Raw genomic sequence first — 70,029 nt, 5'->3', positions numbered from 1 at the left:
AAGTACTAGTAGAAGAAAGTTTTGCATGTATCCTGTGGCATGCCAACTAAACAAAAAGCTCAGTTGGTAGCGCATCACTAGCGTAGGGTGAAGATCCGTGGGTCAAGTACCGGCGGTGAAAATAATTTTCGTTCCCTTCAATCTAAATGACGAATCTCACTTCTGTCGCACACCAGAATGTCAAAAATTGGGAAGGTGAAAATTCTTCAAACACACACTGTACCAACATGCACACTTCAACCGAGATACAGTACCGCTTACCCGAGATACAGTATCGCTTACCCGAGATACAGTACCGCTTCGCTCTTCGTGCATAAACATGGACAATTACTCGTACCAATTCACTAGATCGATGAACACAGCACCACTGTGCTCTTCAACCAGACCTGGAAAATGGCACCTGAAATCTCCCACTAACTACTTCAGTCAGAGACCAAAATAATATCGAGAACTAGAAGTAGTTTGTACATGAACAAGTATTTCTAGTGTATAGTGCAGCCTGATTCGTTCGAAACACGTACCGGATACAGCGAAGAAGATGCGCGGCAGCTTCAGAAGTACAACCTTCGTAATGTCAAACTCGATGATCAGGGTGAGGATCAAGCCTAGACCTGCGAAAACTGTGGCAATAATGGCGAAGGCCTGAGCCGCACGGAGGCCACCTGAAAAGACAAATCACACACACCAACTGTTATCTGTTCGCAAAGGACAGTAAGCAGCAGCGTTAGGCTCGTTTATCAAAGAAGAAATTATTAAAAATTCGACGAGGAGACAATAATTTTACTATGGCAAAAAGTAGGACGAGCTGAAGCGACATGTGGACTACTTTATTTAAAACAATGTAAGCGATGGAGACGATGCAAGAAACAACCTAAAGGGTAAGGAAAATACATGTGTAACAGTAAGAAGATAAGGGCAATGGAAATTGCCCTTTTTCTTCTTACACAATGTACATGTACCTCTGCTGCTCTGCATGTGCATGTACAATGTACGTGCATCATGCATGTACTGTCGTGGACATGGAAATCCGGTCGCACGTCTAGCGGCCCCAGGGCGCTGGCCATGCAGCCGCGGATAAGCGGCATACACGTGCATTTATAATACGGAGGATTAGCAAGACGAAATTCGCGTTCGCGTTCGCTCTCCAAGGAAAGTCGAACTCAGTGACGGAATTCGCGTTATGAGAAGGATTAGCAAAGAGAATTCGCACATGCATGACGTTGACACGACGTACATTGTGTACAGACAGTACAGCGTGGTAAATTATTTACGACTGCCCTGACACGAATCCGCGATTCGTGTTCCGACTACTTTTCCGAACGAAAAATGCGAAAGTTCGCAATCCAGTTCGCGAACTGAAAAATGTTTGCAAACGCGAACGCGAAATTTGTCTTGCTAATCCTCCGCAATATTATGCCCTGCAGCGCACTGGTCGCATCCGATCAACATGTGGCATGACCGCACGCAGCGTTCTGTACGCGCTGAGAGCGCTGTCCCCGGTCAATGGACTGGATTTCCATGTCCGCTACTGTAGTTTAATTTATGATGCACACTTGATATTTCAATCAGTATGAAAAATCGTTTATAATAAAGTTGTAACAGAATCCAACCTGCCTCGATTCTACATGTACATGTATTTCTGTGTTCATCGTACCGTTATCAACTAAACATTGCAGTATTGTGCGAAAAGAAAGAGCCACAAAACCTTTTAAAAAAAGGAATAAGAAGAAGACAAGCTCAAAAATAATTAGGTATGCGTTCCCTAATGTGTTACCAGCAAGAAACAAAGTGATAATTGTGTTTGTCTTCTATTCATCTCTGTGTTTCTTGCTGGTAACACATTTCGGAATTCAATGCGTACCTTTAAATTATATTTTTGCTGAGCTTGCTCTCAATTCAGTCACAATAAGAAGAAGAAGAAGAAGAACAAAATGTCTCAAACTAGCGAATCCACAGTGGTGTGCAGCTCTGCGTGCAATCTGGTCAACGCATTGTTTGTGAATCATGACGTGCTTTTTCGGGGCTGAGGAGTGAGGACTACCTGTTGGGAGCGACAGGCCTTGTTCAATCTGGCTGTTTTACATGCCCCCCCCCCCCTCCCCCCCCCCCCCCCCCCCCAGCCGCTATCCTCATACAGAGCTGTGCACTCACGGTATATCTCCGGTGTTGTGATGTCGAACGCATTGCAAGTACTGCTGCTGAATCCAACTCTCGGCACGTTCACCTCTCGACAAAATCGCCAAATTCCAGTGTCTAGCTTTTGGCGAACTCCTAATTCATCACTGTCGACTCGGGACTGTTCATACCACTTTGGAACAACTGGCCGTAGACACAGACAAGGTACAGACAGAACAAGAAACTAGTTCTACGGTGTGAGCAATTCGATAACATTAGAATAATGATAACCTCCCTGAATTTGTATGTACATGTCTACACGAGTAGTGGTGTATAACTACATGTATGGCTACACAACTTAGAGAACATCGAATTGTAATGAAGTCCCTACAACTCACCATGAACAGTAATCAGGAGCGCGAGCGTCACCACCGCCGACAGTACAAGGGGAACAATAAGATTTTTGGCCATCTTTTTTCCGGCAAAGAATAATAATACCAGCGCCTGATAAACATACGTTTTTGTCAACCACAATGTATCCACTGGTGATTGCAAGCGATGGCTAACTGCTTCGGAAAACCGCTTGCTATTCTCTTTTTATCGGCGAAGGACACAAGAGGACGTGTGCAAAGAGCTACATATATATGTAGATGTACATCGTGATCGTTCTTCTTTAGCCCTGAACTCTGGTAGGTGAGTCTGGATCAGAGGATACTTTCCGGGATGCGTTGGGAAAAGTAAGAGAATACAAACTAGAGCACACACTCTGCAGTGTTTCTTCTCGACATACATGTACATGTACATGTTGGGGCATTTATGGCCGAAACAGCTTGCTGTCTACACTACACTGCAGTACAGCATCGGGTACTAGGTGTACAGTCATGTACATACATGTACTTGTGCTAATGCTTGTACCTGTACATGCACAACCATACATGTAAACAGCCCGCTTCACGTAGCGCCAATGAATACCCAATACTGCAGCCTAGGACAGTGGCGTTGGTAGATGTCTGATCCACACGCATTCCGGTGCAGCGTGATTATTAGTACTTTGTAGAGCTAGATAGAGCGGGATGAATGTCAGTGGGTGTTGGTAGGATGATCATGTGTCATCTTGACGAGTCTACGCTTGTGTTGGCAGCAGAGCAAGCAGTAGTGCGATTTTCCCTGGAATTATGGCATCAACAACGCCGTCATGACACGATGTTTTACAATTAAATTTTACAATGGCTCTAAGCGCATGTTGTGTCTGTACGGAGATCGAGTACAGTAACTGGTCCAGCGTTGTCGTGTAAACGCACCCTCACTGGCCTCAGTTATTGAGAACGGTTTACTAGTTATCTATTACTTCCTGCATCTGTACGTACAAGAATGCACTCTGACGTGCATGTGTCGTGTCCGTGTGATCATTCTGTACTCCGTCTGCCCCTACATGTGTCTTTATGAAGTGTTTGCCGTGGCGGCGATGTGTCTCGTCGATCAATAGTGTTTTCTGACATGTCACAAGACTGTAGGCACGGAGATGACCAATCGCATTGCACCTAGCAGGGCCTAGATGAGGACATCAAAGCATGCTACAAGAAGTAGAACTCCATATTTAGTGGAGCGGGCTTTGATTTTCCCATCAAAGCCCGCCCAGGCGGGCTTTGATTTTACGATCAAAGCCCGCTCCACTAGGGCTTTGATTCACTGATCAAGCTCGCTTTTTTTTTACTTGACTCCGGCTCGAGAAGGTTGACAGTCGTGCTTTCAAGCGCGATAGGAAGATCGAAGTGCGTGTTCTGGTCAGAAATCCAATCAAAACAGTCGTGTTCACGTTCTATCAGCCAATCACAGCCCTTCGCGAAGTATTTACAAGTCCGATATGAGTTTCAAGCGCGGGTGCATGTCAGAAATGCAATCAAAACACTCGTACTCATGTTCGATCAGCCTACATCACAGCCCTTCGCGCTTCGCGCGGCGGGCTGTGATTAGGCGATCTCACACTCGTACTCTTGCTTGATTCCATACGATACGTAAAACCTATCACCATTCATGCTTTGCTGGCTCGCTGCTCGCTCGCTTCGATCCTTCAGCGTGCACGCTACTACATGTAGTTCATAATTACATTGAATAGCAGTACAGTATACATGACATTGTGTATACTGTGCATGTCGCTCGATGCTTTGCGCCGATAGCTTGTTGTTGTGTTTGTTGTTGTTCTTGTTGCTTCTCTGTTGTTTGAGCTTGGTTCTAGAGTGAAGCTTTGGTCTTCTTGTGTGGTGAGGGTGAGGAATGGGTATCTGGACTCCTGGTATATTTCCGTAAAGAACCTGGCATTGTAGAATCCTGAGAGTATGTCTGGCTCACTCCCCGGTCATGACACATGTACTAAAATGATCTCCTTTGACAAAAGTCAGCAGTGGAACATGTACGCGCTAGGTGAAAGACGATTGCCAATTTATCCATTTACCGTTATATTTATGGACGGATTGTCATTGATCAAAAACAAAACGATGACGATTGCGGATGAAGCGCTTTTCTCTTGTCAAGATGCGATTTAGGACGTGCGTAGAACCCGTGCATGGTGGCAGATGAATAGCCAGACTAACAGCAACATAGCTTGCGGTGTCTAACCCCCTCAGTTTGTTGACACATTGATCATGTGGACGGCACAACAGCGTCATGCTCCCCTAGCGATTTTGCCATTGTGTGTCATAATCAGACACTGTATGTAACGGCTTCTCTCCACCGAGATACTTGCAATAGTTATTCTAAAGGTCCCCTATTTCGACCACTCACCGGGGAGAGAAGGGGATACCATTTTGTTCCAATAAAGAGTTTGCTGTGGCTTCGATTTTTCTCGCCATTGAACAGCGTTATTGAAGAGCCTTTCACTCTTCATGCTTTGCTGGCTGGTTGCCTGCTGGCCTCGCTCCTTGCGCGCTGCCTGGGACTAGTATATCGCTCGATGCTTGGCATGGATGGTTGGTTGCTGTTGCTGCTGTTCTGTTTTATACTTGCACTTGCAACTTGGTCCTGAAGTAAAGCGTGGTCCTCTTGTGTGGTGAGGGTGAGGAGTGGGTATATAGACTCCTGGTATATTTCCATAAAGAACCTGGGAATCGAAGAATCCTGATATAAGTATGTCTGTCCCATTCCCATGACACTAGCACGATGCATGCAGGATCACGCATGACATGATGTTGGCGTCTACGGTTTGTTGGGCAGTCAAACTGATTGTCACGCAAGCAGTCAGAAGCTGGAAGGCGTTTGACTTGCGCATTGGATTGTGTTGGAGCAACATGATTGTCATGTACAATGTCAGGTCGTTGAACAGCCTGTCAGGTTTGTGCCCAGTTATCACGCTTTCTGATTGCGTTTTTAATACATAATTATCTTGTTGCAGTAGTACAATGTAGATAGTTGGCAGTTACTCATAACGCGTGCCCATGTGTCTTTTCATAATTCTTTATTTCCTCTCAATACCGATTGTGCGCGAAGCGTGTGGGTATAGCGAGTGAAGCGTACCAACGGCCTGTGTAGTACATGTACATGTACATGTACTGTATAACAGGAAGCGTGCGCTTGGTTAAGAAACGTTGGACGGCCTCTGCTACACCAAAGCTACAGGTAAGTCATAAGATCATAATGCAGGAATTTTGTCTTGAGACTTTCTTTTTGAATTGCACGCACTGCGTTCCTCTGACATTCAACTTCACGCACGTATTTAGAGTGCATTCAGCGGGGTTTAAACTATTCCAAGGCCTTCGACGCGTCAGCAAAGACCAGCAAAATTATAATTGAGCGAGCTTTTTAAACTAATCCAAGGTCCTGAGCACATCATCAAAGAGTAGCAAACTACGATTGAGCTGGCGTTCAACTTTGCTTAGGCACTCGGCGGGAATATCGCTAGGCTCCGGCGGATTATGCTCGCGAAATCATGGAATTATGCTTTCATGGATTCTCGCATTATGCTCGTAAAATCCTCATATTATGCTTTGGCACCCGGGGATATACATGTATATTCACTTTGTTGTACTTATGGAGCCTCAAAGTTCGGAAAATTGTGCCTTTTTCGTACTTGCAAGTTGCAAGTGGCCATAAGTACAACAAAATACCTGAGTATCCCCATACCAAGCTGCAAGGTGTCCATGCATGTAAGAGATCACCATGGAAAAGAGAAAACATAAAATTCTTCTATTCATCACTTGATTTCTTTTGTACTTCAGTAAAAATATTATTTCATTGCCAAATTAGTTTGAGTTACCTTTGAAAATTATCATGTTCAACAGGCTCACAGTCTTCATAATCATCATACTCGTCCAACCGATGTCACCCTCACCCTGCGAATAATCAGCTCATCTCTTCCGTAGCTCCACTTCTCCCTTCATTATGACCGAACATCAACTATACATCAATTTCGAGCAATATCCATAGCCTGCAGTCATAATATCATGGCTGCTAAAATCCAGACTAGCAGAGGCCATGACTTCGTAACATGCATAATGTACAAATGGAATTTACATGTACACGGAGTTTTGCGGACTACCCGCCACTATCTCGTCCGCTACGGGATACCTAATGAAGGCTGATTCACTCGCATCTTCTGTTACATGTACTGTATCAGTGTGAGAAAGAACTTTGAAGAAAACGAGTTCGAGCATACAATACCGTGACTGCATTGCCATTGCCATGATTTCTACCCTGCTTTTCATTGAAAACACTATCTGCATGACCTCCGAACCCTTTACCATGCAGACCCCCAGCACTGATCAGGTGCATTGTACACAATTGTATAGCCTACATACTACAACTGTGGTATAATCGTGTAGTTATGCTCCTACCTCCGAGAGGATGCCAAATTATGCTCCAAATTTTCAACCACCAAATTATGCCAATAATTATGCCGGCATAATCCACCGGTGATATCGCTAATTGATTGTTTCCTAGAAAATGAGACAAACCTACCTGTACATGTACATGTAATTCTAAAATTTAATTACATTTATAATACATGATGGAGGAGTACTATAGTTAACATAATAATTATAATGATTGCGATCAACATCTACATGTATTTTGAATTTTCTGCCATTAATATTTCACAGCGTAAACAAAACCATGGCGTGCGATCCGTGATTACAATCTGATCTACAGTACATTGGAAGATGGACTACATGAACATGTACATTTAGATCACTGCGTATCGTGACTCTATGTATTAAGGTGGCAGACTGGTTTCGCGACCTTTTTTCAGACTCAAACGAGCTTCATCGAGCATAACTTGGGTACAAATCAATGGATTCACTTCAAATTTTCAACACTGAATCCTTATACGAACAGATTTCAGATAGGACACTACCCAATGAGCTGTGTTTGTTGATCATCATTTCACCGTCAACCAAATTTCCCAGATGACGGGCGAAAAATAGCCGAACTTCGGGACAAAAATACAACAACGTAAATCACAACAACCTGTCAAAAAAAGATCCAAGAGTAACCTACTGGCTATTGAAAGTATCATGGACCAAAACAACTTGGTCCAAAAGCTAAAACAATCAGCCTAGCCACCGATCAAGTCATAAATGTCCGATCGCGCATAGATAAGGTACATTTCAATGGAACAAAAATCCATTGCAGTAGGAACTTTCGGCGTAAACTGTGGTCCATGATGACACAAATGCACCACAGTTTCCAAAAATGTATAGTTTTCTATACCTAAAACTGAGTCTCAACAGTCAAAGAGTGTCCCAAAGTGCCGGAATAGGGCAAAAAACAGGAATATTCTGCTATCTAAACTAAGTGTTCTCAACTACATTTTCCACTCGAAAGCTGCTCAAAAGCCACCAGAAGCATAGGTGACTCCCTCTTCCTCCATTGTATCCTCCTCCAGACCCTTCCTGACTCTTCTTCTTCTTTTCCTAGCCTCTTTCTCTGCTGTGGAGTGCTTTCTCTTGGAGAAATACAGGCGATCAGCATCCATGCATGATAGCCTAGTCGAGGTGCTGCGGGACGTAGCGCAGCCCATTTCTTCAAGAACACGCTCAAACATCTTGGAGCCGTGGTTGAACTTGATGACAGCAAGTCCAGCAGATGCCTTGACAGTTTCAACGCCACAGAAACCAGTCTTTGGGCAATACTGCCACACCAAACCATTCAGAGCTTCGTTTTGGTTTTGGGTGGCTCCACGTCGGCAGCGCTCCAAGAGTGGCTTGTCCGCTAGCCGTTGATATATCGGCTTGACGGCTTCAAACACTGCAGATGGTATGGGATTTCGATGAACATATGGTGGTGCTTTCCCAGCCTTCCACTGCTGCCACTTGCAAAAGCTATCATCATCTGTTGGGCAGAACTGGTGCATTGGCTTTGCATCCGTAGAAGCCCGGTGGCAAATTGACGCCCAAACGAGTCGTGCCATGTTAGTGATTGGGTCGCCAGGTAGTTGAGCGCCATTCCTGATGGCTAAGTTATAATATGTTTGCAGTGAGTCGCATAGATCATCTGTCAGGCGCCCTCGACCACTAAGCGGCTTTCCATCACTCAGCGGTGTTTTCTTCTTCTTGAGTTCACGCAATGCCTTGCCCAGGCGCTTCGACACATGCCCGACACACTCCTCCTTCGTGATCTCTACGTCTCCGTATGGCTTGGCATTGACAACTGCCTGGAAGCCTTTACTGTCACCATCACCAATGTATGTGGTGTACATCAGTTTCCTGGTAGCGACTGAGCGATTGAACAGTGTCACTACACCTTCAGTTTCCATTGCCGGAGATGAAGCAGCAGTATTGACGTCGCACACATGATCCGCACTCCACGCTTCAAATTCTGCCTGGGAGACTTTGCCAGAACGCCTGTCGGACCTCCAACGCTGGCAGCTACTGCAATGTTTGCTCAGAACACAGAAATCCAGAACTTGGCCCGTCTCCCACGAAATAGCAAACACCATGCCGTACCGACTTGAAAACCCACGTTTCATCCAGGTGCCGTCAATCGTCACAGCAACTTGGTCTGGGTGATCTGTATCTGGATTACTAAGAGTAGCCTGCTCAGCTGCCTTCAACATGCTTTGCTGAACCACTGCTTCAATACTGGAGCACATAACACTGCTGTGCTCATAGTATGTGCTCTTGGACATGGGACGCGGCAATCCAAGAATGCCAAATAGCGTCGTCATTGCGGAGTACCCTTTTCCGATGCATCTCATAGCCAGTGCAGCTCTCCTGTTAACGTCATAATGACGACCTTGTATTCCCTTTACACCAAGAGCCTGAGTTACGGTTTCACCACATGAGGCACACTGCAAACTGACATGCGGAACAAAACCTTTCAATTGGTCTTCAACAATACTCAGCGTGGGCTGCTGACAAGAGCTGCACAAGGCCGACGAAATCAAGGTGTTCAGGCAAGAGATGTCAACTAGCCGCCGCTGTCCAGCCTCTTCGCCATCCTCTTGATCACTCCCGGAACTGCTATAGTCAGACGCACTGCTGTCACTTTCAAAACAAAATTCTACGAGCTTTCTGTGCGATGCATCTGCATCTAATTCCTCAAACACGTCGTCAGCTTCAGGTGGCGCTGCTCTGGTCTCTGCCGCTTTCTTTGTCCACTGATTTCCTCTAAATTTAGATGATCCTTTCTTCCTTCCTTTACGATGCTTGCGTGAGATGCTGAGGGACATCCGGAAAAACAGTCAGTGCGATCGTGACAATTTGGTCACAACTGTTGAGTATTTTTGTAAGCACGCACGCACGCCCACGCCTACGCCTGAGCCAGCTACATTGTGCAGCTGAACTGATGTGGATCAGTCCTCGTGCTCATCCGCACGAGGAATGACCAGCATGGTTCCCCTGGCAGCGTAAAACCGCTGGAACTGCTATAAATCTATAGGTTACGCCGGATGTGTTTCCAATAAATTCTCAATTCAAATTTTGAATTTTTCAACGCAAAGGGCTAACTTTGACGGGCTGTAGTGCCACACAGAGAGGTCTGACGATGCTAAAATTTCAGTAACATATACTACAGAGCTATACCTTTCATTTGAGATATCAATGAACATATTCTGACAACTTTCGATTTTTTCGATTTTTGACCCGCCTGTGACCCGTCTGCCACCTTAATGGGGCAGTGATGCAGCCTAAACAGTCAATGAGCCACGTGTTTGAATAGGATAGAATGTGTGCTGAAGTCCTCAAGGACATAAACAATAACATTATTTTATCATGAATCATGCGTTGCCGTTGGATGCTTGAGTGGCGTTGGGTAAAGGCTTGGGTGCCTTCTTAGGTGGCGTTATCGGAAGTTTCTTTGGCGGTTCCATAGATGATTTTCGTGGCGGAGCTACTGGGGATTTTCTCGGTGACTTGACCGGAGACGTCAAGGGTTGTTTCTTAGGTTCGTCCATTGGTAGGGACACGGGAGGCTGTACCGGCATGGCGACTGGGATACTGACGGGTGATGCCACTGGAACGACGCTGGGTGATGCTACAGCACCACTATCATTCCCTGGCACATTCCCACCTGTGATCTGCGTCGGCTCTGAGGCGTCTGGACTCTTCTGAGTAGGCACAGTCATAATGTCGTTGTGATGAAAGTGTGCGATGACAGCAGCGACCACCGACACCACAACGCTCAGCCAGACTATAGCATAGCCCCCGCCAAATCGGACCGGGAAGTCAGATCGACCCTTGGGTATGTCTTCACCGTAGGCGAATGGGAGGAAAGCAAACCCTGCTAGCCCCATAGATATAGCTGCACATGGAAATTCAGAAAAACGAGATGAAAACATTTCGCAATTCTCTTGAGATTCAGTTAGACTAGGTTTTCAGCATCCGTAGGAACGCCACCACCCTACAAAGATCTATGGCGCGGATGCAGATCTTAAAGCTAAACGAGAAAGCCTAAGATGTACCACTACGCAACCAGACGCGTTCAGCGTGGCATGCCACGCCATGAAGGTTCATGAAGTGTTGAATACAGCGTAGATCAAACACCATCCTGCAGTACAAAAATTATCGGTGTGTCGTTACGGCTTCTTGAATACAATGCAGCACGTTTGGTCTGGAACAACATAATACCAGTCCTCTCGCTTTTGGCCAGCCGTTCCTCCAAAATATGCTATACTTTCATTCTCAGGCAAGGTAAGGCATCTCATATTTCCAATCGCAATTTATGAACTCATGGTTGCTGTATCTCTGCACAGGGTAGTTCTAAAGCAGCATATATATACCTCTGCACAGATTGTTTTTGCAACGTGGCAAAATGTGGTCAAAAGTTAAGCGATCAAGTCCACCAACTGAACCAGATCTTGAACAGTCAGACGTGCACAATCTAGCAAAAAACTGACAAGGAGTACTGAGACATTCCACAGCATGAAAGTCAGCTTGAGCACTGCTGGATAACGCTAACCAACGAAATGTCTCAATACTCTTTGTCAGTTTTGTGTTAGAATGTGCCCGTCCGACTGCTCAAAATCTGGTTCAGTTGGTGAACTCGATCGCATAACTTGTGCCCACAATTTCCGTGTTACAAATTATATTTTTGTTTTTCTTCAGTTGTTGTGTCAGGCCAGTGACATCATGATATGAGATTGCGCGCTTATATTTTTGTTTTTCTTCAGTTGTTGTGTCAGGCCAGTGACATCATGATATGAGATTGCCCGTGTAAGATGCACGGAGAAACTATGACACTATCTAGAATTACAGGGGTTGGGACTAAGAGGAGCATCATGCCTAGTAGTTGGTCGGAGCAAGTTGTATTGCGTAGATAAGGATAGACAAGAGCAGCATCATAGCAATGGGAGTCGGGGTAAAGAGAAGCATCATAGCAATGGGAGTCGGGGTAAAGAAAACGAGCTGTGACGCATTGATAGGGCACTAGAATGAGGGTGGGTCGACAGGCAGAATTCTCATTGACTATCGCCCATCCTGTCGCTTGAAATGATTCATACCCAGCGTGCCTTACGCGTTAAACAGACGTGTTTCCCAGATACTGTCCTCATGATACCCACCGCTGAGAGCACATAACTGGCTGGCTACAAGTAAGGTTGAACAAAAGGTTATTGTAACTCCAATTATTTTCATGCTTGCGATTATGCTTGCGAATAGTTTGTCCCATGCGTGCACTCACCAGCAGCGGAAAACAGCACACGAGGTCCAAGCTGTGCAACTTTCTGCAGCGTGTCCGCATGCGCACTAGGTGCCTGGATCCGGAACACTGCCTGCAGGATCATCCTCAGCTCAAGCAAAACAGACCATATTGCACCGAATCCCAATAGCAACACGGCTATCACCGAAAAGGCTTGTGCTGATCGAAGAGAACCTACATTATAGTAAAACAGAGTGAGAAACGAACGCAGACAAAAATAGAATCAGCCACAGCCACTGGTTGCATGACAATCTTACCAATCTCCGCTAGTCAACAATCATTCCATTCCATTTATTGCGTAGCATTTTCTTCATACATGTATTGTACATGTACATGTACATGTACATGTACAATACATGTACAATCATGTTCAGTCGCACGCTTACATGTACCGGTACATGTACATGTAAGAAGGCATAGTTGCTTGGTTGCGGTGCGACTTTAAATAAAATACAACAACAACATCAACATCAATAATGACCTTCGCATAAACGGCTATACCATGATTTATTCCTGTAGTGATCATGAACTTCGTTATCAAGCTTCCCAACCACTGATTTCTCATCCCCGCATTAATTTAGTGCATTGTTCTCAAATTCACTCTGGTGTGCTCGAGTGCTGGGAAAACTCGAGCGAAATTCCTTCCAAATGAAGCTATAGCTAGCGTGCATCTGTCGTGAGTCAAGTGGAGCTTCGGGGGACATACGTGTACCTTTGGCACAATGGTCATTCAATGTGTTAGCATATGATTTGTCGTACATGTACATGTACCATGTACACTCAATCTGCGGACAGCATGCTGTTTCGTTCTTTGTGAACTCATCAGCGCAGCACAGAGGAAATGAGGCCGAACATGATAGCAATGAAAATAAAAATTTCCAATCAGGCCCGAACGTACCTTGCCAGAGTGCTCAAACTGACAAGTCAGTGTACCATGTACATGTACGTAATATTGAAATTGCATCGTATAATTATCATTATTTAAATATTATTCTCAAATGTATGTACCTCGTGAACCCATAACTACGGGGCTGTGTGTAATACCTTTATGAATTACCTGTAAAACCTCTTGCAGCGGAGTCATATTTTCTACACGTCACCTCCCGTGCGAATATCGTGTCGGGGAAAGTTTGCAGGCCCCGGCAGTGGCGCCACAGACCGCTCCTTGCTATCCATAGCTCGTCGAAGCGAAACCTCCCCACAGATTCTCGGTCCATGAACGTGTTGTCGAACCATGTGGTAGAAGCTGCGGCAAAATGTAATCACCGAAATAGACCACACAGATACATGAGCATGTACGTGTCCAACCAAACTCTGCTAGCCAACGCAGAACAGACCTCAAGACGATATTTTGTTGAGCCCTATGTTGCCGAATCTTCAACGACTGGTGTACTCTATTTCAGGAAATGTAGGCGCACAAAACATTTCGGTTTAGGAGAACACGACCAATGTCGGTGAACAGACATTTTAAATGAAGATACAGAGAAGCAGTCACCAAGAGGAGGATGTGTGTCAGTGTTTGCACAGCTATGGAAATAGTGTGGTACAAAACAGATGTACCTACGAGTAAAATTGCCGAAAATATAGGTACACCCAAAATAGCGGCTGGAATGCTTGGTGGGCAGGTGATTGAAGAGTGGGCTCATAAGTCAACCAATTGCAACCAAATGCTGTGATACGAAACAAAACTCACGGACACGACCGAATAGATTTGCCCACATGTTACGGACCATTGCCAAGCTGACTTTGACCAGCATCATGGTACTAAGACGGGTACTTTGTTTTGCCAACCATGATATTTTTCATATAATATACATGTACCTCGTTGCATGAATGCGTAAATATTGCATAACGGTCTTTCCAATAACTCACCCCCACCGTTAGGCGCTGCATCTGCCGCTAGGGTTTACCGGGTGTTAGCGGCCGTCGTGAGTTCCCTTCGGGAACGGACACGATAATTTACTTTTACTTTACTTTCCAATACAATAATTATATTTACATTTTACAGTACGGAAGGAGAAAGCGAACAAGCATGATCACGCATTGCAATTTCTAACCTTCCGCAACAATCATGAATATGAAGGCGAGCAGCACGCAGAGGATCAGGGCATTCCGAAGTACTAATATTCTCCTCTCAAGCTCCATGTTTCAGTGCTTTTCAGACTTTCAAGCATAAATCGACCTTGCACCAACGCTGTCCTGAACGAAAATGGGATCACCCATGGTTTTAGTTCGGTATAATATACTCCAGTGGTTGCAATACGACATGCAAGTAGTGGCCGCTGATTACTCAGTAAAATACTAAGTGGTTCGATCACGCGGATTTGGTGATTACATGTATAAGAATTATAATGTTGTCGATGGTAAGATGGATCTCTCTTGCGCGTGGGGTTGGAAGTCATGAGTCAGCCAATCTTTAAATCAAGTGGGCACAAAAATGCGCTACCCTTCATGCAGGAGGCAACTAGCAAGTAATACGACCAGTATGACTCTATGAGGTAGACATGCACTGATCCAGTCCATGTAATCTTTATTATTTTGTTGGTGCCGGAACTGGGAAAAACTGGGGTAGTCGAGACACTCAAAACAACAATCTTTGTAACTAGTGCCGTGATGAGAGTGGTGAGTGCCATCTGCTATACCAACGCCTTCGTCAATCGAGCCAACACAATGATGTTCAACTTCAAGGTGGTGTCTACGTGACGTTAATTATGCAGATTTGTTATAGCTCTTAACTCGGCACTCTCTCACTCGGTCTAAATCAGGGACTCGTACACGCCATGTGGGACCTTGCCCAGTAGTGGTGTGACCGCCGTTATCACGAACGTAACCATATTTGTACATTACGACTTTGTTGATTCTGGCCTTCTTCCCAGATGAGGATGGGTGTAGCTCCGATGCCATTGAAGCACTTCTTTTGCACTGCAACTGTTACTTTTTGAATTAAGTGTTCTCCCTCTCTCCTTCAAGTTTGTTTTGTTTGTTTTGGTAGATTTGAAGGATTGCTCTGAAACCCCTGACTATGGAACAGAGGGTTGCTCCTGCTTGTATCACGAACAGGACAGCTGGAGTAATACGAGTACATGTGTTATATGCATGTACATGTATGCCACCACAAGTGGTGGAAAGATAATGAGCCAATAGAAGCGAGTTCACCAGTAGTATCACTGCTCTACTTGCCTCAGGTATCTATTATTATTATGACAAGTGTTTCATTGAACTGTTCACCCCCATTGCTAAGCGCTGGATCTGCAGCTGCCTGTTCCACGTGTTATAGGCTCTACGAAACTGAACAAAAAAAATGAAATTTAGGTTTTCACTCATTTTCACATGGCTGAGTTCTGTCCACGTTTCAGTCCCCATTGCAGTGAAACTGATGTTGCAGGACCAGTTCCTTGCTAAAGTTATCTTCCTAAAAAGGTGTCATTCCTCCCTGGCAGGCAGGCGTTCTGTTGCGGATGGTGTGAAGCATTTCATTGCCCGAAAGTCTCAGTTGCGAAAAACGTTGGCGGATGGTGGTGTTAGTCGATATGATACAGATAGCGTAATGAGTAGTTTCTAGGTCCTTTTCTTTGCTATAAAAGTATAAATTGATCCTTGGCCTTCCCTCCGAGTCTAGTCATACATGTATAAATGGACAACATTATTCTACGTGTGTATTCTTTTCCAGAAGCAGCGTGAGTGCAAGTAAATTTCTGGTGTCATTAATGCCTACCGGTATAAAACAAAATAAGTTCACAACACAGCATTCTTTGCGTGCCTGAAGCATGCAATTTTCACAATTGGCTTGAAAGGATCAGGGCTCGATTGTACATGTACATGTACAGCATGCCTGTCATGTCGAATAATTATACATGTACATGTAGATGATCTTGGTGAAATGATGGGCACACTCCTAGATGTACAATTTGATGCAGTGGAGCTCTAAAATACAGCAACCCTATCAATACTGACTTCATCACTATGCAATTTGACAATGTGCGTAAGAACAATAATGGCTACGTGTTGTTGTTGTTGTTGTTGAAATTTTATTTTGTATCGCAGACCAAACGGGCAATGGTGCCCAATATTATGATGGCGATAAAGTAACGGCCGAGAGCCAAGGATACAACAAGCAAGCCTCCACGAAAGAGAGAAAAACACAGAAAACACAGACTGCAAATACTCAAAAAGAAAAAAGAGAAAGGGGAAAAAAGAAGAAAAAAGAAGAAGAAGAAAGCACAGTTGAGTCACAGTTGAGTCACGACTCCAAGTCCAAGCCTAGATGCTGGCTAACCATAAAAATAAACCTTTAAAAGTCTCTTGAATGATCTATGGCAGGCGAGGGACTTGAACTCTTGGGGCAGGGCGTTCCATAATTTAACAGCAGAAACGAGCGGCCGACAGTCACCAGAGACTCGCCTGGTGGCAGGGACAACATACGCATTTGGATCGTTGATCCGAGTGACGCCTTCAGTCTGGCGACGTAGGCGCTTGGACAGGAGATTACTATTTCTGGCGGTGTGGATACGAAGCATGAGAAGGCGGAGTTTACAGTGGGCGTTTTGGATGATGGGGATGAGGCCTAGACGGGTGTAGATGGGATCTGTGTGGGAGGGGAATGGCTGGTTGGCAACGCAGCGGATACATCGCTTGTCGAGGACCGAAAGCTGATGCCGTTGGTGCGCAGAGAGAACCGAGAAGAAGGCATTAGATCCATACAACATGTCCGGTAGTATTAACGATCTGTAAAATAGCAGGGCTTGTTGCTCAGTTAAGCAGGAGCGAATGGCTCGCAGCGCCGTCAGTTTCTGGGAGGTCTTCCGTGTAGTAGTTGCAACTTGAGTATCCCACCGAAGCTGGGTGTCGAGATGTAGACCTAGTGTGTGCATGTACATGTATATTGGTCCAGCATAAAGCTGGAATGTGTGTTGATTTCCGGAAAAAATTGAAAACCTAAATAGTTATAATTATGTCGCCAACAGGCACCATCCAAGTATCATCTTGAGGTGTTAGAAAACCAGCATACCTCGCCTGCAACTACCGTAACCAGAACGTCAAGAGCCTCTGATCTGATGGGTTAACCCAATTATGGAGCTGGATTAGAACGGACGGATCTTTCCTTGAGGGTGAAAGTCCTTCACAACTGTCAGTGCTCACATTTCAATGCGGTGTAAAGAGAGCTTTACTTGGTGTCGGCGGTGGTTTCAATCGAGCCGTGGTGGAAATGAGCCAACACAGCAGTCACTGTGCAGGCTATAATGCTGACCCATGCCACGCCATATCCTGCGCCGTACTTTTCCGCCAACTCCACCGTTAGTTGCAGCACAGTATCCGTGAATGTGAACCGAACGCCCAGGAAGCTAAACGCCGAGATTAGCATGAACAGACCTGCGTAACAAACAAACGCGCACGCAAGACCATACAAATAATTCCACAGTATGATAAATTAATTAAAGACTGGGCACTGAAAACCTGTTCCTACATGTACACTGCACACTATACATGTACATGTATGTGCATACGATTATCTAATGCCTCAGTACGCCTGTCAGTTTTGTGATTTGCTATCGCACTGCCTGGCTGACCATCCTTTGGTAACATGTGTGAACCGATAGTCATACCTCGTAACATTGGATCCTTTCCTTGAGTGTTATACATGTACATGAATGGGTATGAGCTTAACACTAGTTCATAACGGAATGACTGTACTCTGCAGTTGAGAATGGTTTTATTCACAACGCCCATACTCCATAGCGTGACACCATACTGTCAGAAAAGAAAGAAAAAATTCCAAGGGGTTCGCGTACCGGGCAGGTCAAGAACTAGGAGTCGTACAACTCCCTGGTCAAGAACCACCTTTCCGCTTCCGTGGGACGCCACCACCCGCTGATCAGGCGTCAGATGCGGCTCCTAAACGGTGGGGGAGGATAGATCAGATCCACCAGCCAGAGGCCAAAGGCCTTAATCCCATTTGCCACATCCATGTTTTACTCATGCCAGGCCATGAGTTCCCAATTAACTGTGGGTCGCAGCACGGTTGGAAAAATCCTTCCGCTTCGAAGCAGGACTTGAACCTGGTACCACTCGTTTCTCAATTATGGTCTTAGACCAACCCACTGTGCCTGCCTAACTGACTGTAAGAACCGAAGCAAAAAGACAACCCAAATTCGAAAATAGACACAACACTCAATTGAAATGTAAGATTGAACACAAAAGCTTCACAAGAAACGGAATTCCGCCACCTTGCAGTTGATTTTCCCCATTTCTCTCCTCATCAATCCATACTTGTCTTTGTACTTGTACATACATCTACATCTACATATACTGTTCTTTCAATCAAATGAACCCCTCGATTAGCACATTGCCTTTATGTCATTTCATAATAATAATAATAATAATAATAATTTTTTAAAGAGGTCGGAGGCGGATAATACTTTAAAACGAAGGTAAGTTATGGGTCGCAAGTATCCACGCAAACACACATCCAGTCATAATAAGGCACTTGTCATAAGTATCCGAACGTTTTTGGTCCCTTCTCATCAAGGATTATACAGGGAATGGCTCAAGTTGGAAAGACTAAAACTTATAATAGCGTAAAGATAATTAGATAACAACACTCGTGGCAAGGTGGAAAATTATCAAGTTTAGCACGACACAAAACTCGAAGGAAAATAATAATAGTGACAACAACATAGTGAGCAAATTAAGTTACATTGTTACCACCTCGACGAGGAGCAACACCAAACAATTGTAGCGACAACACATTTTCTTTTTGTACGCAAAGTTCAGGATCTAACTTACGGATATACAAAGCTTCTAACACAGCCAAATGCAACGCACATCTACCACGTGACAATATTGAGAAAACATTATCACTGTACAACTCACGACAATTGGTACGGGCTGACAGATGTTGCTTGATTGACGAAGTGCGATTCTTAGCTCCATTGGGTGTTGTCTCCTCCAATGTCCCGTCATCTCGCCTCTTCGTGGCATCACCACTATCTGTATCTTCGCGTTTCCACGGCCTTCCACGTTTCTTGACACTAACCGTTGGGTGCGCGATACCCAGTGTCCTTTCCGCTACGTCTCCTCCATTGCGGATTTCTATTGAGCTTCTTACTCCAACTTGTCCGGTGTCCGATATTGAGGTTAGTTTTCGCGGTCTACCACGTTTTCGAATATTGATTGTTGTTGTCACTTCCGTTGTCGTTGTACGTTCGTCCTCACCAGTCCGTATTTTCACTTGGTGGCCTGGCACAAGCGAAACTTTCTAAGCTGGTTGTGTCTCTCGATAGAATTGTATAGCCATTTGTAACACGGACGTGGGAACTTTACTTCCATTTTTACAATATCATTATTATCTTTTCGGAAGTTTAATATTAAAAATCGACCTCACAATTGTTCGAAAGGATCGCTCCCATAATGGAATTTTTGCTGCGATTCACCGGAGGTCAGGGAAGGGTCTTCCAAACACTACCCTGCTGTTTAGGATCATGATGCGGGGCTTCCATAGATCTGAACAAACATGTGGATGTATCACTACTCCAACAATTCGATACATTGGGGCTGCCCGCGTACTAGTTTGTACGTGAAGTGTGTGGGTATAGTGAGGGCTACGTCCCACAAGCCTGTGCAGATTCACAGGAAGTGACAGTTTCGAAGTCTGACAAAAATGTTGAATGGTCTCTGCTGGGATGACAACTGCACCATAGCTCAGTGGGTTTTTTTAACACACCAAAAAAGAAAAAAAAGATCAGAGCATCGGTAGCCTCAAGTAAAGGTCCCCGGTTCGATTTCTGATGGTGACAGTCAACTCTTTCCTTAGACTTTTCCCTTTCGCATTCCCTAAACTTATGAATATTCCAATCAACGATTACAATTATTATACTTGCCTAATGCTGTGATCAATAGCGTGGTCGTAACCAGAGCGCTGACTAGCAATCCGACCTTCAGCTTGATCGACGAACCCTCAGTAGCACCCATAGTCTACTACTACTACGGCTGCTACTACTACAGTGCTTGCAACTGAAATCCGACCCCCCCTAGCGTCTCCTACGAATCGCTAACGCGGCTAGCGCACCGCTAGGGGGGTCGGATTTCAGTTGCCAGCAGTGTACTAATGCTAAAAGACGCCATGCTTGTTCAAACTTGACCCATTGTGCATACTGAACCTCAACGCTTACTACAAGTATTTTCTAAAGTGGACATTGAACGCTTCATGTGTCATAATGTACATGTACTTTGCATGATATGCATGACTTTGTGTAGTTATGAACGAGAAGAGAAAGTCCATGGAGTGTAGGGGTTTCCACAAAAAGTTCTGAATATTTTCTGAATTTTGGCGATTTTTGATTTTTTTTATGAGTTTTGAGTCCCTTTTGTTGAATTTTGCCATGCAGTACCCACTTGCTTGTTTGTAGTGCCACTTCCGAATTACAGCTCGCTGGTAATCATGTTCAGATGAATTGGGTGAGCATGCGTCATCCTCATGACAGTTTTATGCCTGTCCTTAGCAAGTAAGTCTCTTGTGTGAATATCATTGGCACGCCTTTGTGACCAAGAAGACGTTTCAAAGGCGTTCAAAGCCTTTATAGTGTCTTGGCGGGGAGCGCAGGGGTGGATCCAGGGGTTCCTCAGAACCCCCTAAATTTCGTAAATGTACTACTGGCAACCATATGCGTTGTCCATGTACATGTACATGTAATTTGAAGTATCAGCTACATGTACTAGCATTCAGTTTTGACTATACTGGAACCCCCCTGTAGAGATCGCTGGATCCGCCGCTGGAGCGTATCTGGTATCTGTGTGGGTTCAATGCGATGGCAGTGCCGCAAGTGGAGAATTCTAGCCACAAATAAGCCAGCGAATTCCTTGCACTCCGTCGGGCAATTAAAATCCATCACGCGGTGATTCACGCGGGGTGTAACTGCACCATGGAATGTTTGCTCGGAAGTGGACAGGCGGTGCAGAGTATTCACACGAGAAAGTTCAAATCTTGCACGTTGCGTGAGTATTTTGTGACTGAGAAAACTAACATCGTAAACACAATGCTCATGTTCAAGTTCAAAAGGCCATTACTGGATCCCTCTTCGCACACTAATGCATACTACGATGTACAGCGGAACTCTCTCTCTCTGCTATTGGCGCGCCTGGTTGTGATGAAGCCGAGACCCAAGGTCGGCAGAGCATCCCAGACCACGCCACCACTCCCCTTATTCATGGCTCACACATGACGGGTTTACGTGGCTCTAGTAAAAAAATAAAAAAAATAAAAAAATAAAAAAACTCAAGCCCTGTTCACATTCGATGTAGCGTCGGCGTGAGCTGGTCTGGACAGCGTGTGTGGAGTTTGTGTGCGGGTGTGGGTGGGTGGGCGTGCGTGTGTACATACTGGATAAGATAGACTGGGAGGGTGGGGAGCGTGCTTTCCGAAGGGAGGTGGACCATACCGCTGAAGATAATTATCATCTACATTGTAGTGTCATGTGACTAGATGCATGAAGCCCATGCATACATGCATTCCGATATCATTCCCATCATCATGATCCACTTACATGATCTAGCATTCCATTCCTCCTTCCCACTTTAGCCCGTATGTATAATATCTAGTAGATTGCATGTGTTCTAGGTTCTTTGTCTTATCGTAGTACAACAGTTAGAACTAAGGTCTTGGCTCTCTGGTTGGTCTGGTTAGACTAAAGTACGAAACACTACATGGTGGCAGCGGTGGGATAGCCATGTCTTCTTCGGACCCCAGCTCGGTTCAACCCGCTTCCCGCGGATCTTCCCCCGCCGGTGGCGGAGGCAGCAATGGTGGTTCAGGTAGCTCCTCCGGTGGAGCGCCTTCTACGTCTTATTCGGCGCCCGAGCCCGCCCAGGTTTTCTGTTCCTTCAGGGCACTGATTGGCACCTCGCACTACTCGCGTACCGCAACACTCCCTTGGAGAATGGTAAGAGTCCAGCCCAGCTTCTGATGAACCGCCAGCTGCAGTCACTCTTACCTCTCTCTCCAACACAGCGACAGTCGCATCCAGTCGATCAGAGCGACCTGCGTGCCGCGGATCAGCGCTTAAAGGATCGCCAAAGCACCAACCATGCCAGTCGCCATGCAGCCCGGACACTGCCGTCTCTGTGTCCCCAACAGCCTGTGTATCTACCTGATCGTGAAGAGTCTGGCCACGTGATGAGCCAACCAGCCTTGCGCTCCTACATCGTAGCAACCCCATCGGGCCAGTTCAGACGCAACCGGCGGCACATTGTCCCAATGCCAACGCCGCAACAGTTGCCGCCTGCTGGTCACTCTGCCGCTACTACCGATCCTGATCCCCCAGCCAGTCAACCTTCTACTCCGCCGTGTCCTGCAGTTCCCAACTTGCCATCGACCCCTCCAGCTCAAGACCAGCCTGATAAGTATGTCACGGCTCGCGGCCGTGTCGTTCACGCTCCCGATCGCTTCTAACTTTGGTCTCTCCAAACAACATACTCCACTCTTCTGTCTCTCCCTCTCTTGCTCGTTCTCTTTTCTAATGGCTTGCATGTGCCTGTGTGTCCTCTGTACACCCTTAGGTCTTTTCTTCGTAAGAGGAGAGGATATACATGTACATGTACAATGCACTATACTAGAATACTCCCTCGGACAGACCAGTGCTTTCAGCACTCTGTAATGGATCCCTTCTGCAACGGTCTTATTGTTTTCATTTTCAAAGTCGTCCAGTTAGGTATCTTCTCCATCTTCTTAATCTACTGCCATATTTGCTCTTACGACCTCAAAGAAAGGGAGGTGTAGTGTCATGTGACTAGATGCATGAAGCCCATGCATACATGCATTCCGATATCATTCCCATCATCATGATCCACTTACATGATCTAGCATTCCATTCCTCCTTCCCACTTTAGCCCGTATGTATAATCTAGTAGATTGCATGTGTTCTAGGTTCTTTGTCTTATCGTAGTACAACAGTTAGAACTAAGGTCTTGGCTCTCTGGTTGGTCTGGTTAGACTAAAGTACGAAACACTACATACATGTACATTGGTCATTTTGCCTATTCTGCCGTTGCACGCGTATGTTCACCTCATTAAGTAAATAAAGTAAATTATCGTATCCGTTCCCGAAGGGAACTCACGACGGCCGCTAACACCCGATAAACCCTAGCGGCAGATGCAGCGCCTAACGGTGGGGGTGAGTGGGTAAGTCTCACAACCACTGGCACAAGTGCCGAAAGCGACCCCATTAGCTGCATCCATGTACCCCTTGTGCCTGGCCACAAGTTCCCAGTTGACTGTGGGTAGCAGCACGGCTGGAAAAACCGCTCCCAGGCAGGACTTGAACCAGGTACCTCTCGTATCTCAATCATGGTCTTTGACCAACCCACTGTGCACCTCATTGGCCTCGCTCATTCCTCATTATTTCCTTTAGTTCATTTGGCTTATGCGAAGACAAGCCACGCTTGCTTGGCGAACAAGCAAAAAAAAAAAATTCACGGTTCGCGTGAGACTCGGCCAAAGGCCCAGTTTTCCGCATCCGCAGGAACGCCACCACCCTCTTGGATCAAGGCGCAGATGCAGCTCCTAAGCGGTGGGAGGTGAGTAGATCAGACCCACCACAAAGTGGTCAAAGACCGAAATCCCATTCACTGCATCCATGTTTCCCTCGTGCCAGGCCACGAGTTCCCAATTAACTGTGGGTCGCAGCACGGCTGGAAAAATTCCTTCCGCTTCCAAGCAGGACTTGAACCTGGTACCCTCTGTTTCTCAATCATGGTCTTAGACCATCCCACTATGCCTGCCTGCACAATAATAAAATAATAATGTACATTGTATTTTTTGCACTTGAAATTCACAACAATGAGCAACTTGTGCATTTTGACCGTTATAACTCTGATCGGCTTTGTGTTGACCAGATTGGCCTTTGCTTTGGTAGACGCTAGCCTGTTTTCTCGATTACATGTATGTGTGTGTACATGTACATGTACCTCTTGGTTGTAAGTTTGGAGGGGGGTCAAGATTCAAGAAACACAACACATTTACAAGCGCTCCCTACCCGAGTTGGACGTTTTTGTTAGCATGTCAATACTGTGTCTACACCAGCAAAACGGCAATGCAATACATACAGTAAAACCTGTCAAGGCGACCGCTCGGATAAGCGACCACCTGTCCCAGACGATCAATGCGGCCAGAACCAAGGGATGCTTCCCCAGCAAAATAACCCTGGATAAGGAGACCGCCTGCTTATAGAGACTACACTTTGAAGGTCCCTTGAGCGGTCGTCCTAGACAGGTTCACTGTAATATGAAAGAACACATCGATGCAAGCACTAACCTAGGGAGGTAATCATCAGGAGCACTGTCACCAATGCGCTGGCTAGCAATCCGAACTTCAACCGCCATGCTGGATCCGTGCTGACACACATGCCTCTTGAACAGTGTAGTTCTGTCACTACTGTGAACCGTGGTTGGAAAGGCCAGTTGGTACAATAAAGCGCTTGGTTACGCTCCAACAGCTCTGGGAGAAGACGAAGCGCAATTGATTCAGCGCATTCAACGAATGGCCAATTATTGGTACAATAAAACTCTTGGTTATGATTCAACAGCCTTGCGAGAAAACCGAGCGCAAAGGATTGATGAAAATTCAAAGAACTGTCCCTGGACCTCTACAATCCAAGTTTGCACCTGTTATTTATACTCAATTTGAGGACGCTGAAGTACGAGTGGTTTCCCATTAGGTCGAACCCTATCTGTGCGAGCCGTCCAATTCCTGGTGGTGCGGCAAATGGGTACATTTGGGGAACCTGGAACGTTGCGCCAAAGTTCTTGACGAGCTGCGTAAAGGGATGCGAAGTGGGACGAACCAATGTCAGTAACACGAATAAGCAGATTGGAGAATATCTACATTAATAACCGTTTCTTGGTGAAAGCTCAGCTTGAGTGTTTTGCCTGTGACAAACGAGGTTTCCTTCTGGGCAGATTCTGGCGCAATGACAACCTAATAAAATTAATGGCATCGGATGATCCTTTGCTGAAACAGTTTGCGCACGGATGATATGGCGTGACTCTCGTTGACAGTCGCCAACACCTTTGCACACTGATATCAAAATACGAAAGACGCAGTGCGCATTGGCACGGCGATGAAGTCTTGGCAAGCAGGGTAGAAAATTCGAGGAATGCATCCATTGTTCACACCAATATCACATTTGTGCTTAGACCCACTTTTACTGATAGCTAGGAGCAATATCGCGTCCTGGGATTGGAACTTTCAGTCCTCCCCAAAGTAACACACCTAGTACAGGTTTAAGTTATGGACCTACAGCCAGTGTGACAACTGTCACAGTATTCGGAGGACCGTTGGTTCGGTGGAATATTTGGCAGGTGACTCTAAAATACATGTACATGTACATGTATGTGTTGGAACACGAAACAGCAGTGAAGCAAGCAAGGCGAGCCTGCTGCAACATCAGACAATAATGGGCGCTTTCGATTACACATTTGGGCACAGGTTTTATAATTCTCGAATGAACAGAATGAACGGATTGCGGCCATGTAATTTTGTAAATGAACGACTACACATAAAAATCGTAAAAGGGGATCACGTGGGATCCCGTGCACCCTTGCGCGCACGTGGACCTACATGTAGCAAGGCGTTATACATGTACATGTACATGTACATGTAAATGCACGTCGAGTGGGTCAATTCTGGAACTACCAATTCTGAAATTGCCAATTCCGCCCTCTCTTCAGAATTGACGGAATTGGAACTGACGTGACGATGGAATTTGTGTAATCGAACGGTGCGTCCACCATGACTAATTCTAGAATTGACCGAAATGTGTGTATTCGAACGCGTCCATTGTGAATGTCTTCACTCACCAAACATAATACTAGTTATATACAGAAGTTCGGATTTCCTCGTAGGTCCCTGATTTTCGTGGCAGTTCTTTTCTTCGCGGCGTTGGAGATGAATACTCAAAGGGCAAAAGCAGTAATGTTCGCAGGTCGAGGTTTTGAACTAACATGTAGAAGTGAACTGCTGCTCGTAACCTTGAACCTTTCGTCGCGAATCCACAGTGTACTTTTCTCGAATCAGTCGGAACTCATTCCTTCCCCGACAAAGCAATGTCCTTGATGTCGCCGTCAGCTCTCTGGCTGTGAGGTAGAAATTGTGGATGTTGACTGAAGCTGCCATGGCTGGCTAACACCCCTCCTTTGCATAGGCTTTGCCATCGGAGGTTGATTTAAAATAAAATAAGCACATTTTTGGCACCAAGTTTACTTCCATTTAGTTGGTCTAAGACTTTGATTTAGAAACAGATGTTATCAATCTCAATTCCTGCTTGGAGACGGAAGGACTTTTTCCAGCCACGCTGCGACCCCCAGTTCATTGGGAACCCATAGCCTGACAAGGGGGAAGTATGGAAGCAGCGAATGGGATTTTTGTTCTTTAACCACTTTGCTGGGTCTGATCTGCTCACCTCCCACCACGTTAGGCCGCGGTCACACATGAAAAGCTTGCACCGCTTTTACGGAGGCGGAAAGCGGAACTACCGCAGCCGCTTTGGCGGACCACACGATGCAGCGGTCACACATACACATGTAGACTACTGTGCTCCTCAACGCTCCGCTTTGGCGGAGAGAATGCAAATGCAGCACGTCCTATGAAATTTTAGATGTTCTTGTCCGAGTTGAAGCGACCTTCGCTTGTACAAGTAGAGCTATCGTGGATCGCTGACATGCTGCTGAATGTCTCCTGTCAAGTACACTCGTGGATTTGGGGCGCATTCACTGCGGCCCAGTACGCGTAACTTACGCCTCCGCCGTTGCCGAGGCAACGGCGGAAGCGTAACTTACGCTTTGGTGGAACCGCCAAAAAAGTGCATGTGTGACCGGGGCCTTAGGAGCTGAATCAGCGCCTTGATCCTTGGGGATGGTGGCGTTCCCTCGGATGTGGAAAACTCGGCCTTCAGCTGAGTCTGACGTGAACCGTGAATTCTTATTGTGGAATGTTTCTTTGCGTCCTTGAATCGTGGTTTGACCGTTTTGTCCAATGATCTCGCCAGTATCGTCATCGACATGCATGTACATCCGCAAACGTCATTCTCGGCTGAGACTTTCAGCTCATGCTTGTCTTCGTTGCGCTTACCTTCACCTCCTATTAGCATAATATGTTAACATAGGAGGTGAAGGTATAACTTAGAACCTTCCAAGTTGGAAGGCTGCTGAATTGCGCATCCAAGAACTGATAGCCAGGCACTTGTAGAACGTCAGGACCGTCGGTCAGTGTCGTGCAATGTTATCGCATGAGCTGATTGTTTAGTAGCTTGTGATGTACAGTGTAAGTGGACATTATACCATAACTTGTAGTTCCTTGGTCCTTTTTCTTTTATCTTATTTTATATTTTTACTTGCATTTCTAGTATTTTCTACCAATATACCGGTGTAGTATCCCTGGCCCTACTGTATTCATGCTAGCACGCGACACTGCCGGTTACTCCTAAGTGCTTCTCCCAGCAACCACTTTAATACTTTGAAGTAGGACTACTAGACAACCCTGCCTGCAGACCGGTACGGCATGACCTGTATACATGTTGCACACATTCATGCTGTACTACATTACATTGATTCCTATAGCCCGTTCCTCATCACTAACTCTTTTAATTACTAGTTCTAAGATATCTTCCGCTTCTCTTCTTCTGCCAGATGTCTTCCCAGAATCCATGTCCTACCTCGCACACAGTCAAATGGCTTTTCCAACCGCTGTCCTCTTAGTAACCTTCACGCCCAATTACCCTGCCTGCCATTCACATTAGTTTCCTTCATACTGTTAGATTGCATTCCTGTTACCTAATGGTTGCTCGCTACTTAGGTCCATTCTTCCTCCTACCTATTCCTTTCACGTTAGCTCCTTGTACGTCTTCTCCTTGCACTACTATTTCTCCCCTTGCCATGTATATGCTGTCTATGCTATATAAGCCCTATCTGCTCTACCAGAGATCAGTTTAGTTTAGAGCAGAACAGAACAGAGTCCCTCCTGGCAGATTGAGCCGGAGCAGTTATATTCCGTTCAGAGTCCCTCCTGGCAGATTGAGCCGGAGCAGTTGTAACCATAACTTCAGGCAGATTGAGCCAAGAAACCTACTTCACAGTCTTATTGTGTGTGCCTCCATCCGACTACTCGGCTACCCACTACACTGGTGGCAGCGGTGGTTCAATTTTATAATTGCTAGATTCGAACCCACCTAGTATCTGTATTGCAGTGATGGCAGCGGCGCTACAGAACTGATGGCAGCGGTGAATTGTTTTATTGGTGTAACCGTTACCAGCATGGCCCAACCTGATGCGTCAGTCGCCGCTACTCCTTCGCCCGCCACGTCTCCCCCTAACCCGAAATAATGACGGACAGCGTCTCTACCGATCAAGCTCCATGTCCAACGTAAGCTAATTCCCGATATGGCCTTTTCTTTCCTGTCTTCCTTCAGTCTTCCTGTTCTCATCAGTCTTCCTTTATGCGAGTGAGTGAATCCAGTTTAGTCCGGTAGGCGTCCGATCATGGTGAGCCACGGTCTACCTAGCTAACCTGGGATAATGTGTGTTAGAGTGCCCTTTGTCCAGTTCAGTTTGGAACTGTGAACTATTTTTATGGCTCAAACGCCATGGTGGTACAGCAAGTGTGCTGTGCGTCCTATTTGGAGGACAATATTCCCTTTTGACCCCGTGAGATGGTGAGAACCTGGTGTGCTTCTATTTTTGATTTGTTATCAGTTCAGTTCTTCTGTCTACTCTAAAAACGTTATCATTTCCGATATTATTTGCCATATTCCGGTTGACGCTCTACAAGTAATACGCTATCTACTATCTACTATGACGTTCTCACCGCCTCCTATGATCTGCTGCTGAGCTCGAGCTACTACTACTACTACTAGTGTCAGTTGTCACCCTTTCGTCCGAATATCAAGCACTCTGTTCAAGATTCAAGAATACCTGTACGTGAATGCAAGTTAGATGTCCAGTCCACCTACTGACGGTGTCTTCCAGTGAGTAGTGCTCAGCATACAACAACGAACTCTCTGTCTAATCACGAGGGCGTGATTTAGTGTAGGAAGGGAGGGTGTAGTATCCCTGGCCCTACTGTATTCATGCTAGCACGCGACACTGCCGGTTACTCCTAAGTGCTTCTCCCAGCAACCACTTTAATACTTTGAAGTAGGACTACTAGACAACCCTGCCTGCAGACCGGTACGGCATGACCTGTATACATGTTGCACACATTCATGCTGTACTACATTACATTGATTCCTATAGCCCGTTCCTCATCACTAACTCTTTTAATTACTAGTTCTAAGATATCTTCCGCTTCTCTTCTTCTGCCAGATGTCTTCCCAGAATCCATGTCCTACCTCGCACACAGTCAAATGGCTTTTCCAACCGCTGTCCTCTTAGTAACCTTCACGCCCAATTACCCTGCCTGCCATTCACATTAGTTTCCTTCATACTGTTAGATTGCATTCCTGTTACCTAATGGTTGCTCGCTACTTAGGTCCATTCTTCCTCCTACCTATTCCTTTCACGTTAGCTCCTTGTACGTCTTCTCCTTGCACTACTATTTCTCCCCTTGCCATGTATATGCTGTCTATGCTATATAAGCCCTATCTGCTCTACCAGAGATCAGTTTAGTTTAGAGCAGAACAGAACAGAGTCCCTCCTGGCAGATTGAGCCGGAGCAGTTATATTCCGTTCAGAGTCCCTCCTGGCAGATTGAGCCGGAGCAGTTGTAACCATAACTTCAGGCAGATTGAGCCAAGAAACCTACTTCACAGTCTTATTGTGTGTGCCTCCATCCGACTACTCGGCTACCCACTACACCTGTACATGTGCCCTCACTGCCAGAGCAAGTCGAAGATGGTCTGCATCCTGTACCCGACGCGTCGTATTCTATACCTTGGTAATCTGGAACGGAAAGGTCCAGATTCAGCCTCATAGAGTCATGCGAGGCTCTACTACTAATTGCAATGGATGTCTCCCCACTAAGACGTATTTATCAGTTAAGCTATAGTGCCGTACCGGTATGCAGCGCGTTGACCTGTATAATATTGTGTACAATGTCTTGGCTTTGCCAAGGACCGACTCTGGCTCAATGCTGTCGGTGGATGCATTATGGTCGTGTTCATGGGTCATACACACTATTAGCTTCTGGCATGCAGAATATGCCGCATTCAATCAATTCGTAAGAGGAAGTGATTCTCGAGAACTTTACTTTGCTGTCGGGAGCACTCTTCAACCTCGAGTGTCTCTTCAAACTGTGAACATGTGACTAAGAAATGGCCAGTGAACAAGAGCGTACCCTGGGCCTGCTGGCCAGGGCCAAGATCCAGCTTCCAGTTCATTTGTATCGATAAGATTTTCAAGTTCTACCTCCATCATTAGGCAAATGGGATTACTTCAACAGCGCACTCCGGACGGCTTTCAGTTTTTGCGAGCCAGGGCGCAATGTTCTAGCGAATGCAGCAATGCCGACCTGCACCCTGCGTGCACGTTCGTATTTGCATTCTCATATTCTGCGGCCTGCAACAAGACTTGCTGGAGAGCAAAGAAAACGTATGAACTAGGGTGTGAGCTACTCACGTTACCGCTGTAGTTTGTTGTCTTGTACATGTGGCAAGGTTGTTTTCTCCAAGTGCTGGATAGGCTGCGGAGATTGGCACATTTTGCTGAACGCACCATGGCGAGCGAATTTCTGCGTGTGAGCCTTCTTTTCCTGGTGTTGGGAACCCAATCACTCATGGTTCTCTACAATGGTACGTACGGTTTTGGGAGTGGGTTTATGTGTTCATGGTGTGTGTGTGTTGACGTGTGCGTTCAAGCGTGTGTGTATGCGTGTCGTGCGCGGGTGTGTGTGTATGTGTGTGGGGTGTGCAGGTGCGTGTGTGTGTGTGTGCGTGTGCGGTCGTGTGCAAGTGAGTGTGTGTGTGTGTGTTCATCTGGTTCAGTGGCTTGCATCCAGAACAATAGTATTATTCTTGTAGTTCACCTCTTTCCGAGTATCCGTGGATGGGTGCATGCCTTTCTGCATGTTCGCAGTGCTGATGATATCCAGCTGGTGTCGATGCGTGATGGCTACCACCACCAAGGCTGATGCGTGATGGCTACTAGTACTACCACCAAGGCTGGTACACTTCCATGAGCCTACACGTTCACGTACAATGTACTATATCTTTTCAACCTACAATTGCGAAATTGGCCAGTATTCATGTGCGAGTATTTGGGGACGTAATCGTTTTTCTAATTTCAATATGCAGCTGGTGCTATCATTATGCCAGTGCGTTCTCGGATGCCAAAGTGAGCGATTAAACTGAGTAATTCTGAACTGGTGCGCTCCACAAACAATTTGGTAAGCATGAACAACATGAAGCGCATGCCATAACGTTAGTTCTGTAGTGTATAACATTACTGCAGTGGCTTGCGTCGTTGTCTGTTGTTTCTTCATTCACATCCAGTCCTTCCTAAGTGGGAGATTGTGGAGAACAGGTTTGGAGACTTTGGAAAGGGAACCACTGAATACGGACTGTGGCAGATGTGCCTGTCGGGCTTCAACAGCGGTGACGATGACTTCAGTGAGCCGTTCGTAGGCCGGAAGGTCTGTTACAACTATTTCGTCACCTTCCCATTCAAGAACATACCGAGTAAGCTAGTTAGTTTACGTTGTTTAATCCTGATTAATTGTAGTTGAGCCTCTTTTAGGGACAAAAAAATGGAGTAATGCAATACACTGCAAAGCTGGTCAATGAATCCGGAAATAATACATCTGTAAAATTAATAGTTTCAAGTAGGCAATGAGCGAATAGAAGAGGTGTCCCAGTTTAAATACTTAGGTGCCGTAATCACGTCGGATGGCAGGTCCGATGTGGAGATAAGAAGACGCTTAGCACTAGGGAAGCAAAAGATCATTGAGCTTCAATTCATTTGGAAATCGCCATCACTATCTTTGCCGACTAAATTTCGTGTTGTTAGGTCTATTGTGCTAGCGACTGTTTTATACGGATGCCAATCTTGGACATTATCTGCCTCATCAATGAGAAGAAATTCATCCTTCGAGATGAAATGCTTCCGCCGACTCTTAGGAGTAACATACTACGACCGGCGTACCAACCAATCTATCCTGGAAAAATCAATGACATCATCGGAGCAAGGATGCGGCTAGCGAACGAAGTCAAGAAATTTAAGTTGATGAGGTTTGGCCATGTTACGAGACATGACGTTTTCTCCAAGCCCTTCCTGCAAGGATCAACTCCTGGATCTCGACCGAGAGGAAGGCCCGCGACATCATGGATTTCTAACATTAAAAGTTGGACGGGTCTTCCCTTGCATGCTCTCTCTCATGCAGCACACGATAGAGTTGGATTCAGAGACATCATTCACAATTCTCTCGCTGATTAATGCCTCTACGATCACCTTGTGATAATGAGTTATACATACATACAAACAGCCCGCTACATTTTGTAGTTTGAGCACTCTGGCGCTAGAGCGACGAGCTACCTTAATGTCTGTGGTGCCTCCTTTGCACCATGGCTGGTAGCTCGGCCTATTTAGCTCGTAGCTGTACTGATGAGGCCTTTATGGCCGAAACAGCTTGCTGTCTACAGCATTGGGTACATACAAACATGTACATACAAATTAATAATTTTCGAATGCAAAGGAAAATAATTCATCATATGCATGGTATTTTGCTGCTTACAATAAGGTACTGAAAGATGCCAGTGAAACCTCAGTGAAGGGCACTTACGACTATGCCTTGGCGGAGAATGCTCGAAATGCAGTGAATTTGGCAGAACCATACACACCTTATGGCTGGCAATTCCTCGAATTCTGCTCCATTTCTTTATCCACATACCAAACATGCATTAAACCTACCAGAAAAAGTACCGAATGTTTGCCAATTTTTCTGCAGGAATTATCCGCCAAGGCCTACGTTACGACTATAGAAAATACATACAAATTGTGCCGCATTGCCAATGTCCTAGAATTCTGGTGGTACCAAGTCAAAGGACAGAAATCATATAGTGCATTGTCCTTGAAATTGGATAGTACTTTATAATAATATTATTAAATTTTTATTTTACCATGGTGTAATAATACGAACTTAGAAGTTGCGACTTCGGCGGTAATAGTCATGAAGTTGATTGTTCCAATTAGGAACACACGCTTCTTGCCGAACTTGACACTTGACACTTGACAGTGTCAAGTTGGGCAAGAAGCGTGTGTTCCTACTTGGAACAATCAACTTCGTGTGATAACAGTCAAAATAATTATCGAGGGTGCATTATGCTGAGCCTTCAAAGTTTTTGACTCTCACGCTACTTTATCCGGAAATGGAAGACACGACCTTTATGCCTGCCTGTTGAAGCCAGAAATATACGCTGGCGTCTTGGCCAAAAGGCCAGAGAATCTCGGTGATGAGGTATTTTCTCCAGTCCTTGGAATTAAGATTATCTCAGAATTGATTGTGTTCTCCATTTGCCCGAACTGTATATGGCAGGCGCACTGTGTGCTGCTCAGGCGTTCAGCCTCTTGGCTCTGGTTCTGGTGGTGATGGGAGCAGTCATGAGCATGGTGGTGGAGTGTGAAACATCTTCATCGCGCACACTGCTCAAGACACCGCGCATAGTGTTCTTTGCTGCAGGTAGGGCCGTGTAGCAATATTATACCAATTGTAAGTTGAAAGAGCAATTACCTTTTAAAAGTTAATCTTGATGGGGACAAGATATGGGCCAGGTTCAGCGAAAGCGAACTAGAGCTTCCATGAAATGATTGGCAGAAATAAATTTTACAGAGATCATGTCTGAGAATGTATGAGTGCAAAAGGCCAGGTTTATTGAACAGAAATTTTAGGCACAGAGAAGCCTTTCGCTATTGGATTCTGTGCATTAGTGTTTGTTCGTTTTATTGAAATTTTAGATATGAAACGGATGCTCCGAAAGTATCGAAAATATAAGTATAACGCATTTGTTTTAAATTATGGTGTGTACGCAAGTCGATCTCTCCGATTTTTATAAAGTTTTTGTGTTTTGATGGCTAGAACATTTCATAAGGTTCGCAAGCTCCACTACACCCACTAATAATAGCTCCTGCACGAAGAGTTGGTATATGGAAGTGGCGGCCAAATATCGAAGCTACCACACTACGTCTATTGGTAATATCCGTACCCTTTCTTGTGGTTACCTTTTTCGCAGCTGTATGCACTGCACTGACGTGCGCATGCTTCATGTCCATACCTCGCGGGTCTCTCAAGTCGCACGTGGGACACTACCACACTAGCTTTCGTCTTGCTTGGGCGGATGTAGCAGTGGGCATACTCCTGGCCATTGTTGCCCACTTCCATCACACATCTCTGCTCAAGGACAGGTAAGTTGCGATAGGAACACCGGTGGTGAGCCAAGGCAATAATATCAAAATGAATCCGCGGAAAACGGTGGGGCACAAGTTGACTTGTGCATATCTGACTTTTCAAAATCTGGTTCAGTTGGTGGACTCTGACGCTTAAACGTGATATCCACCGGTTTCCATGTTTCGTTTTAAAATTTCAAAACGTGTGATTTGATAGCGTGGACTGCTTCAGGCAAACGTATGGTCTTCGGGCGTGGGTGGACGGCCAATTGTGGTCTTGCAACGTAGAGGGTTGTATGGATTCCTGTGGTCTTATAACGGGAAATTCTCCAGGGATACCGGTGGTCCTGACACGTGGATTGCTTCAGGGAAAATTGTGATCTTATTGCATAGCCTGTTTCGGGGTGCCAGCGGCCAAATTGCCTATAGTTCCATTTCAAAAATGATACACAGACAACCGGCGTTTGTTTTTAGGTTTCATCCACTGTGCATCACCATGACTGTGTTTCATTGTGTTATTCTATCCCAGGCCTATTAAACCGGACAAGAAACTGCTGGTAATTGACAACCGGAACGGAGTCTAAGACAATGTACGCAATGCACTTGCGCATAACTACCATGCTAAATGCATCTATGCGTCTAATATTCAGTCTACCTACAAATTCTTTTGAATCCTAGATCCGCACAGTTAGCTATCATCATCTTTTCTGTCATCACTCGGCAACGCAACTCTAAGCGCAGTAGAGCATGTCCCTGTGTATATGTATGCCTGTGTACTTTCCTGTTTTCTGCACAGCGATGATGTAGAACTGATAAAAACGCCATGCGACCCTAACTGTTATCTCACAAGCAGTTCTGCTTCTGTTTTGTCAACTCCTTACTTTGCACTTCGTCCTGGAACAATTCGTGTACGTTTTCTCATAAGATGGTAAACAAAAACAACGATAACAGTGAAAAATACTGTAAACGCACGTTCTCCTTATCATTATAAAGAGAACGCACTGGAGGGAAATGAACGTGAACAATGCCTTCATAATAAACTACATGCGCTATGTTAGCTTGGATCATGCCCTACAGACATTTCTGTCGATCTGTTCAGATTTTACAGGCATAAAATTAAAATGCGTTGCAGAGTTTGCTTTTTGTGTTGGTGACTAAATCTCTTCAGTGATCTCAAACATAAAGGCCTAGCTGCTGGAGTATAACAATGTAGGCTGTTATTCCCAACTACCGTTGTAGGTATGCTGGCTCTTTCGGGTTTCCTGCCTTCAATGAAGGGTTGAATTCAGGGCACACAACGCAACAATATAGTGCAAATCTATTCATGTAATTCAATGGTTGAGCCATTTCAAATTGCGACACGTGATTGTCGGAGAATATACATGTGCGCAATATCCCTAGCAGTGAAGTGCCTTTGAGCTTTATAACGTTAGAAACTCGCATGCTAGTAAAAGATCCACCCCAAATTCCTGTGTCCATAGCACACGCAAATTACCAGAGAAGTCGAGTAACCGAGTAGTGGTATCTTGCACTACCTACTACCTACGTATAGTATTATGGATATTTTCAAGCGCTGAGGTGTACAGGAAATGCCGTGTCCTATACGAGATGTTATACATAAGATTTGCAATGCAAAGAAAAGGCTAATTACATGTAGCAAAAGGTGTTGCCAGCTAGAAACCTCAGGGAAGGCTCTTCGTACGATGTACAGTATCCGTAAGTGTTAGCTGGCGATGCAGTTCGCATGAGCTACACAGGATTAGCACGCGTTTGGCGCTGAATAGCCTCAATAGCCTGGGGAAGAAAAGCACACAGTAGCACCATGACAAGCGTTAGTGTTAGCAACAGAACACAGCAAAACTTTTAAATAGTCTTGATCCTGAGGTAGATGTCGCCGCTTCCCGTAATTTTCATTCGTAGCCAATAAATTACCCTTGCACCATGAGTAATTATATCGCCCATACACTTCTTTCAAGACGTGGATGTATTTAACAAAATCCCGCTGGTATTGGATCGCCCCAAGTAAAGCCAACGAGGCTGGCACAATTTGTTTTCCAAGATGACGCCAGCTTCCACTTTCGCTTGTATCCTCCTGGCGAGCTCCAAGTGAGAGTTTCTGAGAAATTTCTCGTTTCCAAAGTCTTGTCTACCGGTAAACGTAAGCTAGAAGTACAACAATAATAATTGGAGACACGGCCACTTCTTCGCTATTCACTGAATCACTGCCTAGAAAGTCCTTTTACAAATGATAGATTTTTTCTGGTCTGCAGGGCACAGTACATAGTGATTCAGTAGAACTCGGATAAGCCGTACCCCTCTGGGCAGTAGGAGAGTGAACATAGTATCCGAAATACTTATTATTCCGATGCTGCTCCGGTATGGATCCAACGCATCCGTACTGAACAATGTCCGTAGAAAGCAAGGGTGCCAACGAATTAAAAGTTGCACTGTTTCAGTATTTTCTCACCAGACTTGCACATCAGCATGTACTTACCAGCGGACATTGATTTACACTTTTGCTTTGTGGATATATAAACCAGGTCCAGATTTACTCATTACTGCGTTTTGATGAAACTCGGAGTAAAAACACTTTCTCATCCTCTTGTGCTTGTTGGTACTTACCAGCGCTCTGTGGTGCAGATGTGCGAAGAGAGTCGCAGCGAAGGACATATAGACAGCAACCCAGGCGACGGCAAAGCTAGCACCATAGCTGAAGCTGCTAGAGAACGTGTCTGCTCTGTGAACGAATGCCACAAACGAGAGGGCCGAGATGGCCTTAAAGCCACCTGAACAACGCAGAACCGAAAAATCCAGCAGACATGAAGTATCAGATAGACAAAAAAATTAAAATCGAGATAATTAACTACACCGAAAGTCACTTGAATGGATTCTTTTTTATACTTTTTCAAACGTGCAAATTTTGGATTGATTTACACCTGCAGAAGTTTTATTGCAGGTTTCGATCAGTTTCTTTTGTCGATATCTGGAGATACAAGTACCAGAACATACAAATTACATGTACACCAATTCATCGTGATTTGTGAGATGCAACATTTGAAAAATAGAAGAAAGGTGCTCAATTCGTTAGGTGCAAAGACATGACTACACCCCAGGCCTAATTGCCAGGCAGTTTTTCCGATGATCACAGCTGACAGGAATTACAAGTAGATTGTAATTGCAAAAAGCGCAGGAGCCCCTTTCAAGCATACAGTGAACCATTGATCACATGTACCCCCATGGGCAGAAGAAAAGCGTACAGTGGAACATTGATCACACGTACCCCCATGGGCAGAAGACAAGCGTACAGTGGAACATTGATCACACGTACCCCCATGGGCTGAAGACAAGTGTGTTTAGTATCCGAAGTGCTTCGTAACCCAAACATACTTCATTCACGGGCCCATACACCTCTGCTCCATACAATGTCCATATGCAAGAGTGTTTCTTATCGACGTACATACTAAATGTAGATGTACAATGTACCTCCAAAGTAAGTGAGTTCCACGCTACACGCATTACTTTAATGCTGGTAACATCTTAACGATATTTCCACGTACCTGCGATGCCGAATAAAACGCGGGGAATCCTTAGTAGGGTTACCTTGTTGGTCATGAGCGCGATGGCTCCAGCTAAGAACATACCGACTAGAGCCATAATGATAGCAAGAACAGAAAAGCCTCGAGCACTGTTAAGGCTGCCTGTAACAGAAGAAGAGAGTATATACATATACATACGTGTAGTAATTATATCCACTTAAATACACCCAGACGGCCAGTCATTCGTTTTATGTAACTGTGTTGATGCTACACAAACGTGTTATTTTTCCCGTGCAAGAGGCTCAGCCCATCACAACAGTATAATGTTGCTAGACATCTTGGCGTGGATCTGAACCAACACCAGTCCAGCACAATCCACTACACAACTGTGCTCAAGACTTAGACACGTGTTGTGCTTCATGGGACGGCATCTTGCCCAGAAGGTCTTACTTCTTCTACGAAGGCTTTCAGGCAGTGAATTTCCTAACATCCTTTCAGAACATTATGTACCAATAGGAAAGAATACGATCAGATTCAATCTTACACAAAATTAGAAAGGATGGACCATTGGCGAACAGGTAGAAACGTGACCTACGTTAATACTTCGGCGCTTTCGAGAGAGCACAAAATTCGTACATATATTTCCTGAACACCTAGAATGTGTCTACCTGTCTCCCAGAAGACCGAAAAAACTGAATAATTATTCCCGTAGCTATGCAAAATATGTTACATTTGTATTATAGTAACGTCTGGTGCTAGCCAGGGTCCATACACATGTAGATGTATACCGCTTTAATTCCGTGATTTTTTGTTTCTGTGTGGCATCGGCATGCCTGCTCTGTGTGATTACAGTGCCAGAGCCCACCATTTCAGTATTTGTTACAATAGCGAGAATTCCCAGCTTGCCTAGAGTGCTCAACACCACAAGTATGGTGCAATACCACAAAGGCAGAAGAGAACAGATACAGCCGAATAGGTCATTGTTGTGACGTTGCGTGTAATGCACATAGCAAAGCTAAGGCAATTCTAGGACAACTGCCGGGATCAGTAGTCGGGATTTCCTTATCCCTGCTGTGTGCCGGGATCAGTAGTCGGGATTGCCTTATCCCTGCTGTGTGCATGCCGGGATCAGTAGCCGGGATTGTCTTATCCCTGCTGTGTGCATGCCGGGATCAGTAGCCGGGATTGCCTTATCCCTGCTGTGTGCATGGAACACACCGTTACAACAGTTATCTAGCCGTTTTAGTCTGTTCTCTTCTGCCTTCGTAAGCATTTGTTACGTTGAAGCTAGTTCTTTTTTTTTTTTTTTTTTTTTACTAGAGCCACGTAAACCCGTCATGTGTGAGCCATGAATAAGGGGAGTGGTGGCGTGGTCTGGGATGCTCTGCCGACCTTGGGTCTGGGCTTCATCACAACCAGGCGCGCCAATAGCAGAGAGAGAAGGAGAGAGAAACTTAGACAGAAAGAGAGAGAGAGAGAGAAAGAGATAGAGAGAGAGTTCCATAGTAACAGTACGTTACCCACTCGATGCTGAGGAGGTGACGCTGTAGACCTCGCACGGGGAGTCGTAGCTATAGCAGATCTTCCAGAGACCGACGCGTATAGACCTCCCTACATACCACTGCGGCACAGCTGAGAATGGAGACACGATGCGTAATATACAGAGACACATGTGTAACGACAGGCTACGTGTGTGATATAGAGCAGAATCAAGGTCAAGTGGCGGCTTCTGAAATTCTCTGTCACATAATATTAGTAAACATCAAAGTGATTGGTGTAATCATCAGAGAACATGGGATAAATATAGGAAGAAAAGAGGACCAAAGAGCTACAAGTTACGCTATAATATCCACTAACACCACTAGTTACTTTACCATCAGCTCATGCGATAACAATTTAGGCATTGGCGGGTAATGCTCGAAAAGGTGGCGGATTCTGCTCGAAAAGCAGTGAAATTGGCAGAACCGTACAAACCTTATGGCGGGTAATTCCTCGAATTCTGCTCCATTTCTTTGTCCACATGTAAAGTGCGTGGTCTAAGGCTAGGAGGCTACTACCCACAGTCAGTCAACTAACATATCAGAACTTACTCCGGCACGGCCTGGAGGTTATCTTATATCAAAGTGAAAGTGAACTTGCTCTCTCTCAACCACGACTCTCTCCTCTCTCTCTGATCTCTCTCTCTCTCTCTTTGATCTCTTTGAGATGCAAACTAGAGAACTTATACAGAATCTAACAAGGCTGTTGGCAAGGGGGCCAGCTAGGAAGCTTCAGCTGGGGTCTATTGCGGGAAACAAGCAGCAGGCAGCAAAACAGCTAAAGAATGTATGTGAAAGTGTAGCAAGCAATCTGGAAATGCCATTGATTACTCGCAGCACGTCTCAGTGCTTAAAAGGAAGCATTGGAGCATTACACAGATATCGCAGTGAAGATAAGTCCATACAACTGCACAAGGACCTCTTGCAAATGAAACATAGCGGCACAAGTATTGTATTTGGAAACAATGAAGACTACTGATAATTAGTGTTGGTCTAGCTACTCTCCAGTGTGTAGTGGCGCCATGCAAGGATCAAGGAAGAACAATCGTAAATGTAGGAAGTACTGTATGCTTCTAAACAATAAGAGTCATGCAAAATACATGTACTACTAGTCATGTGTAAACTGTAAAGCAGGGATACTACACCCTCCCTTCCTACACTAAATCACGCCCTCGTGATTTGACAGCGAGTTCGATGATGTATGATGAACAGTACTCACTAGTAGAAGGCACCGTCAGTAGGTGGACTGGACAACTAACTTGCATTCACGTACATGTATTCTTGAATCTTTGAACAGAGTGCTTGATATTCGGACGAAAGGGTGACAACTGACACTAGTAGGAGTAGTAGAAGTAGTAGCTCGAGCTCAGCAGCAGATCATAGGAGGCGGTGTGAACGTCATAGTAGATAGCGTATTACTTGTAGAGCGTCAACCGGGATATGGCAAAAATAATATCGGAAATGATAACGTTTTTAGAGTAGACAGAAGAACTGAACTGATAACAAATCAAAAAATAGAAGCACACCAGGTTCTCACCATCTCACGGGGTCAAAAAGGGAATATTGTCCTCCAAATAGGACCTGTTTTTCTTTCCTTTCTTTCTTGTTTTGAATTGTACGTTGAACTCATTGGATTTCTTTGTATTCTGTATCTCGTTATCGTTATATTTCCCTCTAGCCCTCTCGCTTAGGATGAGCTTTCTTTTTTATGGCAGCTTAAGCGAAGGCTATATACCTGCTTTATGCAGGTTGATACCAACGCGAACAAGCAAAATAATAATAAATAGGACCTGAAAAAAAAACCACAGTTGACTTGCTGCACAACCCTGGCACAACCTGCCAGCCAAATCGCAGTACCAAGCCGAACTGAGTACACAAGGGCATTCTCACACACATTGTCCCAGGTTAGCTAGGTAGACCGTGGCTCACCATGATCGGACGCCTACCGGACTAAACTGGATTCACTCACTCGCATAAAGGAAGACGGAAGAGAACAGAAAGACTGAAGGAAGATAGGAAAGAGAATGCCATATCGGGAATTAGCTTACGTAGGACATGGAGCTTGATCGGTAGAGACGCTGTCCGTCATCATTTCGGGCTAGGGGAAGACGTGGCGGGCGAAGGAGTAGCGGCGACTGACGCATCAGGTTGGGCCATGCTGGTACCGGTTACACCAATAAACAATTTACCGCTGTCATCAATTCTGTGGCGCCGCTGCCATCCATGCAATACAGATACTAGGTGGGTTCGAATCTAGCAATTATAAAATTGAACCACCGCTGCCACCAATGTAAAGTGCGTGGTCTAAGGCTAGGAGGCTACTACCCACAGTCAGTCAACTAACATATCAGAACTTACTCCGGCACGGCCTGGAGGTTATCTTATATCAAAGTGAAAGTGAACTTGCTCTCTCTCAACCACGACTCTCTCCTCTCTCTCTGATCTCTCTCTCTCTCTTTGATCTCTTTGAGATGCAAACTAGAGAACTTATACAGAATCTAACAAGGCTGTTGGCAAGGGGACCAGCTAGGAAGCTTCAGCTGGGGTCTATTGCGGGAAACAAGCAGCAGGCAGCAAAACAGCTAAAGAATGTATGTGAAAGTGTAGCAAGCAATCTGGAAATGCCATTGATTACTCGCAGCACGTCTCAGTGCTTAAAAGGAAGCATTGGAGCATTACACAGATATCGCAGTGAAGATAAGTCCATACAACTGCACAAGGACCTCTTGCAAATGAAGCATAGCGGCACAAGTATTGTATTTGGAAACAATGAAGACTACTGATAATTAGTGTTGGTCTAGCTACTCTCCAGTGTGTAGTGGCGCCATGCAAGGATCAAGGAAGAACAATCGTAAATGTAGGAAGTACTGTATGCTTCTAAACAATAAGAGTCATGCAAAATACATGTACTACTAGTCATGTGTAAACTGTAAAGCAGGGATACTACACACATACCAAACATGCATGAAACGTACCAGAAAAAGTACCGAATTCTGCCAATTTTTCTGCCGGCATTTTCCGCATATGCCTGCATAACATTGCACGACACTGACCAACGGTACTGACGTTCTACACCTAACTGGCAATCAGCTCTAGCACATTCGCGGATGCGCACTCCAGCAGCCTTCCAACTTGGAAGGTTAGTGGATATTAGTGAGGTTAAGATGCACGTTATTTCCGACGTGACGCGCAATTTCACGTCAAATTTGGCGTGAAACTCCAAATTTCGACGTGAGCAGCAGGTCACTCGCGTTAAGTTTTCGACGTGCGAGCCAAATAAAGCGAGCTGAACTTTCGCGTCTCGTCAGAAATAACGTGCATCGTAACCTCTCGATTATAGAGTAACTTTGTAGCGCTTTGGTCCTCTTTTCTTCTTTAAAATAATTCATCCTTGGCTGTCCACCCGAGTCTAACATGGGATATAATTATTATTACTTGGTCCGACTTATTAAAATGTTTGATTCTCTTCAAATGTTACTAGTACATACAAGTATACACATAGGAGATACCCCAGATATAAATTAGCCTTTGGGTACTCCTGAAATAAAGTTTGGTATTACTTTTTGAAGTAAAATTCAAGTATTTGTACAAATGAGCACCAGAACTAAACAATCAACCAAGAGACGGGGGATAGATAACTACTGTATCATCTCTTGGGCTGACTCTCAAGATTTCATGGCTGCTCGTGTCTCTGGACGCATCTGCAAGTACGTCACCCTGCAAAACGTCGGCAGTTTTTTTACCTCCTCCAAGCTCCGCTGCGCATCCTGTGATTTTTCAATCCATAGGCCCGGTTTGACGTTCGCATTCGCCTCTACCTCGTGCAGTGCAACTGCCAGAATGGCAGCTGTAGGGATTTTCACTCGACGTTTCCACGATACCTTCAAATGAGGCAAACAGGTAGACCACCGCGCACGAGAAAAAAATCGCTTCTCATCACTGTGTTCCGCGTACCGGCAGTCTATGTCGTACAGTCAGACCGTGCGCGCTCATCCTTGCGCGCTCACAGAGCACCATATCCGCAGAATAATTCACTCTTTGTTCGTTTCAGTTTTCCAGCCAGTTTCTCGCATGAGAGGCGACTCCAGGGGTAGAAGTTGTTTATTTCGATCAGCTTCTCGGCGATCTCTTCTGTGATCTTGATTCGTCGGCCACCACATCATGAACGACTTCGAGAGATAGTAAATTGGAGTTACTGGACGATGCGATGCTTGTGCTGCTGCACGAGTTTCTGGATGATGCATTTGCTGAAAATTCTTCCCAGGAAACAGTAACTGCAGCAATTTCAATACGCCAGGAGGGAATCGAGAACGATCGTCCAGGAGTTTCTCGTACTCCGTGGCAATTCTCCATCACATTGTAGTCATCAGCACCAGGCCTTCTCAGTGTTGCGTGTGAAGCAACAGGGGTCCGCTGACGACAAGTTTGAACGCGAAAGTTTGAGGCGGTGCCTCCTTTGGAGTTCGAGCCGTTCCTTCCTCAATATCGCAAATCGACAACTGAAGGACACTGTTAGGTAGCTGGGAAGTATATTCCGTTCTGAGATTATTTGAGTTTTTTTGGTAGGCTTCGGAAACCCCACCGTTAGGCGCTGCATCTGCCGCTAGGGTTTATCGGGTGTTAGCGGCCGTCGTGAGTTCCCTTCGGGAACGGATACGATAATTTACTTTTTTTTTTCGGAAACGAAGCACACATTTTAACTTAATAAGTCGGGCCAAGTATAATCATAGCAAGCATGCCATCAAAATAGTATGCCCGTATATGCATGATATGAGGACTGAAATGCGTCAGTGGGATGTGCATGTACATATCGATTACCTGTAGCGCAGATCATGCAGACAATGGCGAACAGCAGTGTGCACCACATGGCCAACTCCACTCCCTTAAAGCCACCCCTAGAGCCACCCGGTGGGGCCATGACAACAGAGCAGCGGCAGGAGCCAACACCAAACCAAGCGCAAAGGACTACGACACGGCAGTACTGCATTCAACTGAGATTTGACCAGGAAAGACTTTTTCACCGACAAGACGTTGGTTTGTTTTCCTCGCTTCTTTTATATCAGTTGAGTTGGCTACTAGTACATGCTCTCCAGGATGTGAGCCGTTAGCGCTGCTTCTTCGCTCCATCGTTCGGGTTCTGCCTTACAGGATGCAAGGCGCAGATGTCTGATTAAAATGTATCCGCCTGGTTTACTGTACTGGCTGAAGTGTTACTGTAGGCTTGTATAGATTGAGCGTACACACAGTCCTGGCAACTGAAATCCGACCCCCTGGGCGGTGCGTTCACTTTCTAGCGGCCTCTATTTCGTAGTGTTACGATGTGGAGCGCGCCGCTCAGGGTGTCGGATTTCAGTTGCCAGCACTGTGCTAGTGCACCCATTGAGCATCTCACAACAGATCGAAGATGTGCCTTATCCGAAGATGGCAGAGCTCAGTGTAAGCAATTACATTAGACCCCCGCCCCCATAGCTTCGCTCTGCTTAGCTCAAGCGTAATGTGTCTTCGTGGTTCGCGTTCCCTCAGAGCGTCTCACGATGTTTCCTCACCAGCGTCACTGGTTGCCGTGGGGGCTGCACTCGAACGCTAGCCAGCCATGAGCTATGAGTTTAGCTCCCTCGATAATAGACTGTTGGCACAGCCATCTTAGCTCCCTCCATCCATTTTATCTCATTTTCTTCCTGTTGAGGTTGCGCTTGAGTTCATTTCCCTCCATTTTAGCTCATGTGCTGCAAGTTGAGGTTGCGCTTTTATGTATTTTGCCCGTACAAGACGCTTGGAGCCTTGGGCGCACTGTTTTATTACACTAGATCCACCAGTGAACCCCATAGGCAGTGGGTACTAAGTGTCCGAAGTACAGTCGCCAACCACATCGGCACATCGCCGCTACTCCCCTTTGTCTTGCTGTCCAGTGTCAGTTCAGTTGTCCTCTTCCCCTGAATATTAGTAGGGCTGTGTTTGCTAGTAAAAAACAAAAACAAAAAAAGGACCAAGAAACTACAAGTTACGCTATAATGTCCACTAACACCACCAGTTACTAAACAATCAGCTCATGCGATAACATTGCACAACACTGACCGTCGGTACTGACGTTCTACAACTAACTGGCTAACAGCTCTAGCACATCTTGGATGCGCACTCCAACAGCCTTCCAACTTGGAAGGTTCTAAGTTATAGAGACAACATAAGGAGGGGAAGGTGAGCGCAACCAAGATAGACACGAGCTGAAAGTCTCAGCTGTGAAGGACGTTGGCGGATGGTCATGCATGTCGATGACTATACTGGCAAGACCACTGGACAATACGGTCAAACCACAATTCAAGGAACAAAATTGAGAAGAGTAGAGCTCTTTCACGACGCCCCACCATGGGCAGCAGGTACTTGCACTTACATGCTCATGTACATAATAATTATACCCGAAGTACATACATATATAGTCATATGCTTCTTACACAAGAGAGATTGGAAGCTATGTCGCAACTCTGAGTTTCACGTATTACTACGATCGTCAGGCAACTGATGGCTCCTAAACGGGCAGCCTGAACATAAAGGGGGGGGGGGATATACTTCTAATATACGTATACTTCTTATCCCAAATTACCGGGTACTTCAGCGTGGCTCAATAATACACTCGTGCTCCGGACTATTATCATAATAAGCAAGAGAATCTCTTTCTTTATTTTTCACTTTGGAACCGCGCCTTGTACTGGAAAAAACTCAAAGCAATCAATTGAAAACCGGGTTAACCGGCAGGTTCGGGCTGTCCGCCTCCTCCGTGAAAAAATAAATACATAGAAATAAAGGAAATAAAAATACCATTACAGAGTCTCCGTAAACAGCTTATGAAGAGCTGTATATGTATATGTACCTGTACATACTACGTGAGTTCCAAGTTCTTCGAATTTGCGTGCTGCAGTTTCGCGGTATAATTCTGGTTGTTATATCCTGCCAGCAGTGCCAATATCTAATGCACGCTTATACCGGACCTACAAGGGTATTCAGGAGTCCCGCGAGTTTCTCCTACAAGTCTGCCATCAACAATAATACATGTACATAATAATAGTGATTCCAATTGATAATTCAGACGTTCGGCACCATGACCAACTTCTGTATAATACTGCCGGTTGTAGGCACACAAACCCTCTCATAATGTGCTCGTGAACCGTCGGTGGCATCTACACGTTCTCTCTCTCTCTGTCTTGTATCCGAGTTAGCAATTGGGACACGTACAAAGTATGTAGTACAGGAAACATGACGGCTGCAAAGAAATTCCAAACAGAAGTCTACTCCGACCTCACTCTGTGAGGGTAATTCCTGCAATGACCAATTTAGAAGGTGGTACCAGTTTCTCTGTTGCACAACGGTGAATAGACTCAGGAAGGGAAGGATTGCAAGTTCGACATAGTGCACAATGTGTTCTTCCGACACCAGGTGCGCTCAAATATCGAAGCCACCATGCTACGATTCTGTGTATTGCTAATATTCTTACTCCTACTTTTTGTTGCGTTTTTCGTAGCTGTATGCACTGCACTGACGTGCTCATGTTTCATGTCCATATCTGGCGGGTCTCTCAAGTCGCACGTGGGACTGTATCACACTAGCTTCCGTCTTGCACTGACTCAAGCCCCTTGTACGGCCAGAATTACCTTCTTGATCAGTATTAGAATATGCAGCTAAAAGCAAGACAATTTTAAAATGTAAAGAACTCAAATGTGAAGAAGAGGCTCACTGTGTGTGGAGCCGGGAGTGGTGCTTTCTTGAAGTTTTGCCGAGTGGACGGTTCGATGGACTTCTCGTGTGCGCTGGATGGCAGTTGTGAGTTAGTCAAGTGAGAATTCAAGTCGGCAGGAAAACCGCGAGCTCCGATGTAGGGAACAACACACACTTCCCCAAAGAACTCAAAACAAAGAAAGGATGTAGCATTGGGCACGCTTCTGACCATTTTTGCCCACTTCCATCACACATCTCTGCTCAAGGACAGGTAAGTAATTACGATATGAACACAGGTGGTGAGCCAAGACAATACTAAAATAAAACCGCGGATAACGGTGGGGCACAAATTAACTTGTGCATATCAGACCTTTCAAAAAATCTGCTTCAGTTGGTGGAGTCTGACGCGTAACTTGTCACCCACCGTTTCCATATTTTCATTTTAAAATTGTATGCCTGCGTACTTTCCTAATTTTTTTGCAACGATCTAAAAGTTATAAAACACCATGCATGCCCACCCCACAAGCGGTTCTGGTTCTATCTTGTCAACACTTCACTTTGCACCTCATCCTGGGAATGGTTCTAGTACGTTTTCTCACAAGATGGTAGACAAGAACAACGATAACAGTGAACGCGACTGTGAACACACGTTCTGCTTATCATTCTAAGGAGAACACACGTTCTGCTTATCATTCTAAGGAGAACGCACCGGAAGAATGAACACGAACAATGTCTTCATAACAAAGGGCATGTACTATGCCAGCTTGGATCATCATGCCTTACGGGCCTCTCTGTTCAGATTGACAGGCATATGATAAGGTAGGAAGAAAGATCTTGCAGCCCAAAAAAAGGCGCTGCAGAGCTTGATTTTGTGTTGGTATCTAACTCTCCAAAGAGAGCTGGAAAAAGGGCTACCTGTGTGCATATTCAATATGTAGGCCGTTGATCCAAACTTCTGCACATTTAGTAGGTTCACCGTCTCTTTTAGGGTTTCGTACGTTCAATGAAGGGCTCATTTCAGGATACGCAACGAACACAACCATACTGCAAATGTAGTCATGCAATTCAATGGGTGAGACCTCTTCTTCACGATGCTGATTTCAATTGCGACAAGTGATCGTCAGAGAATATACACAATTACGTCTAGCAATGAAGTCGTTTAGAGCGTTATAGAAAATGGCATGCTAGTAAAAGATCCACCCAAATTCCTCGGTGGATCGCACAAGAACATTACCAGAAAAGTAGTGTGCGCGATTCGTGGTGACTTTCACTACATACAGTATTATGGATGTCTTCGAGCGCTGAGGTGTCCAGGAAATATCCTAAAAGAGACTTTATGCATAAAATTTGCAATGCGAGGAAAGGGTATTGGTACACTATTATAAGCTTGTCCGCGTTGACATCACCAAGCAAACTTGGCTAGTCTTCGCATAAGCCAAATGAACAAAACAAATGAGGAACGAGCGAGGCCAATGAGGTGAACACACGCGTGCAACTGCAGAATAGGCAAAACTACATGTAGAAGAAAATTGTTGCCAGCTAGAAACCCTGGGGAATGATCTTCGTACGGTGTACAGTACATGCTAGCTGGCGATGCAGTCCGCATGAGCTATACAGGCTTAGCAGGCGTTTGGCCTTGAATAGCCTGAATAGACTGAATAGCTTCAAAAGCCTGGGTCAGATAAGCACACAGCAGCACCATGACTATTGTTAGTGTTAACCAACAGAACACAACAAAAATCAATAGCCTGGATCCATTCCTGATGTTGTCGCCGTTCACCGTAAGTTTCATTCGTATTATATACAACAAACTATCTCTCCCCCTCCGCGCGCACTAAATCCGACCATTGCTACCGAGAGCCCTTCGTTGTTTGAAAATATTGGTGTCAGTGATGGCTGCCGAGAATAGCAATCTTCACTAGAATAGCAATTGTCGGATTTAGAGCGCATGGCCATATGGAGGAGGAAACTGTTAGTTTGTTTCATTATTCAACAGCCGAATGGTACCGTTCACATTTGTATTGCTATTAGTTTCATTCGTATCCTATGACTTGCCTTTGCCCTAAGAGTAATTATAATTATTGCCCATACACTTCGTTCAAGTCGTGTACAGCCGTGGGTCGCCCCAAGTAAATTCAAAGAGCCTGCACAATATTTTTTTCCAAAATAACGTCAGCTTCCATGTTCACTTGTATCCTCCAGGCAAGCTCACAGTGAGAGTTGCGGAGAAGTTTCGGGCTTCTAGAGTCTTGTCTACCCTATAAACAAATAAGCTAAAAGTACAACAATTGGAGAGTCTGGAGACACGTCCACTTCTTCTCGATTTACTGCCTGGAAGGTCCTTTTACAAATGATACATTATTTTTTTCTCGTCAGCATGGTACAGCATAATTATTGTCATCAGCACTGCACATCATCGTACTTACCAGCTGTCATTCATTTACACTTTGCTTTGTGCGTGTATAATTAACCAGTGTCTAGATTTACCTAGTATACTGTTTTCTGATGATCGGTTAGTTCGCGAAACTCGGAGTGAAAAGCTACGAAAAACACTCTTTGTCTCACTGTCTTGTTCTTGTTGGTACATGTACATGTACATGTACTTACCAGCGCCCTGTGGTGTAGATGTGCAAAGGCAGTTGCGGCGACGGACAAGAACACGGCAACCCAGGCCAGGCCAAAGCTAGCGCCATAGCTGTAGTTGCCGTAGAAGTCGTCTTCTATGTGAACCCATGCCACAAACGAGAGGGCGGAGATCGCCGTAAAGCCACCTGAACAACGCAGAACAGCAAACGCAACAGACATGCAATATCAGATAGACAACAAAATTAATATCGCCATAATCGACCGCACCGAAGGTCACTTCAAATGGATTCGTTTTACCCCTTTTCCTTACCTGCAAATTTTGGATAGATTTTTAGTCCTGCAAAAGTTGTACTGCTGTATGACTTACATGTGCAGCTGTTTTTTTGTCGATATCTGGATATACCTGAGCATGCACCACTTCGTCGTGACTTATTAGCTGTACGTTTTTAGTTCAAAAGTAACATTTGAACTGTTTCTTTTCCTTGGACGAAACGAAGCAATGTTGAAGTATAATGTACCGTTCTTTCAGAAAGCAGTTTATATTTCAGGACTACCTTGAGATGCCGCTCTTGGAGCGATCTCCATGCAGAATGCGGTGGAGTGGTGCCACTGTGTCATGACCTGGTGAGATGACCATCTGCTCCCCTGTGTAGGACACTGCTCTTGCTGGTGTCACGCTGACTGTATGCTCTGTCGCGCCACGGTCACTTTGTCTGAATAATTATTGCCTATTGCTAATGCTGTTATTGTACTCCTGTTTGCAGAAATGGAACTCACTCAGCACGTAGAATCTACTCAGGTAAGACATACACATGTCCATGCACATGTACATGACTGTACTTTAACATAATAATTAAAATTATGGCTTACTTTAGGACGGGCATTGCCGGGAACACGGGTGTATTGATCTCTACTAAAACATCTTACGTACAGTGTACCTCAGAGACTAACATTACGTTAATCAATACACGTTAATGCCGTCCATGGGATGCGTAACAAAGTTCCACTGTCATGCATTACCGTCATAGCTACCACTTTCGAAGTACACACGACGTACATAAACGTATCATGAGCTGCAGTAAGCGTGCTCATTTCGCTAGGCGCAAGGCATGATGACTACACTCAGGCCAAGTTGCCACGCAGTTTTTTTCCGATGATCACAGCTCACAGGGATTGAAAATACACTGTAAATGCAATTGCAAAAAGAGCAAGAGCCTCTTTGAAGCGCACAGTGGGACAGTGATCACACGCACACGTACGTGTACAGTGAAGCCTGTCTAAGACGACCACTCATGGGAGCTTCAAAACATGATCTCTGTTACCAGGTGGTCTCCTTATCAAGGGTCATTTGACTGGTAATAGCATCCCTTGGTCCTGGTTACAGTGGTCTTCTAGGGCAGGTGGTCGCCTTATCCGAGTGGTCGCTGTGACAGGTTTTACTGTATCCCCATGAACAGAAGGCAATTGTACTTCGTAACCCAACATATATGTACATGTACTTCATTTACGGGCCTAGACACATCTGCCCCTTGCAATGCCGTTTCTAAGCAAGAGTGTCTCTTATCCACGTAGAGTAGAACCTGTGACTAACGACCATCCCTTGGGGCAAGAGAAAGTAGTCTTTAGTGGCAGGTGGTCCTTAGTTAGAAGTTTGCACCACACAACCATAATTATAATAATAATGTAAGACCATCCGTGCCTGGCGAAGTGGTCTGTAGTACCAGGCTGGTCGCTAGTCACAGTGGTCTTTAGTTACAGGTTATGTGTAGATGTAAGTGAGTACCACTTGTACACGCATTGAAATGCTGGCATCATCCTGATGATATAGACACGTACCTGCAATGCCGAAAAAGAAACGGGGAACCCTTAGCAGGCTTAACTTGTTGGTCATGAGCTCGATGGCCCCGGCGAAGAGCATGCCGACTAGGGCAAGGATGATGGCAAGGGTAGAGAAGCCTCGAGCACTGCTTAGGCTGCCTACAACAAAGAAAGAGACAACAAAGTGCATGTACAACTGAAGTTAGTTCCATTCAAACTGTACCAGAGACTCTTTTTTACTATGTTCACATACCAAGCTCGAAAAGAATAATGAAAGACATTTGCACGGAGACTAGGGAAAAACGTGACAGCTACTGAGCAGGCGCTGCACCGAGACGCAGCAGTGAAGATGGGGCATTGATGGCTCTGGCGACCTGGGGTCTCCGCATCACGGCCAAAACACGCACCAAAAAAACTAAAGATAGAACTGTACGGGTCAGCAAAATGAAAAAGCAAGGCTTAACACCAGCGAGTGTGTGGGAGAAACTAAAATACTATGTATTAAAACGAGAGCAGCATCACAGCGAGTCGACTGTCCACAGCCAGTTTGCGCTTTGTAGATGGCGAAAAACGTTCGTTTTAAATGATTGCATTCTCTGTGGGGAGGCTGGGAAAAAAGAGCAGCACGGAGGGAGTTCCTATCACTTATGCAGCAGTGTGGGAACGAGCGCTTCAGTGCAAGTAGGGCAGATGCAGGCATCTGGTGTTGGAGCTGGGGGTCATGGCCAATGACACTAACGCGCTCGCTGCGAGTTCTGGGGCGAGTAGAGGGGACAAGGCGCTATGGCAAAACAGAGAGCAGCTGCGGAGGAAAAGGCTGGTGATGCAGCTTGTAAAGGCAGACAAGCGAGGCACCAGTAAGGCGGATGTCCAGGCTGGGTAGGTGTGCGCCAGGGCCGATAACCTGAAGTGCGTGGCGCTGGACCTTGTTCAGTCGCTGGAGGTGACTCCGCGCAACTCCCATCCACACAAGAGGCGCGTACTCCATGATTGGTCGTAAGAACGTGTTATACAGTCGGCCGGCCGGCGGCGGTGAGGATGTGGGCGACTCTGTTTAGGACCCCACGCCATTGGCATGCACGGTGGCCACGTACCGTAGGTGATCGCTAAAGGTAAACTTCGCGTCCACTTTCACACCAAGGACGGTCATGCTGGTTGGCTCGGGCACCAGTGTGCCACCAAACAGGAGTGGGGGAAGGTCTAAGCCGGCGCATCTGAGGGTGGCTGTCATGGTCCCTTGGATTCAAAACCCACTTTCCACGTGTGGCCCCACTCGTGCAGTCGGTCAAAGAACACTTGCCAGGAGGCGGCGGACAGACTCTGGACGGAACCGGATGGTGCGAAGAGGTGGAGCACCTGAGGGGATAGGGTCCGGTGGGTCAGCCTCCAATTGGTCCGGACCGGCAACGCTATATTTCTTGGATAAGAAGGGAGCGACTGCCCCTGCTTTCTCTGAGCTCGTTGCCCACTCACGGCCATCAAGATCAACAATTAGAGGAATTTCGGTCTGCGTGCGGTTGCCAGCAGCGCTCTTCAACTTCGACCACCACTGTTTGTCTCTGAGGGACCCAGTTGAGAGGCTGCGACGGAGGCTGTCCTCCTTTACACGTCGTGATCGGAACTGGGTGGCGATCGCTACAGTCACGGAATTGGCAAGGCCAGCTGACTAACGACCACCCCTTGGGGCCAGAGAAAGCGGTCTTTAGTGGTAGGTGGTCATTAGTTAGAAGTTTGCACGGCACAATCATAATAATTATGAATGTGAGACGTCATTGCCTGGCGATGTGGTCTGTAGTACCAGGCTGGTCGCTAGTCACGGTGGTCTGTAGTACCAGGCTGGTCGCTAGTCACGGTGGTCTATAGTTACAGGTTTTACTCTACTGGCGTTGCCAACAGCAACTTTAGGTTCAGGTTGCCTGATGATTGCATTGCATGAAGCTCAGAGTTTCCGCGAACTAACCTTGTGCATTATTTGTTTGTTGTTCACTATACCTACAAGTCATGCACCATACATATACAATCATGTCGGTATGTGTTGCAATAGCAAGAATTCCCAGATTGTTAACAAAGGTCAACACATCGAGGATGGAGCAATACCATAAAGGCACAAACGAACAGATACAGCCGGAGAGATGATTGTTGTAACGCTGCGTGCTATGCACCAAGCACGGCTAAGGCAGTCCTCAGACAACTGAGGGGAGTATACTATAGTAAAACCTGTGACTAACGACCACCCCTTGGGGGCCAGAGAAAGTGGTCTTTAGTAGCAGGTGGTCCTGAGTTAGAGGTTTGCAACGCACCACCATAATGAATGTGAAACCATCCGTGCCTGGTGAAGTGGTCTTTAGTGCCAGGCTGGTCGCTAGTCGCGGTGGTCTTTAGTTACAGGTTTCACTGTAGTTGTCTGGGGATTGCCTTATCCTCGCCGCTATGGGTATGGGTATGAATCTTTACTACAGTGATCTGGCGGGTTCGTTTTCAATTATAAAACATTTTGATTGGCAATTTTTTTGGTTTGGGTTTGACAATCTTTATTTTACACATGCATTTTCTGATTTCTTCTCCAGTGTATGTTTTATTTCATCTGAATCCATCGTTTTAGTGCATTTTAATCCATTGTGTTAATTAATTTTGCCCGCAAAAGTGGCTTGTCACTAAAATAAAAAAAAATAAAACTTATCTGGCGGGCTGTCTCTGGTCTCTTCTGCCTGTGTAAATATGTGTTAGTTTCCTGCCATTATTGAAGTGACCGTGTGTTACTCACTCGCTGCTAGGGAGCTGGTGCTGTACGCCCGGCAGATTGACTTGGCTGAGTAGCCACCTGTGTATATATAGCACTTCTTCCAGAGTCCATAGGTTCTATAGCTCTTTACGTACCACTGCGGGACAGCTGTGAACAGAGAGAGACACATGCGTAATAATTATGCAGAAACCCTTGAGTAATACCTTTCTACAGAGACACAATGTCATGTGAAACACCTGTCCACAGAGACACAATGAGTGTAATGTAGAGGGGAACAACACAAGCTACATGTACATGCTTGTACAGTGTATGTTGCTATTAATTATACCCTTGCAAAAACTGATCTGTGCCAAGAGGGAAGAGCCAAAAACACAAGTTAGCAATAGAACTACATGTACATGTACATGTAGGCTGAATTACATGCAAGTTGTGACTCGGAGGGTTATGGCCATCCGCCGAGTTACAACTTAATTTTCAGCGTAGTTCTACTGCCAACATGTGTAAAGGAGAGCAATAAAACAAGGCCAAGAGGTCCATGCAGCTTCTGAAAGTCTAACAATGTTCGCGGAGACAAAAGTGTTTAAACACCCTAACGTGCATGGTATTGCCTGCGGCATTAAGACTGTACTGGTATGCCCTTCTGAAATTCTCTTGCAGGTTTTCGTATACATCAAAATTGCATATTCAAATCATCGGGTAACATAGGATATCATCAAAGCAAGCATGCCAGCATAATTGTTATTGTGTCCACGTGCATGCATGAGGGCCGGAGTGCGTCAGTGGGATGTGCATGTACATGTACATGTACATTATTGATTACCTGCGGCGACGATCATGAAGACAATGGCTAGCAGCAGTGTGACCCACATCGCTATTTGCACTCCCTTAAATCCACCCGGCGGGCCCATGACAACAGAGCAGTGGTAGGAGCCAACAGCAAACCAAGCGCACAGCAATACGACACGGCTAGTGATGCATTCAACTGAGGTCTGACCAGGAGAAAGGCGTTTTCACCGAAAAGACGTTGGTTTGTTTTCTTCGCTTCTTTTATATCAGTTGAATTGGCTACACTCTCCAGGAGGTGAGCCGTTTGTGCTGCTGCTGCGCTCCACCGATTGCGAGCTAGCTAACAGGAAGCCCGGCGCAGGTGTCTGATTAATGCATCCGCCTAGGTTACCAGAGTAGCCACATTGTTTCTAAGCTTGTACTTCGAAGTACTTTGAAGTATGGATTTAGGATACATACTAGTTTACCAATTGAGCATCGCACAACAGACGATGAGCCTTATCCGGAGATGGCAGAGCTCAGTGTATGCAAGTATTACAGTAGAACTCTGTAACGATCTACCCCGATAGGCGGTGTATGCAGTTAGTGTCGTGGGCTTGCCTCACCAGCACAGACTTGCTTTGCAGCCCCTACTCTCTCTCTGCTGTGTTGCTATGGTATATTGTTATGTTGTCTTCTCCCCTTCTGACGAGTAGGTTGTGTACGTACATGTAGCAAAAGAGACACAGTAGAACACTGTAATAATGTACTTAGTACATGGTATAATATAACCCAATACTAGTTCAGAACTAGTGTTAGATCAACCTTGTTATGGTCCGCAGGGACTGGGGCTCTGCCAACCGCGGAAGGTTGTAGTAAGGTCACTGTTTCCGAACACAGTGTCCTCCACCTTGTTTCATGCTGTCAATCTAACAATTATGTGTAATGTACATGTACATATACCACTATGGGCAGCAGGTACAATGGACTTGTATGTGTACTTGTGTTTGCACCCGAAGTATAATGTTCATACTTCTTATCCCTACATACCTCTGTGTGGCTCAATAATACACCCGTGCTCCGGACAATCATTGTCGTGCTAAGCAAGGGTATCTCTTTATCAGAGTACTCTCTCTCTCTCCTTCCTCTGTCTCTCTCTCTCTCTCTCTCTCTCTCTCTCTCTCTCTCTCTCTCTCTCTCTCTCTCTCTCTCTCTCTCTCTCTCTCTCTCTCTCTCTATCAGTTCTGTCCGTTTCATTTAGCGAATTACAATAGAGAAAACAATAACATGCACATGTACATGTGCGTACTTAGTGATTTTAAAAAAGTTCTTTGACTCGCGTGGTGTAGTTTCGTGGTAGAGGTACTGTACATGTAATATTGTTGTTCGGTCCTCCCAGCAGTGCCCATCCGTAATGCATTTGCTCACACCGGACCTACAATGGCATCTTTAGGCTTGTCGCGACTTTCTCCTACACTTCTGCCATAAACAATACTACAATGTAGAGTCAACTTTGCGTATAACGACACTCGGCGGCGCATCAGAAATGTGTCCTTATTCGCGGAGTGTCCTTATACCCGAAGTAAATGGAACTTTGCTCTGGGCATGGCAATTCTGCTGTTATTCGCGAATTGTCGTTATATCCGCAGTGGATATCAGCGAAGTTGACTGTAATCGTGGTCCTAATTGATAAATCAGGCGCCCGGTACCATGACGAAGTTCTGTATAATACTGTCGGTTGTAGACACCCAAACCCTCTCATAATGTGCTTAATGTGCTCGTGAACCGTGGGTGGCATCTGCACACAGATCTCCCTCTCTCTCTCTCTTGCATCCGAGTTACCAATTGGGACACGTACATTGTATGTGGTACAGGTTACATGACGCCTCCAAAGAAATTCGAACCGGAGCTCTACCCCGACCTCACTCTGTAACGCCAACCAATGGAAAGTTGTACCAGTTTCTCCATTGTACAATGATGAATTTTCATACAACGATGAATAGACACAGGAAGGGAAGGATGGCAAGTTCGACACGGTGCACAATGTGTTCCGCCGACACCGGGTGCGGATTCTGAGCGATGGCAGTCTTGGCAGATCCCAACACACGCTCTACAATAGTCAATAGAGAGGTTAAGATGCACGTTATTTCCGACTTGACGCGCAATCTCACGCGTCAAATTTGGCGTAAAACTCCAAATTTCGACGCGAGCAGCAGGTCACTCGCGTTGATTTTTCGACGTGTGAGCAAATAACGCGAGCTGAACTTTCGCGTCACGTCAGAAATAACGTGCATCTTAACCTCTCTAATATTCTTAGGAACCCGCGTGCAGCCCTTTTGGCCACACCACCCTGCCGGTTAGGATACTGAGCTGTGGTACTGGCAGATATCTACACTCAACCTCCCGGTGCTCATTCTCCACTGGCACAGGTTCAGGGTCCTGATCACAGTCGTGGCCACTGGCCAGTGAAAACCGACCCACTAGTCAAAAAAGAGCGCCGAGGATTACCGCACCTACAAGCTAGTGCTTCGCACCTTCTCTCTCTCTGTCTCTTTTATGTCAGGAAAACCGGTCCGTTGCGCTGAAAAAAGAAAAAAAGAAGAGGTTTTGTAGACCTATCGAGTATGCTGCAGTGCTGCTCCACTTGGCAACATTCTGGTGAATGCAAGATGGCGGTTGTTCGGCCACATCCTGCGATCAGATGAGCACACACCGGCTAGGGAGGCCATGAGTGGATTCTTTGGCTGCTCCGTGCCGGGATACCGTGGGCGGCCGCGGATCACGCTACCGGTCCTGCTGAATCAAGACGCGGAGCGAGTCGGCTGCCGTCTGAGGACTCCAAGGGACTTGCAGCTGATGGCTCAGCGAGCACTGGATCGCCGTGAATGGACATATCTGTGCAACGCAGTTACAGATGCGTACAAGGCAGAGTACTGGTGAAGGAAGCTGGCACTGCAATGGTTTGAGCTACATTCTTTGTTGTTGGTACTCTGATTATCCGTATTATCCGTATTCACATGGCCTTGCCATTCATTCAGTATATTAATGTCATCAATAATGATATTCTTGTTTGTATTAGTTTATGTGACACCATTTTCTATTTTTCTTTGCCTGCCTGCCTGCTGGCGGCCTTTTTTCGCATGGTTCGGTGCAAGCGAATTTGGGCGAGCCCATTGACGCGGGAGCACAAATAATAATAATAATAATAATCGAGTATTATCGTGTACGCCAACATGGGTTTTCACGACTCACGGGTGTAGTGTACTTTATTGTAGGTCTACGTATCATTATCAGTTTTGTTTTTACTGGTCGCGAAGTCCAGCACTGTCTCGTCACCACTGCACTGTGTAGAGTTTACACAGTGCAGTGGTGCAAAGATGATGAGAAATTATTTCAGCCGCCTTCACACCTCACCGTGGTTGTCGACTAACACGCCAATATTTGTAACAGCACTCGAGCTCTGTTCTTCTTTCCTTGCCAGTTTCTCGTCGACACAAGCGCGGGGCATTTCTTTCCCCTGTTGTTCATCGACAGCTCCCGCAAGCGCAGCAGAAAATAGAGAACAGCAGAGTACGTGCCGCTGCATAACATGACCAGACTACATTGTGTAGTTTGACCTACTGTTGGCTCTGCCTATTTACCGTTTGGAAATATTTTGTGATTTGAGGAACCGTTTCACTACTAGGCCACATTTTCCCGCTTTGTCTTGGGAATTCAGCAAGTGAGAGACTCCAGTAGCCCAGTGCATAATTATGTTGTCTACGACCGCTTCGGGCGTAGCGGAGTCGTCCTCACCCGCTACGCTACGGACTCGCTTGCTTCGCTTTGCGACAAGTAGAACTCTTCGCGTGGCGAGTGGAAGCTGCCGGAGTATGCTCGAGCTACGCGACGAGGTGAGTACATGTTAGGATACCTTTTGATAACGAAGCTTTGACAGCACTTGCAGAACAAGAAGTAGCAATGACGTCCAGGCGTGTATTGTCTTTGCGATGTGCTATCTTTACCTTACTTGGAGTCACTGTTACCGGAGAAATTAAACAGGAAATGAATTCGTGCCCTTCCTTCTGAACAAAATAGGTATTGGGAAAATTCGGAAAGAGCAAGGAACTAGAACCTGCCTGAAACATTGATATTGAGTGAAGAGAATCCAGCAAATGCTCGATCAGTTACGGGAAGTTGCTTGAACAGCTGTGTGTAGTGGTATTGTGCATTGTGCGGGACGAGACGCTCCTTGCAACCAAGCGTCAAGTGACACACTGGCTCCTGGATCGAAATAGTCCATTCACGCATGGATGCAAGGCCAGTGAGTGAGTGACGCCAGGGAAAGCTGTGTTACTTCATTCCCTGTTAGGGAATCAGTGATTGAATGCAAGTGACCAGGGGTGTGGAAACAGGTGAGGCAGGTGCGGCCAAAGCCACACCACTACAGTTGAACATCGATTATCCGCACATCGACTATCCGACCATTCGATTATCCGTAACATTTTTTTTGGGCGCACGTGCCGTAGAGTACGCACTGTGCATGTAGTGAGCCATTCAAAAAATACGAAAATTTTGAAAAGTAGCACTCTATTCTATTTACAATGTACATGTACATGTATTTACAGTGTGTTTTCTTATCCGGAACATTTGCCTTATCTGAACACCGCCTGACAGTTGTCTGCCCAGAGGTGGTCGGATAATCGATGTTCAACTGTACTGTTATCAGTATTCCAATGGAGCAAGCCAAAATAGTTGCAACTCTTGTTCAGCGCAACCTTCTAGTGACATGGAGATGCTGTTGGGTGCACCAGTATTCTCAGCACGTTAGACGCATTACTCTGCTGTAGGTGTAGCTACCGTATTTTTCGAAGGATAAGCCACACTTTGAACGCTCAAAGTTCACACAAAAAAAGAGACAGTTGCGGCTTATACATGTACATGTACTCCAATGATCAAATTGACGGTGGTAAATAGGTTACTGTAAAAGCAGAAATGTTCGGTAGTGTAATATTTTCGGTATTCTCCAAAATCGGCGGTTCGGCGGAGGGAAATTTTCGGTAAAACTTCTAGCAATCCGATATCAAGAGCCAGTCAGTACCATTTGCCCTTGATCCTGTAGCGCACGCATCCTGCATTTGCTATAATGGTAGGCTGGCTCATCTGTCGATATGTATTTGACACTGGGCTGCTGGAATCCCTGAATATGCTCTTGATATCGGATTACTAGAAGTGCTGAATAGGCTCTTGACACTAGACGGGGAGAATCTCTGCTTGCACACTTGATACTGGACTAAAAGAATCCCTGCATAGTGCATACATACGCACACGATACTGGGCTGGTAGCATCCCTGCACCATGCACTTGATTTGGACTTTGATTTGGATGCTACGGCTGGGTGCCCAAATCACCTGGTCACCACGCCAGCAGGCGACAACTTTCACATCAAGGTTCAACTCGAGTGACAGGACTGCACCCAAAAAAGGTCAAACAGGCTAGTAAATTGTACCCTGCAGGCACGGTGACCAGGTGACTGGTGTACGCAGGAGCACGTGACCGCTTGTTCAACCATGTTCGATTGGGAATAAAGGAGGAACGCTTCATCGCAGCCTTTTCGGACCAAAACCAGTCGACTCAGCATCCAAAAGACTACAACATATGGGCCAATCGCGGTCATCCGTGCTTTTATAAGAACGACATGGCGCTTTTAGTGACATTTTGCATACAAATCCCCATCTAGTAGGGCGTATTCACCCAGTTTCGGTGGAAGTGCGTGAGTTCGATTAGGATTAAAGTAGGAAGGGAGTGTCTCAGCTTCCTCGGACCACGACCATTCGACTCAGCACCCCGAAGACTACAACTGGTGAAATTTTGATTTTAGCCTTAAGGTGGCTGGCTCCTACCCTCTGCGCACGCATCGTTTCAAAAACATCGATTTTTTCCTTTTTTTCCAGAAATACTTCAAAACGTCAGCACAAGCGCGCGGAGTCCGCGGACTGCGAACAGTGCGAAGCTAGTTTGATTTTTGAAGGTGACTTTGTAGTAGCTACCGTCTTGCTGTTTCCTTTTCGTAGATCCTGTTTCCTGAAGGCGATAGCGTAGCGCTCGGCGAGGGACTCGTACAGCAAGGCACGAAGTGTGCAGTGGCTGCTCCCTAGCTCTGGAATGGGCATGTCAAGCCGCTTCAGCGCCAGGTATCGTGGAAAGGTCTGCCAGAAATCCGCGATCACTCGCCGTAAATCATGGCGGAGCAGAGCGACGAAGACAAACAGCGCAAGAGAGCCTCCATCACTGCCACTGGCCTCAGCCCGGGCTGCCCCTATCGATGCAGGCCCCGGGTTTGCCTGAGGTCGATACCCAACCCCCGGCGTGCTGCGAAACAGCTGACGTACCAGCAGCCACAGGAGAATCCTGTGTTCCGCCTGCAGCTCGCAGCGAGGTCGAACTTTTTGTTGACTCTACAATTCTGGAAGGACGGAGGTAGAATAGTGGTGCAACTTGACATGATTCAAGACATAGTCGAGGTAGTCATTGTGTCTTGGATCTTGTAATCAAATTTCGTATTGCAATACAGGATCGTCGAGTTTCGACTTCTTGGGACTCGTTTGGAAAGAGGATGTTATGCTTGCCACACAGCACTGAAGCTAATCCACTGCGTGGCTGAACGCAGAAATGGGTATGCGTCAGTGCTGGAGGTGAAGTGCGGTGCATGTGGTGTCCGTAACCAGGTACAGACCTCGAAAACGCATGCCGGCAAGTCTGGAAATCGCAGGAGCTATGATGTGAACACGAAACTTGCCTTAGGTGAGTCCGACATCAATCCTGTTCCTGCAATAATAGTGCTTCACCATACACCATTGCACGCTTTAGACATGCAATCCATGAGAGGGACATGCATGCGTCCACCTGTGTATGTGTGCGCGTGCATGCGTGCACTTTCATCTATTTACAAGTATCGATTGACTTGTAATTCATACAAATTATATGATAAGAGGCCAATGACCAAAATACAGAACATGCACGGGCGCCGGCTGGGTAGATGTACTCACACTCATACCAACTTTTCCCGGGCGGTCCAGGACTGGACGCTGCCCGTAACTTTGAAATGTCCGTAACTCCGAATCATTATACATTTTGAAGGGGGAAGGCCATAGATATGGCATATGACGTCACTATTTTCACAAAAAGTGACAAAAAGAGTAGTAATATTTCCACTGAAAGACGCCCAAAGGGTGCCCAGTAAAGCTCAGTGAAGTACCCATAACTCCAGGCTCCGGATAACCGATGTATGAGTGTACATGTGTCCGCATGCCGCGTCGTTCATACGTGTGCAGCTGAGCATTTATATAGGTGTGTGTGTGTGTGTACGTGTGCTATCGTGCATTTGGATTGGGAACCTGCATGCCCCCTCATAAATCCCACTTATTGTGTCAGATCAGTGACACTGTGAGTGATTCTGCTGTACACTGCATACTAGTATCTTCGGATTGGTATAATTTGTGATGACTGTATTGTGTGCGTAGCAGACGTTGGTTTTGTAGAGCCACATTCTCTACATGTAGGAGATATCTACATCCGCTCTGTTTCAATGTCCAGCATAAGCAAACGTGTGGATCAGTCAAGCAGGACTGCTTGGTTGACGCTGCCGCGGGAATGCGTATAATTATAATCAGACGTGAGAAGAGGAGGAGGAGGAGGAGAGGGGGGGGGGGGCATAAGTGTGTCCCTCTAGGATGGACAAGCATCATTATGTTCGACCGACTGATTGTGGGATCTACTTCTCATACTTTGTGTTCAGCTATGGACCACGCAGGTATTGGCGCAACACACGTCAACAACTTGATGGCAACACTGAATATTCCAGTAGCTAGTGAAAAGTGTCTGCGAAACCACGAGAAATCCATTGGACCTATAACAGAGAGTGTTGCTGCTTCAAGTTGCAAAGATTCTGCATCAAAGGAGAAAGCCCAATCTGGCAGTGAAGACATTGTGATGAGTTATGACATGGGATGGCAGAAGCGAGGACGTGCCACTGGTAAGTAGACAGTGTGCTATTGCAGGCAAAATTTGTGTAGCCCTCTTCTTGTGGCAGCTGGCTGCATAGGCAGTCCACTCTGGCAGAGGGGAATTTGGCACATTGATTAACATTAGTATTGTCAACAATACTCCACTGTGAAGCCCGGCACTAAAATTTAGTAATAATCCTGTACTATACGTATGTGTTCTTCCAAACTGCTCTTGCTAGTGGACGTTGTTGTTGCTGTTGTTGATTTAGTGTGCATATTGTTGTGTGTTTGTTTGTACACTTTATGTCTTCAGGTGTTGGTCATGCCATTGGTGCCAAGACGGGCCTAATTATAGCTTATGGTACTCGCTCAAAGGGTTGCGCCATTTGTTTAAATGCTGAACGCCGCCGCAAAGCTGTTCCTCCTCATGATTGCAAGAAAACCCATTCCGGTTCCGCAAAGAGCATGGAGGGTTCTGTAGCTGTGGGCATTGGCAACTTCTTGAAGAATTCTGGTGTGAACGTGGCTGTTATGGTGGGAGATGACGACTCGTCAGCCATAAAGCGTTTGCGGACAGAAGTGTTTGAAAATATATCGAAGAGCTCAGACTTGAACCATGTAAAAAAGAATCTTGGTAAGTGCTAACCCAACATAAGTTGTCTTGATGGTGAAATTAGTACTTTACTTCGAAGTAGCAAGATTAACTTAGTATTGATGTCAATGCAAAACGTAATGCTGTGCAATTACTAGTTCTACTGTGGCACGCCAGCCTATTGGTGGTATGATACTCGTGTTGTTGAGAGTATAGTATTTGTATATTTGTATTGCCAGTGTTGTCATTATCATTATTACTTCCGAAGTATGAAAAACTCCACCATGGTTCTGTCCTTATGAATATGTAGGTAACGCACTCTACAAGCTGAAGCAACAGGGCCACAAGGAAATGTCGGATATGGTCATCAAGAGTGTTCAGAAATGCTTCATGTTCGCCGTGCACCAGTCAAAGAATGATGCCCCATCTTTGAAAGCGTCCTTGATGGCAACCGTTCCACATCTCTATGGTATGGATAGAAACACCTCACCTGAATCATGCCATTACTTAAAACTCATGCAAGCTGAAAAATAAAATGTCCAATAGGCTGTGATGTTCAAGTGCAGACATGCTGTAGTATAACATACTTGAATCAACATTCTGAAATCTGCCTCCAAATAGGTATTAAAAGCATGAATTGCGCTTGAACCTCTTTGTACGCCTTGCACAGGTGATCATAAGGATTGTGGAGACTGGTGCGCATATTCCAAAGATCCTGCAAACTACAAGCACAAGAGCTTGCCGTATGGTCGTGACTTGTCCAATGAAAGAACCAAGTCTGAGCTGATGAAAATCTTCACAGTAAGTTTCCTGTATCATCCAAGTTTTCTGTACCGAAAGTCAATAGTTTTGACGAAACTGGCAGATTATACCATCACTAACTTAGACTTTTTCTACTGTCCCATGACTGGTAAAATGAAGGTTACCTCTCCGTAAGTTGTGAACTCAACAGCTGGCTGGTTTACGTCAACGCAGTATTAAAATAATATTAGTTCGAGGGAAAGGTGCAAAAATAATAAGTGTACCCCTAACCTTCAACAGTATTCTACAGTGAGTCTAAACAATTTAACAATACTGAGTTACTGATAAAGTATTGACAATATCATTCACTTCACTCCCAGTTGATAGATTGCGAAAGTTATTTTGCCGTTCTGTGTGTGTGTGTGTGTGTGTGTGTGTGTGTGTGTGTGTGTGTGTGTGTGTGTGTATGTGTATGTGCCTGTGTGAGTGTGTGTGTATGAACAGTATGCCTGTGTGTGTGTGTCTTTGTGTGTGTGTGTGTGTGTGTGTGTGTGTGTGTGTGTGTGTGTGTGTGTGTGCGTGTGTGTGTGCGTGTGTGTGTGAGCGTGTATGTGTATGTGCCTGTGTGAGTGTGTGTGTGTGTATGAACCGTATGCCTGTGTGTGTGTGTATGTGTGTGTGTGTGTGTGTGTGTGTGTGTGTGTGTGTGTGTGTGTGTGTGTGTGTGTGTGTGTGTGTGTGTGTGTGTGTGTGTGTGTGTGTGTGTGTGTGTGTGTGTGTGTGTGTGTGTGTGTGTGTGTGTGTGTGTGTGTGTGTGTGTGTGTGTGTGTGTGTGTGTGTGTGTGTGTGTGTGTGTGTGTGTGTGTGTGTGTGTGTGTGTGTGTGTGTGTGTGTGTGTGTGTGTGTGTGTGTGTGTGTGTGTGTGTGTGTGTGTGTGTGTGTGTGTGTGTGTGTGTGTGTGTGTGTGTGTGTGTGTGTGTGTGTGTGTGTGTGTGTGTGTGTGTGTGTGTGTGTGTGTGTGTGTGTGTGTGTGTGTGTGTGTGTGTGTGTGTGTGTGTGTGTGTGTGTGTGTGTGTGTGTGTGTGTGTGTGTGTGTGTGTGTGTGTGTGTGTGTGTGTGTGTGTGTGTGTGTGTGTGTGAACCCAATGTGTGTGCGTAGATGTATGCCGAAAATGCGAACAAGCTAGCTAACCACGGAAGTTCGCAAGCCAACGAGTCTTTCAACAACACCGTAGCTAGCAAGCAGCCCAAGTCGAGGAGCTACGCATCATCTGGCTCCTTCGGCTTCCGGGTTGGTGCAGCAGTCGCACAGAAGAACATCGGATACAACTATGTATCAAAAGTGTGCATAGAGGCAGGGCTTTCTCCGAGTAGGCACGCCGAAACGCTGGGACAGAAGATGGATGGAAAACGAAAAAAGGAATCACTCCGGAAGTCGTCTAAGCCAGTGAAGAGGCGGCGACTTGAGCTTAGTAAACTCCGATCTAGCAAGCAGTCGGCTGTTGAGGTACGTGGGCGATTCAATCTCCATGAACTTTGGAATTGAGAAGAGGTAAATATTTGTCTATAAGGTCTATACCGGTATGAGGCCTATTCTGGTGTTCCTGCAGTGGATTCTCATGTATCCTGTGTTTGAAGGAGATTGGGAGTTTCTGAAAAGCACTGTTTGCTTGCATATGCTTTCTACTACAGGTAGGAGAAGGTACTCAGTATGGAAGTGAATGCGCTCGCCGTCCATTAGATGACCATGTGTTGCCACCACCATCCGGGCCTGTGTCATATAAGCCACTGGAGACGTCAAAGGACACCAACTTAGTGTTCTTTGACCTGGAATCGACAGGGTTCGGCGACTGTGCCGAGATAGTTCAGCTTGCGGCCCAGTCTGGCAGCAACACCTTCAGCCATTACGTTGTGCCGGAAAAATCCATCCACCCGAAAGCCACGGAGAAGATCGGTCTGACTGTCACTGTGGTCAATGGCCAGAGGAGGTTACAGCGCGTTGGATCCAAAGAGCCTTTGCAATCTGTCACCCTCCATGATGCCATCACCACTTTCATCCGTTGGTTGTAGGGGCTTGGCAGTCAAACTGTGTTGGTTGGTCACAATTTACTCAAGTTTGATTGCCGAGTCTTGTTCAACCAACTGGAGAGATTAGGTATGGTGCACGACCTTCTCTCTGCGGTGGCTGGGTTCATTGACACTTTGCCTGCCATCAGGAATGCGCATCCAGGTTGTGTCTCCTACACTCAGGAGCATCTGTTCAGCCAGTTTGTTGGCACCCAGGGGTATGATGCACACAATGCGATTGGTGATGTGAATGCCTTGTCTGAGCTCTATGACAAATGCTTAGATTCAGACAAGGCATTCACACACTGTGTTACATCTCAATCGTCATTTGATGTGCATGCATACAACCTCCGGTGCAAGAAATTGGCTGAAGAGATGAAAGCTTGCATCCCCGTCAAGGCGCTGTCTAATGGCATGGCGAAGAAAATTGCCAGCAGTGGGCTAAGCCTTGCGGATTTGAGGGTTTCTTTCCGGAGAAACGGTGCAGCTGGTCTGAGAGCGCTACTTGCAGAGCCCGATACGACTGGTCGGCCAAGGGTGACTAAGTCTGCACCGACTCTAGCAAAGCTGGCGGGGCACTTTGCTGAGACCGAAGCCATCGGCCAGGCTACCAGTGCAACACAGTGTGAAGACATCAGTGCTACGCCAAGTTCCACCATCACTGCTACGCCAAGTGCCACTGTCAGTGCCGCCCCAAGTTCCACCGTCACTGCTACGCCAAGTGCCACTGTCAGTGCCGCCCCAAGTTTCACCGTCAGTGCTGTTGCCAGCGCTTTGCTGCCACCGGCCACTCTAGCATTGTATCGTCGCCGGAAAGCAGAAGGGTACGACTTGCCAGATCCTGCTTATATGAAGTGGCTGAGCAGTGTACAAACCTAGAGTGTCCGGAGGACCATGACAACAGCATGGGCACGTACAGGTAATGACAGCTGCTACGTGTTTTCAAGCCTTTTACTATGGCGATACATTGTGCCTACTCTGTAGGTATTCCTTTCCGTAGATCTACTCCAGATATTATATATGGTTTCTTGATTGCAATGCCTCTGCGTTTGATGATAGCTAAATCAAGACTAAGGCTTACTAAGCTCCAAGTCATTCCTGCTCCTGTATGCAGACATTATTCTAGTATGTTTCATCGAATTGCTGTGGCTAATACTCTTATTTTTCTTAGTTAGCTTAGGTTCTTACTGCTGTGAACAAAGCCATTGAAGTATAATAATAATACTGAGTTGTGATTACACAGAAACGATTATGTAAGATAAATGTCTGTCATACGTGCGATTTGATTGGAAACGCACTCTGGAATGCATTGCGATTCTTCATTATGATACAATTTCGACACTTTCAAGCTCTATTTGAAGAGTTAGATCCGGTTGAATCCGCTCAAAATTGTTCAACACTATCCTATCATGTTCTAATGAGAGCTCAATCGAGTAACTACAAGCTATTGTCTGCTATATGTGAGTGTTGGTGGTTCATATCTTGGGGCGATGAACTCAATGCAATGTGCTTATCCATGCAATTTCGGTTAGGCCACCCTTTCTTTTTTCGTTGTTTAACGTCCGCGCCCGCGTACCTTTTTGCCTCCGACCGGAAAAAAAAAAAAGAAAGTAGTAGTGCCAATAATATGCGAAGTTGTAAATACATGATTGTGTAGTTTCACAGGGTGCCGATCATGACCTTAAACTTATAATCTTGCCTCCCGGGCATGCCTTTGTCTTGTGTTATTTTTCTTTTTTTTGTTGTCTTTTAAATATCGTATGGTGTGTGTCCTAGTAAAAATCCAGATGTAATGAATTCATGACATGCTACCTCCATGCTATGTACCTGTTTTGTTGGATTCATCAGGCATGTGCTCCAATGTACCATCAAAGAGTGTTGTTCTATGCCTGCAAGTGCCGTTAGACCCAGAAATATTGTATATAATCACATGCTTTACTGGTCAAAATGTTTGATTGGGGTTTCCAGTTTTTGGAATGGGCTTTTGTTATTTTTTCGCCCTCCCGCGTACCTTTTCGCGAAAAAAAGGACGTTAAACAATGAATTAACAAAGGGTGGCCTTACATTCGGAAACTTAAAAGTTTTATTTCATGAGTTAGCTTCGGTAGAACCTGCTCAAACTTGCTACACCGAGCCACTATTGTGTTCTAATGGCATAGCCATCAAATGCAGACCAAGTCCAGTGTCAAATACTTGTAGGCGGGGCTTATATTCAGGACGCGTTCGCTGAAATGGTACTATTCCGAAAAGAGAAAAAGGCACCTCTCGGGCAGGATTCTACCTACTTGTAATGCTTATGTTAGTATATTGCAAGTATATGACTGTCCCGATGTTGCACATCAAGAAAGACGGGGTAACCACGATCGCTATGGTCAAAAATTGGTTTTTTCTGTATTTTTTAGCCTAATTTGGCAATTGCGAGTATGCTATGTTTGACCCCTCCCCCGAGTGAAACCGGCGGGTAGAACTTGATAAAAACGTGTCTCCGCACACTAGATATCCTACGGAACAAAGTACAATCGTTTGTAGCCACGTTTCAAACTGAAAAATTGGACCCGAGGGGTAGGAGCCACCTTAACTTCCCCTTTAATGGTGTACGCATGTCTGTTCGTGCACGTACACGGCCGCGCTACACGCTAGTAGACACCAGAAAGCGGAGATTGGATCCTTAATACACGAGCCACAGGGCCAATAGCGTGAAAAGGCTAGCGCCTAGTAGCGCTCCAGTGCAGCCAGTTCACGGTCTGCATCGACACTCTCTGCCCTCATAGCGAAAACCCGTCAGTGGTTGGCTGGCGAGAAACTCGCCGCAGATTTATCGGAAACTTACTTGAACGACAACACCTTCCACATCATTTTCGCGCCGATCTTAACGATTTTTCGCACAACTCCATGTGGGCCGATGAATCCACTAGTTTTCTAAAGATTTGCCTGCTCCATTGCTGCACAATAGCAGCACATTACTTTTCTACAATCTAAACGTGCAAACGTGGTCTCTCTACTGCATATCTGACTTCCGGCTCGCTAAATCTTCAGACCTTGTTTATAGTCGGGATGAAACAGTTCTTCCGCAGCAGAAAGACCATGTTTGAACTGAAGAAAGTAATGCTTTTGATTTCCCGAAGAATGAAAAATCAGTGAAGCCGAAGGCAGCCGAGAGATTCTATAGGGTTAACAGGCCAGGGCCTGGATTTGTGATAATGACAGGGAAATCTGCCTGTTCTGCCTGTTGTACGTGTTGGCTTCTTCAGGCATTCGATGGTGGACGGATGCAGCAGAACAAAGAAGATGTGCAACCCTTCTAGAAAGGTGGACGGTATGGGTGTTAAAACAAGTAGGTTTTTCATTTGACCCG

General features: G+C 45.7%; 6 protein-coding genes and 1 long non-coding RNA gene across 9 annotated transcripts in view; 2 read left to right on the top strand and 5 right to left on the bottom strand.

The window, feature by feature from the left end:
* LOC135829486 (epithelial membrane protein 2-like) overlaps positions 1 to 2,911 on the bottom strand; it is a 4,289-nt gene extending 1,378 nt beyond the window's left edge. The window contains exons 1-3 of the mRNA XM_065341892.1: positions 2,514 to 2,911; positions 2,152 to 2,319; positions 522 to 662 (exon numbers count right to left, since the gene is read on the bottom strand). Of these exons, the coding sequence (XP_065197964.1) occupies positions 522 to 662; positions 2,152 to 2,319; positions 2,514 to 2,586 (382 nt within the window). The 5' untranslated portion in view covers positions 2,587 to 2,911. The remainder of the gene's footprint in view (positions 1 to 521; positions 663 to 2,151; positions 2,320 to 2,513) is intronic.
* Positions 2,912 to 10,216: 7,305 nt separating this feature from the next.
* On the bottom strand, positions 10,217 to 14,464 carry LOC135829445 (uncharacterized). Of its 2 annotated transcripts, none has more exons than XM_065341850.1 (4): positions 14,298 to 14,464; positions 13,298 to 13,486; positions 12,223 to 12,414; positions 10,217 to 10,845 (listed from the first exon to the last, which is right to left on the bottom strand). In XM_065341850.1, exons 1-4 carry the CDS (start codon positions 14,383 to 14,385, stop codon positions 10,322 to 10,324), a joined length of 993 nt encoding a protein of 330 aa, XP_065197922.1. In that variant the 5' UTR covers positions 14,386 to 14,464; the 3' UTR covers positions 10,217 to 10,321. The 2 variants fall into 2 exon arrangements, with proteins under 2 accessions (XP_065197922.1, XP_065197923.1); XM_065341851.1 differs by lacking the exon at positions 14,298 to 14,464 and adding an exon at positions 14,113 to 14,271.
* Positions 14,465 to 16,187: 1,723 nt separating this feature from the next.
* Positions 16,188 to 25,062, bottom strand: LOC135829444 (uncharacterized). Its single transcript, XR_010555824.1, has 2 exons — positions 24,545 to 25,062; positions 16,188 to 17,610 (listed from the first exon to the last, which is right to left on the bottom strand). It is a non-coding gene; the product is annotated as an uncharacterized LOC135829444 (long non-coding RNA).
* A 5,587-nt stretch (positions 25,063 to 30,649) lies between these two features.
* On the top strand, positions 30,650 to 35,563 carry LOC135829974 (uncharacterized). The gene is made up of 5 exons (XM_065342363.1): positions 30,650 to 31,010; positions 31,710 to 31,895; positions 33,749 to 33,892; positions 34,443 to 34,614; positions 35,126 to 35,563. Exons 1-5 carry the CDS (start codon positions 30,866 to 30,868, stop codon positions 35,178 to 35,180), a joined length of 702 nt encoding a protein of 233 aa, XP_065198435.1. The 5' UTR covers positions 30,650 to 30,865; the 3' UTR covers positions 35,181 to 35,563.
* A 341-nt stretch (positions 35,564 to 35,904) lies between these two features.
* Positions 35,905 to 44,718, bottom strand: LOC135829975 (peripheral myelin protein 22-like). 2 transcript variants are annotated; one of them, XM_065342365.1, is made up of 5 exons: positions 44,489 to 44,718; positions 39,657 to 39,764; positions 38,154 to 38,240; positions 37,219 to 37,382; positions 35,905 to 36,390 (listed from the first exon to the last, which is right to left on the bottom strand). In XM_065342365.1, the coding sequence occupies exons 1-5, from the start codon at positions 44,655 to 44,657 to the stop codon at positions 36,346 to 36,348; spliced, it is 573 nt and encodes a 190-aa protein (XP_065198437.1). In that variant the 5' UTR covers positions 44,658 to 44,718; the 3' UTR covers positions 35,905 to 36,345. The 2 variants fall into 2 exon arrangements, with proteins under 2 accessions (XP_065198437.1, XP_065198436.1); XM_065342364.1 differs by having other exon boundaries at positions 38,154 to 38,294; positions 44,489 to 44,715.
* Positions 44,719 to 48,436: 3,718 nt separating this feature from the next.
* On the bottom strand, positions 48,437 to 55,547 carry LOC135829581 (peripheral myelin protein 22-like). The gene is made up of 5 exons (XM_065341974.1): positions 55,345 to 55,547; positions 54,546 to 54,671; positions 51,800 to 51,940; positions 49,985 to 50,148; positions 48,437 to 49,049 (listed from the first exon to the last, which is right to left on the bottom strand). Exons 1-5 carry the CDS (start codon positions 55,430 to 55,432, stop codon positions 48,987 to 48,989), a joined length of 582 nt encoding a protein of 193 aa, XP_065198046.1. The 5' UTR covers positions 55,433 to 55,547; the 3' UTR covers positions 48,437 to 48,986.
* A 7,475-nt stretch (positions 55,548 to 63,022) lies between these two features.
* On the top strand, positions 63,023 to 66,683 carry LOC135829832 (uncharacterized). Its single transcript, XM_065342219.1, has 6 exons — positions 63,023 to 63,303; positions 63,588 to 63,908; positions 64,177 to 64,335; positions 64,537 to 64,667; positions 65,767 to 66,114; positions 66,300 to 66,683. Exons 1-6 carry the CDS (start codon positions 63,069 to 63,071, stop codon positions 66,675 to 66,677), a joined length of 1,572 nt encoding a protein of 523 aa, XP_065198291.1. The 5' UTR covers positions 63,023 to 63,068; the 3' UTR covers positions 66,678 to 66,683.
* The last annotated feature ends 3,346 nt before the right edge of the window (positions 66,684 to 70,029 follow it).

This window comes from Sycon ciliatum, chromosome 13, assembly GCF_964019385.1.
Source record: "Sycon ciliatum chromosome 13, ocSycCili1.1, whole genome shotgun sequence".
Classification (NCBI taxonomy): Eukaryota; Metazoa; Porifera; class Calcarea; order Leucosolenida; family Sycettidae; genus Sycon; species Sycon ciliatum.
The sequence above is the reverse complement of the archived record's forward strand: the minus strand, read 5'-3'. Positions and strand labels throughout refer to the sequence as shown.

Coding starts and splice junctions, on each gene's coding strand:
- LOC135829445 (XM_065341850.1), bottom strand. CDS start 14,385: ATGGAGCTTGAGAGGAGAATATTAGTACTTCGGAATGCCCTGATCCTC. Junction 13,487..14,297: donor ATTCATGATTGTTGCGGAAG/GTTAGAAATTGC, acceptor ATTTTGCCGCAG/CTTCTACCACATGGTTCGAC. Junction 12,415..13,297: donor CGCTGCAAGAGGTTTTACAG/GTAATTCATAAA, acceptor ACTATAATGTAG/GTTCTCTTCGATCAGCACAA.
- LOC135829974 (XM_065342363.1), top strand. CDS start 30,866: ATGTGGCAAGGTTGTTTTCTCCAAGTGCTGGATAGGCTGCGGAGATTG. Junction 33,893..34,442: donor CATAGTGTTCTTTGCTGCAG/GTAGGGCCGTGT, acceptor CCTTTTTCGCAG/CTGTATGCACTGCACTGACG. Junction 34,615..35,125: donor ACATCTCTGCTCAAGGACAG/GTAAGTTGCGAT, acceptor ATTCTATCCCAG/GCCTATTAAACCGGACAAGA.
- LOC135829975 (XM_065342364.1), bottom strand. CDS start 44,657: ATGCAGTACTGCCGTGTCGTAGTCCTTTGCGCTTGGTTTGGTGTTGGC. Junction 37,383..38,153: donor CGTTTTATTCGGCATCGCAG/GTACGTGGAAAT, acceptor TGCGTTGTTCAG/GTGGCTTTAAGGCCATCTCG. Junction 36,391..37,218: donor ATCTGCACCACAGAGCGCTG/GTAAGTACCAAC, acceptor TTTCTTCCCCAG/GCTATTGAGGCTATTCAGCG.
- LOC135829581 (XM_065341974.1), bottom strand. CDS start 55,432: ATGGGCCCGCCGGGTGGATTTAAGGGAGTGCAAATAGCGATGTGGGTC. Junction 50,149..51,799: donor TTTCTTTTTCGGCATTGCAG/GTACGTGTCTAT, acceptor TGCGTTGTTCAG/GTGGCTTTACGGCGATCTCC. Junction 49,050..49,984: donor ATCTACACCACAGGGCGCTG/GTAAGTACATGT, acceptor TATCTGACCCAG/GCTTTTGAAGCTATTCAGTC.
- LOC135829832 (XM_065342219.1), top strand. CDS start 63,069: ATGGACCACGCAGGTATTGGCGCAACACACGTCAACAACTTGATGGCA. Junction 63,909..64,176: donor CCATGTAAAAAAGAATCTTG/GTAAGTGCTAAC, acceptor ATGAATATGTAG/GTAACGCACTCTACAAGCTG. Junction 66,115..66,299: donor GCAAGCAGTCGGCTGTTGAG/GTACGTGGGCGA, acceptor TTTCTACTACAG/GTAGGAGAAGGTACTCAGTA.